The sequence below is a fragment of the Arachis ipaensis genome, chromosome B4, assembly GCF_059453495.1.
Source record: "Arachis ipaensis isolate K30076 ecotype BB chromosome B4, ASM5945349v1, whole genome shotgun sequence".
Classification (NCBI taxonomy): Eukaryota; Viridiplantae; Streptophyta; class Magnoliopsida; order Fabales; family Fabaceae; genus Arachis; species Arachis ipaensis.
The window spans coordinates 86,096,760-86,168,848 of NC_142439.1; the positions used below are offsets into that span (position 1 = coordinate 86,096,760).

The window sequence follows — 72,089 nt, forward strand, 5'->3', positions numbered from 1 at the left end:
GTCCGATATGCTCATAGCGCATCAACAAGTCTGGTGCTCGAGTCCTTCCTATGAGGCTTAACTATCTTTTCCAGAATGCGCTTTATTTCTCTATTAGACACCTTCGCTTGTCCATTGGTCTGGGATGGTAGGCTGTTGCTACCTTGTGAACAATTCCATGCTTCTTCAGTAGTCCTGCTAATCTCCTGTTACAAAAGTGGGTGCCTTGATCACTCACGATTGCTCGTGGTGATCTAAAGTGACAGATAATATGGTTTCTAACAAAGGAGACAACAGTGTTAGCATCATCAGTACGAGTAGGAATTGCTTCCACCCATTTAGAAACATAATCTACAGCTAATAGTATATATAAGAAACCACTAGAATTTGGGAATGGACCCATGAAGTCAATGCCCCAAACATCAAAATTTTCACAAAACAACATAAGCTATTAGGGCATCTCATACTTATTGGATATATTACCAAATATTTGGCATGGGGAACAAGATTTACAGAAGGTAGTGGCATCTTTAAAAAGAGTAGGCCACCAGAATCTACAGTCTAATATTTTTCTAGCTGTCTTTTGAGGACCAAAATGTCCACCACTCTCAGATGAGTGGTAGGCCTCTAAAATGGACTGGAATTCTGATTAAGGCACATACCTCCTAATTACCTGGTCAGCACCATGCCTCCATAAATATGGGTCATCCCATATATAATATTTTGACTCGCTTTTCAGCTTGTCCTTCTGATGCTTAGTAAAATTAGGAGGGAAGGTATGACTAACTAGATAATTAGCTACAGGTGCATACCAAGGAACTACTTCAGATACTGCATGCAAGCTATTGAATGGAAAAGCATCATTGATAGGAGTGGAGTCACTCTTAATGTGCTCTAGGCGACTCAAGTGGTCCGCCACTAAATTCGGAGAACTACTCCTATCCTTAATTTCTAAATCAAATTCTTGCAGCAGCAGTATCCAATGTATTAGCCTTGGTTTGGACTCTTTTTTAGCTAATAAATATTTTAGAGCTGCATGGTCTGAGTACACTACCACCTTAGTACCAAGTAAGTAGGCTCGGAATTTATCCAGAGCAAAAACAATAGCCAGAAGCTCTTTTTCAGTGGTAGTGTAATTAGACTGAGTAGTGATGAACCCCCTTTGTAGGGTTTATCTTGTGTTGAATTTAGAGCATTTTGATAACCTTTCCTCACATTTATTCAATGAAATAGCATGGTTTTGTGATTGTATCTATACTTGTGCTTAGATGTGAAAATATGCTTTTTAGACCTTTAATTTGATAATTTTGATTCACCTTTGATATCCACTAGATGCCTTGATGTGTTTGCTAGTGATTTCAGGTTGAAAAAGGGCCAAGAAGGGATCAAATGAGTGAAAGGAAAGCATACAAAGTGGAGAAATCATGAAAATCCAAAGATTTGAAAAAGCCCATGGGCGCGCGCGCGTACTGTACGCATCCGCGCGGATTGCGAAATACCCCAGGGGTGCGTACGCGTGTTGTGCGCGCATGCGCCGAAGGCCGCACATGAGCTTTTAAGAGGAACACATGCCTAGCGATTTTGGAGGGTTTCTAGCCCCATTTGGAGCTGAGTTTTTGGAGGGAAAAGACTAAAAAGACCAAGGAATGAAGGGGGGAAGATATATCATAGATTCACACACACATTAGGCTAGTTTTAGTTTAGTTTTAGAGAGAGAAGCTCCCACTTCTCTCTAGGATTAGGATTATGATTAGGTTTAGTTCTTAGATCTAGGTTTTAATTCATGCTCTCTTCTACTTCTTCTTCTTAATTCTTTATTGTTATATGCATCATTCTTCTATTGTTTGTTATAATTTCTTCTACCTTGTTTGTAGATCTACTTTTGTTCATTTTATTTTCTTTCAATTCAATTTAAGGTAATTCATGATAATTGTGTTTCTTTTGATTTTTGTTATCAATTCCTTGCAATAATTGTTGTTAGATCTCGTTGTTGATACCAATTTACTATGCTTTTCTTTTGTGCCTTCCAAGTGTTTAATGAAATGCTTGGTTAGATTCTAGTATAGATTTTGTTCCTCTTGGCCTAGGTGGAGTAATTAGTGACGCTTGAGTTATCTAAGTCCTTTGTTGATTGATAATTAGAAGTTGCTAATTGATTTGGATACCACTAAAGCTAGTCTTTCTGTTGGGAGTTGGCTAGGACTTGTGGAATCAAGTTGATTCATCCACTTGACTTTCCTCCATGATTAGAGGTTAACTAAGTGGTAGCAATGAATAATTATGGTCACAATTGAGGAGGATAACTAGGATGGGACTTCTAATTCTCATAACCTTGCCAAGAGCTTTTCATAGTTGTTAGTTTATTTTCATTGTATCTTACATTTCTTGACTCCTATCTCAAAAACCCCAAAACACACCTCATAACCAATAACAAGACACTTCATTGCAATTCCTAGGGAGAACGACCCGAGGTTTCAATACTTCGATTTATAGATTTTAGGGGTTTGTTACTTGTGACAAACAAATTTTTGTATGAAAGGATTATTGTTGGTTTAGGAACTATATTTTACAACGAGATTTTATTATGAATTCTAAACCACACAAAAGTCCTCTCATCAAGCAGTGTCTAATGTCTTTGAAGCATATACAATTACAAAAGGATCCTTACCTGCGCGCTGAGCCAGCACCGCTCCTACTGCATGGTTAGAGGCATCACACATAATTTCGAAAGGCTGGCTCCAGTCTGGTCCTCTCACAATTGGAGCTTGAGTCAAGGCAATTTTTAGCTTATCAAACACTTCTATGTAATCCGCATTTAGCTCGAACTCAATATCCTTCTGCAGCAGTCTGGATAAAGGTAGTGCTACCTTACTGAAGTCCATGATGAATCTCCGGTAGAAACCTGCATGACCAAGGAACGAACAGACTTCCCTCACGGTGGAGGGGTAAGGTAAACTAGAAATGACATCTACCTTTGCTGGATCCAGTGAAATACCAGTATTAGAGACAACATGTCCTAGAATAATACCTTGTTTAACCATAAAATAACATTTTTCAAAATTTAAAACAAGGTTTGAACTAACATACCTGTCTAATACTCTAGCTAAACTATCCAAGCTAAGGTTGAAAGAATCACCATATACGCTAAAATCATCCATAAAAACTTTCATACAGCTCTCAGTAAGATCAGAGAAAAGATTCATCATGCACTTTTGGAAGGTAGCTGGTGCATTACATAAACCAAAAGGCATCCTCTTGTAAGCATATGTTCCAAAGAGACATGTAAAAGTAGTCTTTTCCTGATCTTCAGGAGTTATATGGACCTAGAAATAACCTGTGTAACCATCTAAGAAGCAATAATGTGATTTACCTGACAGGCGATCCAACATTTGATCAATGAATGGTAGGGGGTAGTGATCCTTACGAGTGGCTTGGTTGAGGCACCTACAATCAATGCAAACCCTCCAGGAATTCTGCACTCTAGTTGCTATGAGCTCTCTATGTTCATTCTTCACTGTTGTGACTCCAGACTTCTTGGGCACCACTTGCACTGGGCTAACCCAGTCACTATCTGAGATGGGATAGATAATATCTGCTTCAAGCAGTCTAGTCACTTCCTTCTTGACAACCTCCAAGATGGTGGGATTCAGTCTTCTTTGGAGTTGACGGACAGGCCTTGCTCCTTCTTCTAAAAATATCTGGTGTTCGCAAACTTGAGGGCAGATGCCTACTATATCCACCAAGCTCCACCTAATAGCCTTCTTGTGTCTTCTCAGCACACTATGCAGCTGCTCCTCTTGTTGGGAAGTGAGTTCCCTTGCGATGATAACTGGGAGCTTCTGATTATCCTCAAGGTACGCATACTTGAGGTGGGGTGGAAGGGGCTTTAACTCCAATTTCTGCTCATGGCTAGGCACTTGGTCCTCTGGAGCTAGTGATGATGGCAAAGTGTCCTCATTGTGTTCAGAGGGATTCCCCACACTTGTATCTTGCTCCATGTACAGCTCTTCTACTTCTTCTTGGTGAACTGCAGCTGCAGTCTCATCAATGATGTCGCACTGGAAGATGGAATGATCTTCAGAGGGATGCTTCATAGCTTCATCCAGATTGAAGCTCATTGCCCTGCCATCTATCTCAAAGGAGTAAGTTCCTGAGAATGCATCTAATTTGAACTTTGAAGTCTTCAGGAATGGCCTTCCAAGCAGGATGGATGATGGTCTTCCTGAGTCAGTAAGGGGCATCTCCAAAATATAGAAATCAATGGGAAATGTGAGCCCCTTAATGCTCACTAGCACGTCCTCAGTAATTCCAACCACTGTGATGATGCTTTTATCTGCTAAAACAAAGTGAGCTGCCGAGCTTTTTAAGGGAGGGAGCCTCAAAGCATCATATATAGACAAAGACATAATACTCACGCACGCTCCTAAATCACATATGCAGTCAGAAAATATTACACCCCAATGGTACAGTTAACCATGCATGGACTTGGGTCACTACATTTTTCATGTATACCCCCCATTAAAGCAGATATAAAACTACCTAAAGGAATAGTTTCTAACTCATTAATTTTATCCTTATGCATGCACAAATCTTTTAGAAATTTTGCATATTTAGGTACTTGCTGAATAACATCAAAAAGGGAAACAGTTACCTCAACCTTTTTGAAGATTTCTACCATTTTGGGATCGAGTTTCATCTGCTTTCTGGACTTCCTTGAAAGGTGTGGAAATGGAATAGGAAGGACGTCTCCTGCAGCTTCTACGTCCCTTGGTGCTCCATTCCTGGGGTGAGATGCTTCTTCTTCAACCAAGTCTTGTACTACATCTTCTTCTTCAGCATCCTCTACCTCTATAGTACTTTCAACTGGAGTGTCTTCTTGTATGCTTGGCTCTGCATGACTCCTTTCTGGTAGTGTAGTCTCGGACCTCAAAGTAATGGTGTTGATTCCTCCTTTGGGGTTGGGTACAGGCTGAAATGGAAGTGTACTGGAGCTTACAGGTTGAGTGTTGGAAGTACTCGACGATCCCATCTGAGAGACGAGAGCTTATATAGCAGAGGTCAGACCAGTAAGTGTATTTTCCATGGTCATTTGTCTTTGTGCAAGAGAGTGAAGCAACTCGTCATTGGGAGAGGAAGATGGGTAAGTGATTTGGGGGACCTACTGTTGGTTGTTCTGAGGCCCTTGGGATTGTCTTAGGTGAGGCGCTCTGTAAGGCTGGTTCTGGTTCTGCTTTCTGTTGTTGTTGTTCCACCTCTGATTTCCATTGTTGTCTCTGCCTCCTCTGTTGTAGTTGTCCTTCCATCCTTAGTTGGAATTATCTCTCCATCCTTGGTTGGAGTTATCTTTCCAACCTTGATTGTAGTTTCCAACTTGGTTGTAATTGCCACCTTGTTGATTGTATCCTTGAGTCGGGCTATCATAGAAATTATGAGTAGCTACCAAGGTGTTGTCTTCTTGTTGGAGCTACGAACACTTATCAGTGTAATGAGTGTAATTAGCACATATTCCGCATACTCTTTGAGGAACCAACTATTGACTTTGTTGTGATGGGGGAGGCTGAGATTGTTGTTGATTCAGCTGTATCTGCTTCAGTAGGTTGGTCATCTCACATATAGCCTGTGTGAAAGCAGTAGTCTCACTGCTAAGGGAAATCTCTGCAATAGCTCTGGGATGGTTGTTCATGTGTCTAGCATTCCGAGTGGACTCAGCTAGCTCACTGATCAGTTGCCACACTTCATCTGTGGTCTTGTACTTTTTCAGAGAACCATTACTCGCACCATCCAATGTAGTCTTATCCTAGGGCTTCATGCCTTGAGTGAAGTAGCTGATCAACACCAAGTTGTCAATCATGTGGTGGGGGCATGCATCCAGAAGATTCTTGAAACGTTCCCAATACTCATAAAGAGTTTCTGATTCTTCTTGAATGATGCAGGAAATCTCCTTCCTCAGTCTGTCTGTAACTTCAGCCGGAAAGTATTTTTCCAAGAATTCTCTCTTGAGCGTGTCCCAGTTAGTAACAACTGCCTCAGGTTGAGTGTAGTACCACTCCCTCGCCTTTCCATCAAGAGAAAATGGGAAGGCGATTAGCAGAATAGAAGTTTCATCTGCACCATGACGCCTAACAGTAGAACAGGCTGTCTGAAAGTCCCTGAGGTGCTTTATAGGCTCTTGAGCAGGTAAGCCATGAAACTTAGGTATCAAGTTGATTAGCGCTGTCTTCAGTTCAAAATTTGCAGCCAGATTTAGGTGACGCGCTTGATACGGTTGCAGTGTAAAGTCTGGGGCTCCAACTTCCTGGAGAGTAATCCTCCTGGGCTCCGCCATATTACCTGCACGTAAATCAACCGAATCAGTAGTAGAGGAGCTTGTTTCTTCCTCAAATGCGGCTAAGCTCGGATCAGGCAGTGAACGCGTCATTCAACGAAAGAAACATACAGCTCATGGTAATAAAAGAAAATAAAATATGCAATTAAATAAAATTAAAAATATTTACACCAATTAATAATTTAGCACGCCATTGCAACTCCTCGGCAATGGCGCCAAAAATTGACGTGACAAAAATTGGCCGATTAAGAAATTAATATAAGAAATACGTTGCAAGTACAGTTCTTAACCAGCAAAAATCTGCTTATCAATTTAGAAAGGTTGTCACAAATATAAAATGAAAATACTGGGAGTATAAATCCCAGGTCATCTCCCAACGAGTTGACAAAAGAGTGCTATCCTATTAATCAGGAGTTTTCCAAAAGGTTTTAAGAGTTGGAGAACAGAAAAGTAAATAATTGTAAATTAAAACAATAAAAATCAGTGAGAGAATTTATATAATCAAATAAAAGCCTTGACCGGGAGTAGATTAATTGGAAGTTCTATCCTTGTTGGATTTTCTCAAGTGCAGTATCAAGAGGCTGTTGTTTTTACTTAGTTAACCCTTACTAAATAAAGGAAAGTCAAGTGATTGAGCTAACTCTTATTCGCAAGTCCTAATCCTCTCCCTTGGGAAGGATTAGCATTACTAAATAGAGAATTAGCCAATAGCTTCCAATTTAACTAATCACTTGAGCATTCCAACTCTAGGGTCTGCTTTTAATCAACCCCCTAGTCAAGTTAGGAGTCTACTCCATTGACATGAAAATTACTTGCTTAGAATTAAAAAGGGAATAAAAGGAAAAAATGATAAAGAATAACTGAAAATTAATTAAAAGTAAAAATAGTTCTTTGCATTAATAAATCCCAAAATCATAAACATACTTATCCAAACAGGATTAATGGGCAATAAAAGAGTAAAGGAATAGGAAAACAAACTAAAATAATGAAACTTCAACGGAGGTAGTGATTCTTCTCAATATCCAAAGCAAAAGCATAAAATTCGAAATCTATGAATGTGAAGAAAACCTAGAGGAAGTAGTGATTTTATTTCTATGATTCCAAACTAAAACTTAAACTATGCTAATGAGAATGTGTGTTGAGCCTCTGCCTTCCCCTGGCTCTAGTCTGTGTTTCTGGGCCGAAAATTGGGTCCAAACTCAGCCCAAAATCACCCCCAGTGTTTTCTGCGTTATCTGCAGGTCGTGCATGTCACGCGTACGTGTCAGTCACGCGTACGCGTCAATGGTCATCTTCGCGTGTTACGCATATGCGTCAGGTACACGCATGCATCGACGTGCAAACTCCAATCCACGCGTACGCGTCAGGTATGCGCACGCGTCGCTGTAAATTTCTCCAAATCACGCGCACACGTGAGCCATGCGTGCGCATCGATGCTCGCTGGTTATCTCCTTAGTTTCTTGTGTTCCTTCCATTTTTGCAAGCTTCCTCTCCATCCTCTAAACCATTCTTGCCCTATAAAGCCTGAAACACTTAACACACGGATCACGTCATCAAATGGTACAAAGGGGAATTAAAATACACAAATTAAAGGCTTAGGAAGCAAGTTTTCAATCATAGAACAAAACTAGGAAGAAATTGTAAAATCATGCAAATAGTATGAATAAGTGTGCAAAGACTTGATAAAAACCACTCAAATCAGCACAAGATAAACCATAAAATAGTGGTTTATCAAACTCCCCCGATTCTTGTTGGTTTAGAAACTATACTTTCAACGAGACTTTATTTTTGAAATTCTTTACTAGCAAAAATCCGTTCATCAAAATGGCGCCGTTGCCAAGGAATTGCAAACGTGTGCCTTATTATTGGTTATTGTGAATATTGTGAATAATTTTACATTTTCGTTTCTTTGTTAGTGTTTCTAGTTTTAGGAGTTTATTTTCATTAATTTTTTTATTAGTTTTTTTTTTACTTGCTACTATGAATTCTCACCCCTTTCGCTATGAGTTTGGTTCAAATAATGTTGTAGGGAATGGAAGCTATAATGAGAACATGCATCGAGGTCGGAACAATCAAAGATGGGAGGCACCACAAGGATTTGATCGACCCTTTCAGCAACAACCTCCTCCAAAGTGCCATGGGCAACGACCATTCTACGATGCATCCCAAGACAATAGTTATGGTGGACCCTTTCGTGACAACCAACCTCCACCAACATACTATAATCAAGAGCCATTCCAAGAAGCATACCAAGATAACGACTATGGTGAGCATTCTTTTGATTATCAACAACCACCACCATACGCCTATGAACCCTCTCCTCAACATAATTTTGAGCCATCATACTCACAAGCACCTTACCACCAAACACCTCCATGTGACCCTAATCCTTACCCACCATACCAAGAGCCTTATGAGCCATACACAGAACCACCTCAACTCCAAAACAATTACCCCCTTCCTCTTCCAATGACGAGTTGCTTCACTCTATTGAACAAAGACAAACAACCATGGAAAGCACACTTACCGGTCTAACCTCTGCATTACAAGCTCTCGTCTTCCATATCGGATCATTGACGACCTCCAATATTCAACCCTCAAGCTCTAGTGCACTTCCTTTTCAACCACATAATGATCTCTCCATCCCATCACCGCCCTCCATGGAAGAACACTCACATCCATCAATCCAAGAGCAACACGATCCCAATTATGCTATTGACATGGAACAAGAGAGAAGGGATCGTCTTCACGAATTCATACTTCATAAGAAGCTAGAGGAGGCCCTAAAGGGGGAGGTAGCAGAGACCCTTGAAGATGATAGAGTAGTTGAAGAATTAGTGAAGGACGACATCAAGGAGGAGTTTGATTTTGCATTAGAACAAGTGGAGGGAGCCGTAATGGTTGAAGAGGAGGAAGTGGTTGAAGACTTAGGAGATGCGGAACCTCCATGGGAAAGTCCAGTCATAGAGCCTCCTTCTAAGGTGTTTGATGTTGATGTTGAGGAGGGTGTACAACCTCCAAAGTATACCATGGTTGAAGACTTTGAAGAGGTTGATCAAGAGAGGGAGATTAAAGAAGAAGAGGCACAACATCCCATGCCGTTGGTAAGTAATGAAGAAGAAATTGAATTGAAAGAAAGCTACCAAGAGGAAGAGGTTGAAATTGAAGAAGCTTGCAAAGAGGTGAAAGTTGTCAAGGAAGACCTCAAGGGAATGGAGCTAGAAATCACCTTACCAAAGTTGTTGGAGACCTCTTCCCCAAAGCCATCATCATCCATTCCTTCATTCAAGTGGGTAAATCTTTCATCTCTAAGCTTAATTAGCCCACTTGAGTATGCTTTGCTTGAGACGGATGGGCAATTTAGAGCTCTTTGTGGCTATAAGAGTAAGAGGGAGATGGTTAGTGGTAAGAGTTATCCTGCAAGGTTCAATATGGTTGCACGCTCCAAGTTGAAGTGCCAGGATTGGTGTAGAGCTCGATTGAATGGGTCTAGGAAGTCGTTTGGGTACTTCATTGAGAATTTAAATTGCTTGCCACTCGGTTGGAACAATGATGATCAACACAAAGATGGGTGCAAAAGCAAGGTTTTGGACCCCAGAATTCAGTCTAGAAATCAACACTGTTGGGGCCTTGTCACTTGCTTTAACTTGCTTGAAGGCTTTGTGCGCCTAGTTTGGGACCCCGGAGGCTTTTGGGAGTACAAACATTGGTGGGGATTCCTGGATGAGTTTAAGCACAAGCCACCATGACAAGGAGCTCACCAAATGTCCAATTTAAAGACTTTAACTAAAAGTGCTAGGTGGGAGACGACCCACCATGGTATGATCTTTCATTTTTATTTTAGTTTTAATTTATTTTATTTTATTTTTATTAGTGTTCATTCATACTTTCTACATCATGACCTGTATTTTGCATAAAAAAAAGGGGAGGGATTGACGCGCAAGCATCCACGACGCCCACGCGTCGTATGTGTATGTGCAAATAGGCAGAGAGTTCTGCAGGAATGACGCGGAAGGCATGCCTAGCGCACAAGCTAACCCACGCGTACACGTGCTGCACATGTACGCGTCCCCTGCGTTTTTTCCAATCCACGCGGAAGCGTCCCTGACGCGTACGCGTGGGATTGCAAATCGGTGTAAAAATGTGCTTGAACAGAGAGTTATGATGCCATGGTGCTGGAGTCGCGCGGGTACTCACGCGTACGCGTCCCTGACGCGTGCGCGTCCTTTCGCTTTCAGACCACCCACGCATACGCATGGGCGACGCGTACGCGTCGCATGGCTAGTACAGTTTTAACGCGCCCTGCGCGCGCATCACGTACCGCTTTTCATTCCTTTCTCCTTTCTTCTCTCCTTTCTCCTTTTTCCTTCCTTCTTTCTTACTTTCTTCTTTTCCACTTCTTTAACTTCTCATCCTCATTCTTTTTCATTCTATTTTCTCTATTACATTTGCATACTCTCATTCATTGCATTTTAATTTTGTGCATGTTTTATTTTCTTTCCTAAGTTTATTATTTTACCATTGGTGTTAAATGTTCCTATTCACCTGTTGCGTCTTTTCCTAAAATATTTTGGTGCTTCGTGACTTGTTCTTAACTGTTGGGTGTTATTACTTATAAGTCAATGTTAATTTTTCTGATACTGGTATTCCTTTTGCATTGACATGAACTTATACTATCTTGCCTTACCCACACCCTCTTTCCCATTATTGCAATTTCTGTACTTTTGATATGTCATTTGATGCTATTGTCTTCTCACTTGCATGTTGTAGCTACCATGTACTTGAGACCCTCATTATTTGGCATTAACCCAACCATATTCTGGGTTACTTTTCTTCTTTTTTTTCTTTTTTCAGGATGGCCACCAGGAAGAGAACCGGAAGACGTTTATATGGGGCAACAGACAAGTCCATCTGCACAATATTTGGAGAAAAGCGTCAGTTGGAACCACCCGTCCACTTGCACATCTTAGCATGCACCGAGGACGGTGAAATCTTTAAGTGTGGGGAGGTTGACACCGACTTCCGTGGGTTAGTTATTCTCTTCTCAACACCAATGGTTTATTTTTTTCCTTGTTAGTGTTGCATTTGCATGTTTGATTTCATGTTGTTTGATTTTTGTGCATATTTTACCACTGCTTGGTTAAAGTAATGAGTTTCTTTTCAAGACCCTTTTTATAGAATTTCACTAATTTAAATTAAAACATTTGTGTTAAACTTGTTTGAGGATTGTAATTTGGAACATGAATTATAGCTAAGAACACACAACCTGTGAGATTTGAGCTTAATTACATGGTTACACTATTTAACCATAATAGTTTTTCTTGTGTGTTTCTGACGTTAGAATTTTTGCCAGTAAAGAATTTCATAAAAACATTTGCGTTGTAGATATAGTCTCTAAACCGACAAAAATCCCTTCGTACAAATTTTTTGGTTGTCACAAGTAACATACCCCTTAAAAATTGTTAACCGAGTATTCAAACCTCGGGTCGTCTTCTCAAGGAACTGCAAGGAAGTATGTTCTTATTATTGGCTATAAAGGTTGTAATCGGGGTTTAGAAGGTGAGAAGCAAGTGATTTGAATGACAAGTAAAGTAAATGGAAATTAAAATAAATAAAACTGTAAAGCAAACTTTTGGCAAGGTAAGAGAAATTGGAAGTCCAACTTAGTTATCCCTCTCAACAATAATGAAAGTTGAATCTAAATTCCACTTAGTTAACCTTTACTAGAGCAAAGGAAAGTCAAGGGACTAATTAGTTTGACCTTCGAATCCTATTTATTTCCTAAGAAAAAGTTGGGATTATTGAAGTTCAGTTCAATTAGCAAGATAACGATATCAATTATGCTGAGTTTAATAATTGATGCGTGGAAAACTTGTCTCTCAACAAATCTCCCTTCGGCAAGTGTACCGAAGTTGTCGTCAAGTAAAAACTCACAATAGATTGAGGTCGAATCCCACAGGGATTGATTGATCAAGCAACTTTAATTAGAAGAATGTTCTAGTTGAGCGAATCCAGAATTTGGGTTGAGAGTTGCAGAAAATAAAATGGTGAGAATGTAAATAACAGAAAAGTAAATGCTAGAATTAAAGAACTAGAAGTAAATGACTGAAAATAAATTGCAGAATTGTAAATGGGAATGGGGGATTTGCTCATAAAAGTAAATCGCAGAAATTAAAGAGAATGGGTAAGATTAGAGATGGGGAATTCATTGGGCTTAGGAGATGTTGCAATTCTCCGGATCAAGTTCATTTTCATCTCTTCCTCAATCAATGCACTCATTGATCTCCTTGGCAATCTTAAGTGATTGAATTGCAATTCCTTGCAATTCAATCTCTCAAATCTTGATCAATAGCCAATTCCTTGGTCAATTGCTCATGAGAAGAGATGAAGTATGGTCACTGATTATACCACATGCATTTCCCAAACCAAGTATTGAGAGGGTTATAGACACATACCCATCCAAACCCAATTTGGTCCAGCATGAGAAAGCATTTCTAGCTTGATCTCTTCATTCCTCTTCCAAGGTTCAAAAGAGATCCAAGTTTGAATAGCTTCTCTTCCAAGATAACTACTCAATTGGATGAAGATCGAAAGCTTTCAAGTAAAATCAAGAGGAAAGATAGAAGAAGAACATGAAAATTAGTATTGATCCATCAAATTACAACAGAGCTCCCTAACCCAATGAAAGGGGTTTAGTTATTCATAGCTCTTGAAAATGAAAACAAAGATGGAGAATACATCATAAAACTAAATATTGCAAAGAAAGTAAATACAGAGAGTAATTCTTCAGCCTCCAGAACTCCTTTACAATTCAAAGTTACTCCTATGTATACTACTCTTCTCAGCTTCTAGTTTACTCTTCAAGTCTTGGGCCTTTGGATCTTGAGTTTGAAGCAGTTCTTTTCTTCATTTGGGCTTGGCTTTACTTGCAGAGAGAAAGTGCTAAGTGGGTAGAGACTTCAGCTCAGGACGTTAGGGGTGTTAATATTTAGTGAGAATATAAGTTCGAGAACGTTAGTGACACTTAACATTGTCACTAACGTTCCAATGCACCCCTTTGCCTTACGTTAAAACCCACGTTAACTAGGTTAACGTGGCTTTTAACGTTGCCTTGTTAGTCCTTCGAGAACGTTAGTGACACTCAACATTGTCACTAACGTTCCAGTGTGCCCCTTCTTGTTTCACGTTAAAGCCCACGTTAACTAGGTTAACGTGGCTTCTAACGTGGTCCTTGCCAACCTTCGAGAACGTTAGTGACACTCAACATTGTCACTAACGTTCCAATGTGCCCCTGGGTCTCACGTTAGAGTCCACGTTAACTAGGTTAACGTGGCTTCTAACGTGGCCATCTTTTAACCATCCCAACGTTAGTGACAATGTTGAGTGTCACTAACGTTGTCTCATCTTTCATTTCTCATCGTTAGCTTCCATGTTAACCAAGTTAACGTGGAGGTTAACGTGACTCTTGGGGGTTGTGTGGTTGCTTCAACGTTAGTGACAATGTTGAGTGTCACTAACGTTGTCGACAACTCTTCATCCTCTACGTTAATTCCCACGTTAACCAAGTTAACGTGGGAGTTAACGTGGTACTTAGCACCATAGGCCAACATTAGTGACAATGTTGAGTGTCACTAACGTTGGCTTCTCTCCCTCCCCCTTAACGTTAGAGGCCACGTTAACTAGGTTAACGTGGCTTCTAACGTGGCCACTTATGAGTGATTGCCAACGTTAGTGACGATGTTGAGTGTCACTAACATTGGCTCAACTTCTCTTCTCCACGTTAAAGTTCACGTTAACTTGGTTAACGTGACTCTCTAACGTGGGTATTGATGGCTTTCTTTGAGAGTGTTATTGGCAATCACTTTTTTCATTAATCCTTGCAAGTTACCTCCCCTTTCTTGCTCCTTTTTGGTCCTGAAATCAAGCAACAAAGTGCATCAAAGCTCCAGTCTAAGTCATGAGTAATGCAACATAATATTTGTCACTAAACTTATGCAAAATCCTCATGAAATCATGTAAAATGCACAATGTGTGCTTGAGTCAAGGCATAAGTGAATATTTACCCAAAACTAGCTTATTTCCTAAAGAAATGCATGAAACTAACCTAAAAAGAGTAAAGAAAAGGTCAGTAAAACTGGCCAAGATGCCCTGGCATCACAACACCAAACTTAAAGCTTGCTTGTCCCTAAGCAAGTACTGGAACAAGAGAATGATGAATGGAATATCCAGAGGAATGAGTCATTCTTGTGGAAGTCATATTACTGATTTTATGGTAGTTTCTTGCATAGCAACTTAGGTTCATTCCATTACTGGTTTTCAGACCTTTATCATGTCCCTAAACACTTACTTTGTTTATATCTCATGAGACTTTTATTCATTGATCCTTTTATTGTTGTTTCAAGGGTTATTTGTGTTATTTAGGCTAAGTGCTCTGTAAGGGGGCAACTCTTTAAGATAAGCTTTCAGCCAACACTCCCGAACCAGTTGGTTCAAGGTGCTAGGTGTTGAACCACCCCTAAGGACTTACTCCCTCAAGTCTCTCCCCCATACATATACACCACAGGCATATAGTTTATTTGTTTTCTTTTCTTGATACCTTGGTGTCCAGCACCTCTTTGGGTTACTAAATGCTCTGTAGTGAGGGTTACTCTTGATAGTGGATTTTCAGCTGATAATCCCGGGTTAGTTAACCCAAGTTACCAAGTGATAAAGCACCCCTAAGAGCTTATTCATCCAAGTAGATCCCTCACACAGGGGCACCACAGACACTTGCCTCAAGCTTAAAACCATTGATGCCTAGCCTTATTGCTTACTCTTTTTCTTTTGTTTTTCACTTCCATTGTTCTTTCCCTTTTCTCTTCTTAGGATCTTGTTATTAACTTAGTCTCATGAGTGTATCTAAAGCAAAGTATTCAGGATAGATAGTTGTCCTCCTAACCTTGTGGTTGAACCAACTTAGCTAACTTATAACTACCCCAAGGATTCATGAATGCACTTCCACAATATAAACTCCACTCTGGTCTTTTAAAAACATAAACATTCTCTTCTTCATTTGATAAAAAGGGATAAACTTACAAGTAGATAAGGGAATGATGCAGTGACATAAAGACCAGTGCACATAGACTCTCTTCCATACCAAAAACTAAAAATAACATGATTTGAAAAAGGTTTAAACATAACATGGAAGCAAGTTCTATTTCATACAAGATCTTCCTTATTTAAAACACAGAGAAAGATGGAACAAAGAAGGAATTCCACCACCTTTTACTGTTGTGGGTGTCCACGCTCTTTTCCTTGCTTGTCCTCCTTATTTTTGTTGCCTCGCTTCTTTGGGTGAAAGTGCACCATTTCCTTATAAGATTCCTACAAGGTCACTGGAAGTTGCTTGTTCCCAAAGCACTTGAGACATAGTTAGCTTATATGTATGCTTGTGCCTCTTGAACTCAGTTTGGTGTGTGAACACCAAACTTAGTTCTTTGCCCAGTACACAATATTGCATATATGCAGAAACCCTCATATCTTATTATCAACAAAGCAATGATCACCTATAGTCTAACTACACCTAAGTGGTTTCTCTTGGTTGAATGGAGCTAGCAATGTTCTTTTGGGAGTGGGATGTAATTCTAACCAATGTCCTTTAGTGGAACACCAAACTTAGAATTACACCATCACTCTTGGATTGTTCTGGTGTGGAACACCAAACTTAGTTCCTTTCAATACAGGGGAAACCACTTGTGACTTTTATTGAAATAAGGATGAAATTGAAACTACATGAGGTTGGGTTGCCTCCCAACAGAGCGCTCTTTTATCGTCGCTAGCTCGACGAGTTTCCTTCATCATGGTGGTTGGTAATGCTTAAAGTCCTCCCCTCTTGCTGTGGACTTGTATCCATTGGTTGGATCAATGATCTCCATATGTTCCAGAGAAAGAACTCTGTTGATAGTGAAGACCTTGGGTAATTGAGATGGTACAGTAGGGAGATTAGGGGGAATATCTGGGAAGTAAGCTGAGACAACTCTATCCCCTGGAGAGAAATCTTCCGTAGGGATCTTCTTATTCCTCCATCTCCTTGGTACCTTCTTTTTTATTTCTTTTGAGGTTGCCTTCCCCTTGGTGACCTCTTTTCTCCAAGGAGTTGTGATGCTGTCTTCACCTGCCTCTAGAGGTTTTGGTTCCTCCAACTTCTCCTTGAGCTGTGGCAATTGCTGTTTTCCTTGTTTGTCAGTTAATGGGGTCTCAGAGTGAACTGGCTGTGCTTCAGTGCTTGTTTCGTCCTTCAGTGTCTCATTGTCATTCGTGCTTAGTTCCTTGTCCTCTTGATCTGTTTCTTGTGAGAGTTTGAAAACATTGAAGCTGAGTCGTTCATCATGGATTCTCAATATTAGCTCCCCTTTCTCTACATCGATAAGTGCTCTGGCCGTAGCTAGAAATGGTCTTCCCAATATGATTGGGTGAGTGTGACTTTCTTCCATGTCCAGAATGACAAAGTCTGTTGGGAGAAAGTACTTCCCAACCTTTAGCAACACATTTTCCACCACTCCTATTGCCTGCTTTTGAGTTTTCTCAGCCAGTCTGATAATGACATCTGTAGGCATTATCTCATTGATCTGCAGCCTCTTCACCAGGGATAAGGGCAGTAAGTTGATGCTGGCCCCTAGATCACATAGTGCTCTGTCGAACATAGTTTCACCTATGGCACAAGGGATATGAAAACTTCCTGGGTCTCTTCTTTTTGTAGGTAACTCAGGTTGAATAAGGGCACTACATTCCTTGTTCATCACTATAGTCTGCCCTCCCTTGAGTGAGCTTTTCCTGGGAAGAAGTTCCTTCATATATTTGATGAATGCAGGCATTTGTTGAATTGCCTTGATGAATGGTATGTTCACATGCAGAGATGCAAACAAGTCTAGGAACCTTGAGTATATTCTTTTTCCCACAGTACCATTGAGCAGTTGAGGGAATGGTGCATAGAGCTTCAGCAGCTCTTGTTGTGAGATTTCTGGTTCTTTGTGATCTCTATCCGCCTCCTTTGTTGAGTTGTCTTCAGGTTGTTTGCACATTTTGCCTTGCTTGTCTTCAATCTCTTGATCGCTTGTAGTGACCATTTTGCAATCTTCCCATCTTACTTTCTTTGCTTCTCCCTTGGGGTTTTTCTCAGTGTCACTTGGGAAGCTATCAGTAGGTTTGGGAATTTTCTCAGCTAAATATCCCACCTGGAATTCTATCTTCCTAATGGTTTCTCCCTGGTTCTTAATATTGGCTCACACCTCCTCTTTGAACACCTTATTTTCTTGAATCTCTTGGCTTATTCCTTCAAGTAAGGTTTCAATCTTAGAGAGCCTGTCATCAATTGATGAGTGGTTCGGAGCTGATGTGCTGTTTTGGTTTTGATAAGTGTGTGGAGAGTTGTTGTTGTGGGGGTGTTGAGATGTCTTCTGGGTGAATTGTTGGTGAGCTGCATTGTTGTTGGGATTGTAACGTCTCTGGTCTTGGTTTTGATCTTGCTCACTTCCCCACCCAAAGTTCGGGTGATTTCTCCATCCAGGGTTGTAAGTCTTGGAGTATGGATCATAGTTTTTCCTTGGTGAATTCCCAATGTAGTTGGCTTGCTCCTGACTCCCTTCTGCTTCTTGGTTTACTCCTTCTTGTGTTGTTGATGAAGTGGAGATTGCTGCTACTTGGTTCATCTCCATCTTCTTGGTGAGGTCAGCCAGCTGCTGAGTAATGAGCTTGTTTTGGGCCAACAGAGCATCTACATTGTTTAGCTCCATCACTCCTCTTGTGTTCCCTCTTTCGGAAGCATAGAAGTAGTCATTTTCTGCTACTGTTTCAATAACATATATAGCTTCCTCAATGGTCTTCTTCTTGTTCAAAGACCCTCCAGATGAATGATCTACTGCCTTCCTTGACTCATAAGAGTGCCCTTCATAGAAAATGTGCAGCTGGACCCATTCGTTGAACATGTTAGGTGGACACCTCCTTGTTAAGTCTTTGAACCTCTCCCATGCTTCATACAGAGTCTCACCATCCTGTTGCCTGAAGGTTTGAACCTCAGCTCTCAGCCTATTGATTCATTGAGGAGGGTAGAATCTTGCTAAGAATTTGTTCACCACATCCTCCCAAGTTGTCAAGCTCTCCCTTGGGAAGGATTCCAGCCACTTGGTTGCCTTGTCTCTGAGTGAGAAGGGAAATAAGAGCAATCTATAGGCGTCAGGATGAACACCATTAGATTTCACTGTGTCACATATTCTCAGGAAGGTGGTCAAATGTTGGTTGGGATCTTCTTGAACACCTCCTCCAAACGAACAGTTGTTCTGAACAAGGGTGATGAGCTGTGGTTTAAGTTCAAAGTTGTTGGCATGGATTGTTGGCTTTTGGATGCTACTTCCACAATTGCCTGGGTTTGGATTAATGTAAGAGCCCAAAACTCTTCTATCCTCCCCAGCATGATTTGCTCCACCTCCTCTGCCATGGTTGTGAGTCTCTTCTTCATGATGATTTTCCATGTTTTCTTCCATGTTTGGTTCAAAGTATTCCTCAAATTGTTCCTCCTCTTCTTCAGCACCAACTACTCGTTTTCCTCTTGCCTCCCTCCTTAGTCTAAGGAAGGTTCTCTCTGGTTCAGAATCAAAGGAAGTTGAAGTCCCGCTTCTTCTCCCTGTCATACAACCAACAAGTACAAGCAGAGAAGATAGGTGCAGACAGTATTTATGTCAGAATTGATGTTAGTTGTGGGTGATGCAATATATCAAACAGTTAGTGGGTTAGCAAACAGAATTGAAAATAACAAAGAAAAACAAGAGAGTAGATGGAGAAGGGAAGAAGTTTTACTAAAGCAAAAAGCAAATCAATCAAACAGAAAATGAAATACACAAAATAAAATGCTCAATCTAGTGATCTTCCAATCTAATCATTGTTGATGCACAATCAATCCCCGGCAACGGCACCATAAACTTGATGCGTGGAAAACTTGTCTCTCAACAAATCTCCCTTCGGCAAGTGTACCGAAGTTGTCGTCAAGTAAAAACTCACAATAGAGTGAGGTCGAATCCCACAGGGATTGATTGATCAAGCAACTTTAATTAGAAGAATGTTCTAGTTGAGCGAATCCAGAATTTGGGTTGAGAGTTGCAGAAAATAAAATGGCGAGAATGTAAATAACAGAAAAGTAAATGCTAGAATTAAAGAACTGGAAGTAAATGACTGAAAATAAATTGCAGAATTGTAAATGGGAATGAGGGATTTGCTCATAAAAGTAAATCGCAGAAATTAAAGAGAATGGGTAAGATTAGAGATGGGGAATTCATTGGGCTTAGGAGATGTTGCAATTCTCCGGATTAAGTTCATTTTCATCTCTTCCTCAATCAATGCACTCATTGATCTCCTTGGCAATCTTAAGTAATTGAATTGCAATTTCTTGCAATTCAATCTCTCAAATCTTGATCAATAGCCAATTCCTTGGTCAATTGCTCATGAGAAGAGATGAAGTATGGTCACTGATTATACCACATGCATTTCCCAAACCAAGTATTGAGAGGGTTATAGTCACATACCCATCCAAACCCAATATGGTCCAGCATGAGAAAGCATTTCTAGCTTGATCTCTTCATTCCTCTTCCAAGGTTCAAAAGAGATTCAAGTTTGAATAGCTTCTCTTCCAAGATAACTACTCAATTGGATGAAGATCGAAAGCTTTCAAGTAAAATCAAGAGGAAAGATAGAAGAAGAACATGAAAATTAGTATTGATCCATCAAATTACAACAGAGCTCCCTAACCCAATGAAAGGGGTTTAGCTGTTCATAGCTCTTGAAAATGAAAACAAAGATGGAGAATACATCATAAAACTAGAAATTACAAAGAAAGTAAATACAGAGAGTAATTCTTCAGCCTCCAGAACTCCTTTACAATTCAAAGTTACTCCTATATATACTACTCTTCTCAGCTTCTAGTTTACTTTTCAAGTATTGGGCCTTTGGATCTTGAGTTTGAAGCAGTTCTTTTCTTCATTTGGGCTTGGCTTTACTTGCAGAGAGAAAGTGCTAAGTGAGCAGAGACTTCAGCTCAGGACGTTAGGGGTGTTAATATTTAGTGAGAATATAAGTTCGAGAACGTTAGTGACACTTAACATTGTCACTAACGTTCCAATGCACCCCTTTGCCTTACGTCAAAACCCACGTTAACTAGGTTAACGTGGCTTTTAACGTTGCCTTGTTAGTCCTTCGAGAATGTTAGTGACACTCAACATTGTCATTAACGTTCCAGTGTGCCCCTTCTTGTTTCACGTTAAAGCCCACGTTAACTAGGTTAACGTGGCTTCTAACGTGGTCTTTGCCAACCTTCGAGAACGTTAGTGACACTCAACATTGTCACTAACGTTCCAATGTGCCCCTAGGTCTCACGTTAGAGTCCACGTTAACTAGGTTAACGTGGCTTCTAACGTGGCCATCTTTTAGCCATCCCAACCTTAGTGACAATGTTGAGTGTCGCTAACGTTGGCTCATCTTTCATTTCTCATCGTTAGCTTCCACGTTAACCAAGTTAACGTGGAGGTTAACGTGACTCTTGGGGGTTGTGTGGTTGCTTCAACGTTAGTGACAATGTTGAGTGTCACTAACGTTGTCGACAACTCTTCATCCTCTACGTTAATTCCCACGTTAACCAAGTTAATGTGGGAGTTAACGTGGTACTTAGCACCATAGGCCAACGTTAGTGACAATGTTGAGTGTCACTAACGTTGGCTTCTCTCCCTCCCCCTTAACGTTAGAGGCAACGTTAACTATGTTAACGTGGCTTCTAACGTGGCCACTTATGAGTTATTGCCAACGTTAGTGACAATGTTGAGTGTCACTAACGTTGGCTCAACTTCTCTTCTCCACGTTAGAGTTCACGTTAACTTGGTTAACGTGACTCTCTAACGTGGGCATTGATGGCTTTCTTTGAGAGTGTTATTGGCAATCACTTTTCTCATTAATCCTTGCAAGTTACCTCCCCTTTCTTGCTCCTTTTTGGTCCTGAAATCAAGCAACAAAGTGCATCAAAGCTCCAGTCCAAGTCATGAGTAATGCAACATAATATTTTTCACTAAACTTATGCAAAATCCTCATGAAATCATGTAAAATGCACAATGTGTGCTTGAGTCAAGGCATAAGTGAATATTTACCCAAAACTAGCTTATTTCCTAAAGAAATGCATGAAACTAACCTAAAAACAGTAAAGAAAAGGTCAATGAAACTGGCCAAGATGCCCTGGCATCAATAATGTTGAGTTACTGATTTCTTAACAAAGACCAAAGAGGGAAAAAGTAAATTGCTAGAATAAAATATCTTCAGATTGGAAACAATGATAACATAAATCAAAAGGAGCAATGATAAACTAAAAATACCTCAATTATCATTAATTCAAATAATACTCTGTAACATGGAATAATTCATAAATTAAATTATAAAAGTAAATAATCAACTCAAGTGCTAGAATAAATAAATAAAAGTGAAAAGGGAAGCTTAAAACAAAGGAACATAAAACCTGAATCGAGAGTCACTCTTAAAAACTAAGAGAAGTCCTAAATCCTAATCCTAAGAGAGAGAGGAGAGAACATCTCTCAAACTAAATCTAAATCATGGGAAGTAAAAATTGGCGAGCTCTCCCTAAATGGATGCGTTCCCCCACTTTATAACCTTTGGTCTATGCCTTCTGGACTTGGATTTTGGCCAAAAAGGGCTTCAGAATTCGCTATGAGCGTTTTCTGCAATTTCTGGTGCGTGGCCTCTGTCACGCGGTCGCGTCATTCGGAGCTTTTCTTGCCACGCGGTCACGTCAGTCATGCGACCGCATCATGTGTGTTCTGCTTAAGGCGCGCGGTCGCGTCAGTCATGCGGCCGCGTCGCTGCTGATTCGCGCTTGGCACGCGATCGCTTCGTCCATGCGATCGTGTGGATGCTAGTTTCTTCAGAAGCTCCGTTTTGTGCTTTCCTTCCATTTTTGTATGTTTCCTTTCCATCCTTTAAGTCATTCCTACCTTAGAAGATCTAAAACTACTCAACACACTAATCACAGCATCGAATGGAAATAAAGGTAATTAAAATAATTAATATTAAAGCATAGGAAACATGTTTTTCACATACATCACATAATAAAGAAGGGAAAGTAAAACCATGCAATTAATATGAATAAGTGGGTGAAGGATTGAATAAATCACTCAAATTAAGCACAAAATATATCATAAAATATGGGTTTATCAGTTTCCTTCTCTATAATTGTAATCTATATTTTGTTCCATTCTATATGTCCATTGTTTAGTGTATTTACATGCATACATATGATTGAGGCCATCAATTGTTATTAGCTCACTTATCCCAAATAGCCTACCACTCTATTTACCTTTGTTAGCCATCTTGAGCCTTTTAATCCCCATTTGTTCTATATTTTACCACATCACTAGCCTTAAGTGAAAAAAAAATTAATTACCTGATTTGAATCTTTGGTTAGCTTAAGTTAGAGATTGTGTATTAATTAAGTGTGGGGAACTATGGGAACTTGGATTGATGAAAGTGTGTTGTGTTTTATTAGCAAAAGTATTGGGAATTTGGGTGCATACTCATATGAGACCAGAAAAATTAAAAACTCATGTGCATTGATATGTTATGTTTACTTTTATATTTTCAAAAAAAAACCCAAAAATATTATTACAATATAAATAAATAAATAGGGGACAAAAATTATCCCAATGCTAAGTCTAATAAAAGATCAATGCATATGTGGAGAAATTAAAGAAAGTTGATACATGAGTATGTGAAAAATACAAAAGGGAAATTTTGGGGTAGCTAGGCATGATTTTAGAAGTATATAGCGTGTATATGTGTGTGTGTAGGTGAGAACTTAGGTTAGTCAAAAATTCATATTATAGCTCACTTGGCCATACATATATCCTCACACTTACCTTAGCCCCATTACAACCCTGAAAAGACCTCATGATGTTTGCATTGGTATACTAAATATTTGTTGATTAGATAGATGAAGAACAAAGTTTAGAAAGCAAGATTAGAGAAGAGTAGAGTGATTCACCCTAGACACCTGAGAGATTAGAGTATACACTTCCTGTGAGGGTTCAATGCTTGATTCTATGTTCCCAACTTTCATGAGCTACCTTCTTACAAGTTTACTTATCTTTTATTGTATGATTTGAGTTAGTGAAATCTGATTTGTTTTTGTCTTGAAGAACTTGTTTACTTTTAACCAAGTAGGTATAAATATTTTTGCATGTAGTTGGATTCATATAGATAGGTTGCATTGCATAAATTCCACCATTTTGCCTTCACTCTTATAGTTTCTCTTGAGCTTAGCATGAGGACATGCTAATGTTTAAGTCTGGAGAGATTTGATGCACCACTATTTCGTGGTACATCTTGTGCTTAATTGAGTGGATTTTATCCACTATTCTTACATTTATTCATAGAATTCGCATGTTTTGCATTTTCCTTCCTAATTTTGTGCTATGATTGAAAACATGCTTCTTTGGCCTTAAATTTGCTAATTTTAAACCTCTCTTATTACCATTCGATGCCTTGATATGTGTATTAAGTGATTTCAAGGTTTATAGGACAGGAATGGCTTAGAGGATGGAAATGAAGCATGCAAAAGTGGAAGGAATACAAGAAACTGAAGGAATTGCTAAGTTGTCCAGCCTGACCTCTTCGTACTTAACTGACCATAACTTGAGCTACAGAGATCCAAATGAAGCATTTTCAGTTGCGTTGGAAAGCTAACATCAGGGGCTTCGAAATGATATATAATTTGTCATAGTTTCCCTGAAGATAAGTGACGCGCTCACGTGCATCACGCACACGCCTGCATCTGCAAAAATTCAGCATATCAGAATTCGCACCCACCGATTTCTGGGCTATTTTTGACCCAGTTCTCGACCCAGAAAACACAAATTAGAAGCTACAGAGTGGAGGAAAGGAATCAAGAGATACTTCTTATTATTCTCAACTTAGATTTTAGATGTAGTTTCTAGAGAGAGAGGCTTTCTCCTCTCTCTTAGGTTTTAGGATTTTAGGATTAGCTTTTATATTTCAGATTTATATTTTAGTTTAATTAGTTTTTCTTCTACTTTTATTTATTCTAGCACTTCAGTTATCTATTTCTCTTGTTGATTTGTTTATTTTTCCCAATTTAGTTTATGAACTCCTTGTTAGATTTGATTTTCTATTTAATGCAATTTGAGGTATTTCAGATTTATGATTGCTTTCTTCAATTTATGTTATTGATACATCCAATTTTATTTAGATTTCTCTCATTTTGGCTTTTATTGAGTAATTGGAGACTCTTGAGTTATCAAACTCCTTTGTTGATTGATAATTAGAATTTGCTGGTTGATTTGGATCCCTCTAAAGCTAGTCTTTCCTTAGGAGTTGACTAGGACTTGAGGAGTTAAATTGATTGGTCCACTTGACTTTCCTTCATAGTTAGAGGTTAACTAAGTGGGATTAATAAGCAATTCTCATCACAATTGATAAGGATAACTAGGATAGGACGTCCAGTTCTCATACCTTGCCAAGAGCTTTTCTAGTTATTAATTTACCTTCTTGTTATTTTACTTTCTTGTTCCTTATTTCAAAACCCAAAAAGATAAAATCCCATAACCAATAATAACTACACTTCCCTGTGATTCCTTGAGAGACGACCCGAGGTTTAAATACTTCGGTTATTAATTTTTATTGGGTTTGCTTTAGTGGCAAACAAAAATTTTGTATGAAAGGATTCTTGTTGGTTTAGAAGCTATACTTTCAATGAAACTTTATTTGTGAAATTCTTTACTAGCAAAAATCCGTTCATCAACTTCCAATAGACAAGAAGCACGTCTTTAAAGTCAGAAGTATAGAAAGGATAGGAAAATAGAAAAGAAATAAAAGAAGTAAAAGAAAAATACCTTAGATATAGTAGATAAGAGTAGATAAAGAAAGGAAATCACAAGAAAGCTTTTTGTGCCAATTGGCAAGAAGCTCCAAGTGAGATGTGAAGAACAAAGGAAAGAAGATAAAGAATTGTAGGTAAAAAATAGAAAGAAGTAGAGTTGAATGAATTGAGATGAGAAGAGAAGAGGTCTAAATAGAAAAAGTAAATAAGAAAAATATTTTTAATTTATTTATTTATTTAATTAATTTTTGAAAATAAGTTAATTAATTTAAAAAGAATTTAAAATTTAATTGTTAAATTTTTGAAAAATAGAAGGGAGAGAAGAGAGAGAAATTTTCGAAAATTAAGAGAGATGAGAGTTAGTTACGTGGTTTTGAAAAAAAAAAGAGAGAGAAGAAGATATTATTTTCAAAATTTAAGGAAGAGTTAGTTAGGTGGTTTTGAAAAATAAGAGAGAGAAGATGAGAAGTGGTTTTCAAAAATTAAGAAGAGAGAGTTAGTTAGGTGGTTTTGAAAAAGATAAGAGAGAAGATAAGATATTAGTTAAGAAAAGATAAAATAAGATAAGAAAAGATTTAAATTTTAAAAATAAGATAGAAGATAAGATAAGAAAAATTTTACAATTAAAATTTGAAAATAGAAAAAGATAAGATTTTTGAAATTTGATTTTGAAAAAGATATGATTTTAAAAATTGAAATTTGAAAAAGATAAGATAAGATTTTTAAATTTTGAAAAAGATATGATAATATTTTGAAAAAAGATGAGATTTTTGAAAAAGATATGATTTTTAATTTTGAAAATTTTGATTTTTGAAAAGTTGACAACTAAGATATGATAAGATAAAATTTTAAAATTGAAATATGAATTTTTATTTTAAATTTTAAAAAAATTAGTTAAAATTAACTTAGAAAATATATTATTTGATTTTTTGAATTTCATGATGAAAGAGAAAAACACAAAAAAGACACAAGACTTAAAATTTTTAGATCTAGCACCTTTGTTTTTCGAAAATTTTTGGAGGGAAACACCAAGGGACACCAAACTTAGAAATTTTAAGATCAAGACACATACAAGACTCAAGAACACTTTGAAGACTTACAAGAACACAAAGAACAAAATTTAAAGACTCAACGAACACAAGATCATAACCAGAACAGCAAACTTAAAATTTTAGAAAATTAAAATAAAATTTTCGAAAAACACAAGAAAAATAATAAGAAAATACCAAACTTTAAAATTGAAACAAGATTTGAATAAAGAAAAATTATTTTTTGAAAAGTTTTTAGAAAGAAGGAGTCAAAGAGAATGCTTAAGGATGCCAAAAATAAACTATATGAAAAAGGTTTTCGAAAAAATTTTAAAATTTTTGTAATGGAAAAGCATGAACATGCACGACTCAAACCAAGAATAAGAATTAAGCAAAGAAAAGAAAAATATTTTTGAAAAGGGTTTTGAAATTTTCAAAAATTTGAAGAAGAAGAAAATATAAATAAAAAACTCAAATTAAAGTTATACTCTTGTAAAAATCAAAAACTCAACAAAAACATAAATTGAACAAAGAAAAGAAAAATATTTTTGAAAAAGTTTTTTATGATTTTCAAAAATTGAGAAGAAGAAAATAAAAATAAAAGACTCAATTAAAATAATGTAAAATAAATTACCTTATCTAGGGAGCAAGACAATCCGGCAGTTTGTCCAAACTCAACAATCCCTGGTAACGACATGAAAAATTTGGTACATACGAACCCCACACTTTCGTACAGCAATACCAGCAAGTGCACTGGGTCGTCCAACTAATACCTGAGTGAGTCAGGGTCGATTCCACGAGGATTGTGGTTTGAAGCAAGCTATGGTTTTCTTGCAGGTCTTAGTCAAGCGAATCAGAAGGTTATTGAGTTTATGTTGAAAGTGGTAAAATCAATTGGATTAAATGATAGGAATATGGTTAAGGGTTGCAGTTACTTTATCTTTCTGAATTAACTTTGGTATTACTGCTCCCTTTTCTTGTGAGTGATTTCTTCAATGGCAGGCTGTATGTGATTGACATTGGTTTGAGCAGCTGCCAATACACCTCCAGATCTGAAACCCAGGTTTAGTGCGGATCCATCTCTACTTGAGGGTGAAGCACGTATAGTCCATTCTCCTTTATGATCCTACTCAAAACGCCATAGACAAGACCCTAATCTCCTGGGAAATTGGCTGAGCTGATTGCTCGAGAAGTCTCCAACGAAGTTGTGGATTAGCCATCTGAGAGATGTATATTCAAGCTGTTGGTCGTCCTTGTCCGGTGAAAGACACATTCTGACCCAAGTAGACGCGGGTGTTTGTCAAGCACATTCATCTTAATGTGATGAACAGAGCTAATTGGTTAGATCGTCATATTCACCACGATGAAGTACGAATATACATCTTAGAATTAATCAAACACAGATCGAAGAGAAAGAGTAGTACTTTTATTAATTCATAGGACTCAGCAGGTCTCCTCCCCTCGACCTAGGAGGTTTAGAAACTCATACTGAAGTAAGAACACAATGATGAATTCAAAAAATAGCATGAAGAGTTCTGAATTACATAAATTTAATCCCTTAAATACTAAACAGATGACTACTTAGGGTAAAACAGTCTATTTAGTACTAAAATCCACTTTTGGGGCCCACTTGGTGAGCGTTTGGGCTGAGCTTTGATGAGATCCACGTGCTATGAGGTCTCTTAGGCGTGGAACGCCAAATAGGGTTCCTCTTTGGGCGTTTGTACATTGGTCTCTGCTCTTTGGGCGCTGGATGGAAAGGGGCAGGAAGCTGGCGTTGGATGCCAGTTTTTGGCTTTCTAATCCGAAGTAAAGTATAAACTATTACATATTGTTGAAAATATCTAGAAGTCAGCTTTCCATAGCCGTTGAGAGCACTCCATTTGGACTTCTGTAGCTCTAGAAAAGCTCTTCTGAATACAGGTAGGTCAGATTTGGAAAACATCTGCAGTGCTTTCTCTGTCTCTAAATCAGACTTCTGCTCCAGCTCCTTAATTTCAGCCAGAAAATACCTGAAATTGTACAAAAATACAAAAACTCATAGTAGAATTCAAAAATGTGAATTTAACATTAAAACCTATAAAAGCTTAATAAAAACTACTAAAAACTATATGAAAATGATGTTAAAAAGTGTATAAAATATCCGCTCATCAGTGAACACCTTAGACGCCATCTTGGCTCAAAACAAGCTCATGTCCCATCAGATCAACATGATCTCTCAGCACTTGAGTGGGACGCAAAGCTCAGATGCTTACTGTCCAGAGATAGCTTATGAAGTGGATGCTGGTGATAACGCTTGGACCACAATAAAGGAGGTGAACTACATGGAAAAAGCCTGGAACTACCCTAACTTTGGGTGGAGAGATCAGCAGAAGCCTCAACAAGGCTTCAACAACAATCAAGGTGAAATGAACCAGAACCGGTTCAACAACAGACCATTCTTACCCTCTCAGCAACAAACAAAGACTCCCATACATAGCCTCTCTGACCTGGCTACTATACTCTCTAACCTCTCCAAAACCACTCACAGTTTCATGGCAGAAACTAGGTCATCCATCAGGAACTTGGAGATACAGGTTGGACAGCTGAGCAAGAGGATTCTAGAGATCCCTTCCAATAGTCTTCCAAGTAACACAGAAGTAAATCCAAAGGAAGAGTGCAAGGTCCTCACTATGGAAGCTGAGGCCGAACCCAAAGAGGAGCCTGCTACTGAGGAACTAAAGGAGATCAGGGCTCATGAGAAGACTGGGAATGTCACCTTGCATGCCCCTTTACAGAGAGAAGAGCCTGAAGAATACCCCTCTTCAAACGTGCAAGAGGAGCCTAAGGAGGAGCAACTTGCTCGGTTCTTGGCGATCCTCAAGAAGATGAAAGCCAATTCCTCTTATGCAGAGGTGTTGGAGAAGAATCCTCCTACCATGGCCCATTTGTAGAGCATGATATCTGACAAGAAGGCTCTGAGGGGAGATGAAACTGTGGTACTGACCAAGAAGTGCAGTGCCTTAGTCCAAAAGAAGCTCTTTAAAAAGCTGCCTGACCTCGAAAGCTTCCTTATTCCCTGTACTATAGGGACTATCACTTTTGAGAAGGCATTGTGCGACCTTAGCTCAAGCATCAATCTTATTCCTCTCTTTGTGATGAAGAGGCTGGGAATTCAAGACATGCAGCCTGCTAAGATCTCATTGAAGATGGCAGACAAGTCCCTGAAAAGGGCATATGGCATGGTGGAAGATGTCCTTGTGAAGGTTGAAAGCATTTGCCTCCCTGTGGATTTTGTGATCCTAGACACTGGGGAGGACAGAGATGACTCCATCATCCTTGGAAGGCCTTTTCTAGCCACTGCTAAGGCCTTGATAGATGTGGAAAGAGGAGAGCTAGCCTTGAGGTTGTGGGAGGATCAAATCTTGTTCAAGATCCCTAATCCTCAGTCTCCCTCTGACAAAGGAGGTACCATGGTACAACATTTAGTGTTTTAACCTTCCATTTCAGTACAAAGTTATACAGAGTGTATCATGAGCTATTTCAATTAATTAAATGTGGTGGCCTTGCATTTACTTTCTGAATGTAAGAATTAACTGTTCATAATTGATATTGAAGTTGAGCATATTGACTCTTGAAGAACAATGAATTTAGAGAAGTATTATCGATTCTCTGAAAAATAAAAATATTAATTCTTAAAGCAAGAAAAAGCAGCAAAAAGAAAAAGAAAAGAATAAGAAAAATAAAAAAGCTCAAAAGAAAAAGAAAGAGCAAGGATCCAAGGCTTTGAGCATCAATGGTTAGGAGGGTCAAAATTGGCCTAAAAAGCTCAAATGAGTTGATATCCCTAACTAAATGCTTGTGGTGTGAAGGTGTCAAGTAAAAAGCTTGAGTCTGAGCAGTTAAAGTCATGATTCAAAGCTGACGAGTACACTTAAGAACTCTGGGCACCACTGTCTGGGAATTTAAGCAAAGCTAAATTTGAATCCAAAGGGTTCCCCACAGTTAAGTGCATGTAGCGTTTATGTATCCGGTGGTAATATGGGAAAACAAAATTCTTAGAGTCACAGCTAGGCTCAAAGGTGCAAAGCACCAAAAAGAAGCTGTGTTCAAGAATCAAGAAAAGCTAAAAGAAGAGAATCAATAATATCATCCGGATTCCAATTCTAAGGGATGTCAATATTTCTAAGCTTCAAAGGAAAGTGAGATGCCAAAACTGTTTAGAAGTAAAGAGCTAATAGTCCCATTCAATATTTGGAACTGAGCTTCATTGGCAACTCTAAGACCTATTGTATTTTTCTCTTCCAATTGTGCTATCTTGTTTTTGGTTACTTGAGGACAAGCAACAGTTTAAGTTTGGTATTATGATGAGTGGATATTTTATACCCTTTTTATACAAAGGGGGTTTATCAACCTCCCCAAACTTAAACCAAGCATGTCCTCATGCTAAACCAAGGATGAAGCAAAGGGTATGACATTTATTCAATGCAACTAAATCATCTAAATGCAACTATCTAAATGAATGCAAATGCTTAGTCAAAACAAATCAAATTCCAAGAGAATACATGTAAGCACAAAGGCTCAAACTATGGGAATCAAACCGAACCCACAATTTCATGGAGTTATCATAAGGGTTTACAAACTTGCATGAACATAGATGATAGTGGTGAATACATGTGATTGAGCAATCGAACCCTCACCAGATGTGTATCCGCTCCATTCACTCAAGTGTTTAGGGGTTGATTCACTCAATTCTCTCCTAATCATGTTTTCCAAAGTTTGTTCTCCATCTAACAATCAACAATCATTCAATGCATGCATACAAATATCATGAGGTCTTTCCCGAAGGTTGTAATGGGACTAGGGTCAAGGTAGGATCATGTATGGTTAAGTGGACTAGAATTTGAATCTTTGATTAGTCTAGACCTTTGATGAGACGCAGAAGCTGGTGAATTAAAAATTATTAAAATGGTTACGTTGCAAGTATAATTCTTAACTCACCGAAAATCTGCCTATCAATTTAGAAGTATGTCACAGAGAGTTTGAATTAAAAATTACTGGGAGTTTTGAGTCCCAGGTCATCTCCCAACGAGTTACAGAAAAGTGTGCTATCTTAGTAATCAGATGTTCCAAGAAGTTGAGCTAAGTAAATTGGAATTTAAATTGAGAAAATTTAAATAATATGAATAAAAGCCTTGACTGGGAGTTGATTAGTTGGAATCTCTATTATAGATGGAATGATTTTAAGATTGATTTATAGTTAATGGTTGCTCTGTTTGGTTATCCTTTACTATGTAAGGGAAAGTCAAACAAGTTGGAATGCTAGATCTGTTCACAAGTTGCAACCCACTTAGTTCAAAGGGATTGGCGTTAGTGACAGGGTAACAATCCAACAATTAACCCAATTACAAATTTTATTTTGATCCTTCCAACTCAAGAGTTCCTTTTTAATCAATTCCTCATCAAGTAAAGAAACTACTCACGCATTGTAAATAATAAATCCATAACACATGAAAGGGGATTAAAAGAAGACATGATTATTGGAATTGAAATTGAATTAAAAAGAAATAATCCTTGCATTAAATAATCATAAAAGTATCTGAATGACAAAATTGAACAAAGCAAAGGACATGGAAGAATGAAACCAAGTTAAGAAAACAAACTAGAATGACGAAGTCTTGATGAGGAAACAACTCTTCTCAATGTTCCAATGCTAAGATCAATTGAAAATTTAAAATTCTAAAACCCAGAGAGAAAAAAACCTAAGAGAGTAAAACTAGATCTAAAACTGTCTCTGAATGAATGTGTTATTTGTTTCTGCATATTCTCTTACTCTAGTCTGCTGTTCCGGGCCAAGAACTGGGTCGAAATAGGGTCCAAAATCGCCCCCAGCGAATTCTGCAGATTATGCAGATCGCACATGTCACGCGATCGCGTCATCCATGCAGACGCGTCATTCGCGCTTTTCCTTGCCACGCGTTCGCGTTGTCCACGCTACCGCATCGCCAGAGCTTTTCCAATCTGCGCGGCCGCGTCACTGCGATTTGCTCTCCTTCGCGCGGTCGCGTGAGCCATGCGACCGCGTCACTTCTCGCTGGTTATCTCCTCAAATTCTTGTGTTCCGTCTATTTTTGCTTGCTTCCTTTCCAATCTCCAACTCATTTATGCCCTGTAAGGTCTGAAACACTCAACACACAGATCACGGCATCGAATGGAATAAAAGAGAATTAAAAATAAATAATTAAAGTCTCTAGGAAGCAGTTTTCAAACATGTAATAAATTCAGGAAGGAAATCTAAATGCATGCTAATTTAATGAATAAGTGGGTAAGGATCATGATAAACCCACACAATTAAACACAATATAAATCATAAAATAGTGGTTTATCATCCTCTCCACACTTAAACATTAGCATGTCCTCATGCTTAATTGAAGGAGATAAGGAAATGAGCATGAACATGTAGAAACTCATGAAATGCAATGCAAGCCTATATGTATATAAATAAATGTAACTATATGATTCTTGTCCACTTGATCAAAAGTAAATAAGCTCTTTAAAACAATTACAAATCAAATTCCACTAATTTTATCATTACACAATAAAACAGATAAAAGTGCAAGAAGATAGCTCGTGAAAGTAGGGAACATGAAAATTCAAGCATTGAACCCTCACTGATAATGTATGTACGCTCTAATCTCTAGTGTATAGGGTGATCACTCTATCCTTCTCTAATCATGCTTTCTAACTTTTGTTCTTCTCCTAAGCAATCAACAACAGTTAATATACCAATGCAAACATCATGAGGTCTTTTCAAGGTCGTAATGGGGCTAAGGTAAAGGTAAGGATGTATATATATATATAAGGCTAAGTTAGCTAACAAAGTGAATCTTTGATTAGTCTAAGATCTCACCTAACATATACATACTCTATACAAGTTTAAAATCATACCTAGCTACCCATAATTCCCACTTTTGTATGATTCCCATACTCATGTACCAAATTTTTTTCTTTTTGATTTATCACATGTGCATTGATTAACATTAACATTGGGATAATTTTTGTCCCCTTATTTATTTTATATAATTTTTATTATTTATTTTATTTTATTTTATTTTATTTTATTTTATTTTTTTTATAAAAGCAAACATAACGTATCAATGCACATAGATTCTTCATTATTTTCTAATTTGGTTTTTCTTTTCATGAGTAGGTTCCCAAATTCCCAATATTCAAATAAATTAAATACATTCCCTTATTACCCAATGTTCCCACACTTTAGCTGATACACAATTTCTATCTTAAGCTAACCAAAGATTCACTTGGGATTTTTGATTTATTTTTCTACTTAAGGCTAGTAATGTGGTTATAGAACAAGAGGGGATTAAAAGCTCAAGGGGCTAACAAAGGTGATGTAAAAGGTAGGCTTATTTGGGATAAGTGAGTTAATAACAAATAATGGCCTCAATCATGTGCAAGCATGTGAATATAATAAATATTGGACATATAAGATAAAACAAAATATAGATTACAATCATAGAGAAGTAAACACACAAGAATGAATAATTATGGTTAAATAATGTAACCATACATAAAGGCTCAAATCTTTCACAGGTTGTGTGTTCTTTAACTCAAATATCATGTTCCAAATACAACTCAAGCAAATTTATCATAAGAATTTTGAAAAATTAGTGAAATTTATTTCCAAAGATAGATTTTAAAAGAAACTTATTGTCTTTTCAGTCAAGTAGAACATGCATGCAACTATCCTAACCTATGCAATTTATTCTATTCTATAAAGGAAAGAAAATCTAACTAAAATATCCTGATAATTGGTGCTAGCAAAGAGAAATTACCTCCAGAAGTCAGGTACTGACCGACCTCCCCACACTTAAGGCTTTGCACCGTCCTCGGTGCCATCTATCAGGAACAGGGGTGGGCTGGTAGCAGTATCTCCATCATCGGGACCGTCATGGCTCCCTGTGATAGTAAAGGAAGTGGAATCCGGGGTATCTGAGTCTCTGAAGTGTCCCTTGAGTAGCTCCTTGAGGTGTTTGAATCGGCGCTCGATACGGCGCTCTCTCATCTTTGCTTTCTGTTCTTGCCGATCCAACCGTTTGATTATCTGCTGGAGCAATTTCTCAATTGTAGATGCTTGTGGTGTTGAAGAAGGATTATCTTCAACTGGAGCAGTAGGAAGGCTTGCAGTGGCTGCTGAGAGTCTGAGGTATTTCCCATTAGGGACATCCTGATCATCTCGTGGAAGCACGACTTTGGTGTCCCCAGCTCTGTAGGAGACTCCGGCTGCTGAGACAATATCTGAGACCAAGGCGGGGAAAGGTAAGTTGCCCGCAATTTGTACGTATTCCATAGCATTCCGGATATTTCTTGAGAGATTCAGAGGTTGGTCTGTAAGGATGCACCATAGTAGAACAGCCATGTCCGCAGTGAAGGAGGACTCATGAGTGCTCAGAAAGACGTTATGGGACATGATCTGTGCCCATACGCGAGCCTCCAAGGTAAGTGCTGAAGCCAAGATTCCCTTAAGGCGAGTACGGTGGTATCCGTAGATCCAACGGCTACCAGGTGCTACGATGATTCCGAGAATGGAGTCCCAGTCAAATTGGTATCTCTGGCGCTGAGGGTGGCTTCTTGAAAAGCTTCTATTCCGGCTGGAATAGGGGGAAGACTCAGAGCTTGCTGAATGGCCTCTTCTGTGATGGGGACTTGCTTCTGCTGGACATAAACAGACTGCAGGGTCGGCATGTAGAAGTTGGAGTAGAACTCAACTACCCAAGAAAGATTGACCTGCCTTGGCTGTCTCCGTAGAAAACCCCATTGTCTTCGCTCAATTTGCGGCTCAACAATGGTGGCAATATTGGACGGGAGGATAAGAAGGTATTCATTGTTATAGTTTCTTTCTGCCAGGATAGGGAACATCTGCTCACAGTAGCGATTGGAAAATCGCACAGCATCCTTTGCTGGAAAGGCTTTCTCCTTTTCGTCAACCTTTATTATCCTCTTGACTCGTTTTGTTAAGGGCTTGACTGCGGTGGAAGAAGGCTCTGCCACTAATGCTCTTTTGGTTCCTCTACTTGCTGGTGGTTTGGAAGTTGCTTTCTCCTTTCCTTTCTTGGTGGCCATCCTGAAAGAAGGGAAGCGAAAGAAAATTAAATTTAAAGAGATATACAACAAGGAAGGAAATGGAAAAGAGGGTGATGGATGCACATTAAGATATGCTGACATTATCACATGCTCGCGAGTACGTGTGAGAAGCCAACAATGGAAAATAGCTAGTGCATATAAAGACAATTGAATGCAAGGTGTTTATTGGCATGCTGGCAAAGGGCATGAGTGGCATAGACCAAGCAATACTTTGTAACAAACCATCACGTTTGTATTGACAATTAAATTCAATTAATATAATAATAAGGAGAATTTGTGAAAAGCAAGCATTGAATAGTAGAGTAAAGTAATGTAGAAAAGTGAATAGGGCTATATAGGCTTTTTCACAAACACATGTCATGCATGGTAAATAAGATATAAAAAGTATGAAATTGAACATGCAAGCAATCCCTTAAAAATAATAATAATTGTCAAATAAATTGTAACAAGTCACAAGCATATAATGAGGGATAATGACTCAAAAAAAAAGTTTCTAGCACCATGTAAAAAGAGAAAGAAGAATATGAAAAATAAAATAAAAAAAATGAAAAGAAAGAGAAAAGAAAAAGAAAATAAAAATATATATAATATAATAAGAATGATGGAAAAGAGAAGAAGGAAGAAGAAAGTAAAACCTTGTTAATGGTGGTGAGATAGAAGGGGGAAGGGGGAAGGAAGAAATAAGGAGGGAAAAGAAAAATTAGGATTTGGGGGAGAGGAAGATAAGATATATGGCAATTTTTGGTTGAGCTGTGCGGCGCATGCGACGCGGCCGCGTGGAGCACGCGTTCGCATGGGTGCGCGTCAGGTAAGGGGACGCGATCGCGTCGGTCACGCGGTCACGTGACCCATGTTACGCTGCTGGCGCGAGTGCAGCCTCGCTCCAGCACGACTCTCTGTTCATTTTAATTTAATTGCCAAATTGGGGGTGGCGCGATCGCGTGGGTCACGCGACCGCGTGAGGGTGCGTCAGAAAATAGATGACGCGGCCGCGTCGGCAACGCAGTCGCGTGACAAGGATTGTGCCTCCAGTACCAATCCAGCATCACGCTCGCACAAAATGTTGATGTGCACCCTTTTACGTCGAAAACTCAGGGCACGCGGCCGCGTGGGGCACGCGGTCGCGTGGGAGGCCATGATTCCCATGCGACGTGAACGCATCAGGGACGTGATGCGCATAAACTAGTTATGCTACGATTTAGGAAATTGCACGATCGGCAAAATTCCTTCCGGCAAGTGCACTGGTTATCGTCAAGTAAAAACTCACAATAGAGTGAGGTCGAATCCCACAAGGATTGGTTGAGTGAGCAATTCGGATTAGAAGTATGTTCTAGTTGAGCGGAATCAAGATTTAGATGAGAATTGCGGAATGTAAAATTGGCGGGAAACGTAAATGACAAGAAATTTAAATGGCGGAATCTTAAATTGCATGAATTAAAGAGCAGAAGCTAAATTGCTGAAATTAAAAGGGAATGGGGGTGATTGCATGAATTGAGTTGCAGAATGTAAAGAGAAAGTGGAAATCAGAAATGGGGAATTCATTGGGTTATAGGAGATATTGAGATCTCCGAATCAAAACATGTTTATCTCTTCCTCAACCAATTCGTTCATTGAATTTTGCTTGGCAATCTTATATGATTGGATCCCAATCCCTTGGCTCACCAATTCTCTCTAAAAACAAACAAATTCCCAATCCCTTGGTTTAAATGTTCATAAGAAGAGATGATGCTCGATCACTGATTATACCACACAGTTTCATGAACCACAATTTGGTAGGATTACATGTCACAATATCCATCCAAACCCCAATCCAATTCACTGTGAGAAAGCTTCTCTAGCATGAATCCTCCATTCCTTTCCCAAGGTTCCGAAGGATTCCAATTATGGGTAGTTTCTTTCCCAAGACAACTACCCAATGGAATTAGATCGAGAAGCTTTCTAACAAAATTCAAGAGAAAAGATTGAAGAAGAAGATAAACTATTATTGATTCATTGAATTACAATAGAGCTCCCTAACCCAATGAAAGGGGGTTTAGTGAGTCATAGCTCTGAATTCAATTACAAAGATATGAAAACTAGCAAAATGAAAAGGTCCAAAGTCCTTCCTAACTTAAATTCTATCCTATTTATACACTTTCTATATTGAGCTTCTGTTGTGTTTCTTGGGCTTTGAGGCCTCTCCCTGCTTTCCTTTTGCTTTGGGTTTATGATCCATAATCTTGATGAGGCTGCTGATCCAAATTCTGTAACATTCATTGAGCCAACTTAGTGATAATCAAGTAATGACACATGACTCAACAAATTGAAATTCCAGACTCATCAATCCTTCAGGCCCAATCCATAAACCATGATATTCAATTGGGTTTCATACCAGAATAAGTTTAAGTTAATGTTTGTGCTCAAATGCTAACTTAAACTGCAATATTTTTGGCCCAGAAACCTTTTCTAATAGTGGCGTTTAAGTTGCAGTTTAAGCTTAAACTGCAGCTTAAACGCCAGACACTTCCAGTGATGCCTTTTGTGGAAGCACGTTTAAGCTTCAGTTTAAGGTTAAACTGAAGCTTAAACGTGGAAATGGAAGAAGGCAGCCCTGGAGGGTTACTTAGTCGAACACGTTTAAGCTTCAGTTTAAGGTTAAACTGAAGCTTAAACGTGGAGATAGGAAAGGCAGCCCTGGAGGTCGAACACGTTTAAGCTCCAGTTTAAGGTTAAACTGGAGCTTAAACGTGGAAGTGGAGAAAGGTAGCCCTGGAGGTGTCGAACACGTTTAAGCTCCAGTTTAAGGTTAAACTGGAGCTTAAACGTGGAAATGGAGAAAGCAACCCTGGAGGAGAAACTTGGTCAAACACGTTTAAGCTCCAGTTTAAGGTTAAACTGGAGCTTAAACGTGGAAATGGCTCCCTGGTGCCTTTCTTACTTCTGGCGTTTAACCTCCAGTTTAAGGTTAAACTGGAGGTTAAACGTGGAAATGCCCCTTGGTGCCTTTCTCACTTCTGGCGTTTAACCTCCAGTTTAAGGTTAAACTGGAGGTTAAACGTGGAAATGCTTCCTGATTGGAATTCTCATTCTGGCGTTTAACCTCCAGTTTAAGGTTAAACTGGAGGTTAAACTTCAATTCCAGCATTTCTTAGCCTTCATGATTCTGGCGTTTAAGCTCCAGTTTAGGCTTAAACTGGAACTTAAACTCCACATGTGATATTCAAGCTTCCTTTATTGATTTTGTTGCTTCCTTGCTTAGCCTCTTCTTCCCTGAAATCATCCAAACAATTGCATCAAAGTCTTGCAAAATTTCATGAGAAATCTTCCATTCATAGCATTCAAGTAATATAACTAAAAACTCATGGAATTTGCATCAAAATCTTCATGTTTGAAGGATTTAAGACAAGTATGACTATTTGGCCCAAATGATTACTTAAGGCTCAAGAAAATGCATAAAACAACTAAAACTAACAAAAAAATGCTAGTGAAACTAGCCTAAGATGCCTTGGCATCACAACACCAAACTTAATACTTGCTTGTCCCTAAGCAAGTCCTGAGTTATTTGAGAAGAAAGCATGAAACAGAAAGTAATGACATTGGCTATATTAGTACACACTTGAAGTTCATCAGAAGGGTTTTATGCAGAAAGTTGCAGCATCACTTTTTCATTCTTATCAGGTAAGATTATCACTTTTTCATTGCATTCATCAAACACTGCTATGGCCTCTTGTTATTCTTATGTCCTTGGCACTTTTCTCTTCTTTGTTTTTCTTTTCTTTTTCTTTGAGCTCCTTTGCTCCTTGTTTGCTTAGTGTCACGTGTTGCACACGCCTTTGGCATTTTCTTTTTCTTATCAGTGTACTACACATATCCACTGCAGGCATTTTAGTTCACATTTCTTCTTCAGACATTGGTGCCCAGCACCTCTTTGTGTGACTAAATGTTTTGTATTTAGGTTGCTCTTGATAATGGACTTTTGGTTGATAATCCCGGGTTAGTTAACCCAAGTTACCAAGTGTTGAAACACTCCTCAGAACCTATTCATCCAAGCATATCCTTAATACATAAACACCACAGGCATTTGTCTCAGAAGTTCAAACCATTGGTGCCTAGCTTATTTTCTCAATTTTTTTTGCTTTTTGGTTGCCCTTTTTCAGTGGCTTTTTCTTCTTCTTTTTCTTTCTTTTTCGTGGCCAAAGACATTTATTCATCAAGATCCATAGACAGTTTTCAATTTCTACACAAAAAATGATAATTCTACACTCTATTTCCAGTGATCTGACTAAACAATCAAGCATGCATACCACCACTTAATTCTACTTGATTTGTCACTAATTGAGCCAAGTTACTTTTGTTCAAACTTTTCTTTTATTTTAGGAAACAGAACAAGCATGGCAAGCATTTGTTTAAGAAGGTGAAGTTATATCCAAACATCTAGGCATTCACTTTATTCAAAGCAATAAACAGACAAACATACTAGAGACTTCACATTAAAACTTAAATGACTTATAATGAAAGAAAGCTCATAAAGACAATTCACCAATTATCATTTGATTATTAAGGAGAGAGACCACCTCTCATTTATTGCTTGGTTCTTCTTGATTCTTGGGATCCTGCTTCTTCTTGCTTCCTACCCCTTTTTGACCACTTGAACCCCCTTTGTCTTTTTCCTCCATTCTTATCTTTCCTTTTGTACCTGCACAAACAAACAAATTTGCTATCATTTTTCGGTCATGTGAATAATGAATAGTACTTGTACATGTTTTTCCTTCTTTTTGAATTGTAAATCAATGATTGACTTCCTAAGCTTATAGCCGTGACCTTTGTATGTATGCACACTCATTACTGGACACCAAACTTAGTGTTTGGTAATGTCTCCTGATGACATGAAATCCATGTTGGTTGTCCTTAATGAATGTGCATAATTCTAATAAATCCTAGTCACTTTGGCGCTTTGATCCTAAACAATTTTACCACCTAAAGTAATTGAAATCAAAGTATTAAAACATGCAAATGGTATACTTGTCATGAATTTCTAAATCCAGAGGAACTTCTTGCTTTTTATAAACTGTGTTCAAAAGGAACACCAAACTTAATGTTTGGTCGTGCACCTTGAATGAAAGATGGAATACAATTTGAGTAAGATTTGGGAGTGCCTTCAGGCACACCAAACTTAGAGACCAATTGTAATTTACATGCAATGTTTAGTGCACTTTATCAATAGTTGTCCTGAGGATTCAAGTTCATGCATAAGAAACCATGCTTTATTAGATGTAAAGCAAAGCAATAAAGAGTAAGGATACTAAAACATGGGTTGCCTCCCATGAAGCGCTTCTTTAACGTCACTAGCTTGACGGTTGTCCCTTGTTAGGGTGGATTGTAGTGCTTGATGTCTTCTCCTCTCACTATGAAAACGTCCCCATTTGATTCCTTCATGACTTCTAAATGTTCCATAGAAAGAACTTTCCTGATTGTGAACACTTGAGGGAGCTGGGAAGGAATGGTTTTGAGGCCAGGTGGAATTGGCAGATAATGACTTGATATCACTTCATCTCCCGGAGAGAAACCTTCAGTGGGAATTTTCTTGTTTCTCCACCCTCTTGGCAATTTCTTTACAATTCTTCCCTTTCTCTTGAAGCTTTCTTCATTGACCCTTATGTCAGGAGGATCCTTCTGATCTGTTTCTATTGATTCTTGTGGCTTTAACTCTTGCAATTCTTGTTTGCTTTCCAAGGACTGTTTCAGAATTTCAGCTGCTGGATTGCTTTCCTCCAAACACGGATGGCTACTCTCATCCTTAGGTTTTTCATGTTCTGGTTCAGGCTCAGATGCAGGTTTGAAAACATTGAAAATGAGCTGTTCATCATGTATTCTCAAAATTAGCTCTCCTTGTTCTACATCTATGAGTGCTCTAGCAGTGGCTAGAAATGGCCTTCCCAGAATGATGGGGTGTAGGTAATTTTCTTCCATGTCCAAAATGACAAAGTCTGTGGGGAAGAAATAATTTCCCACTTTCACCAGCACATTCTCAACTACCCCCTCAGCTTGCTTCTGAGTTTTGTCAGCCAGTTGTATGATTACATCAGTGGATCTCACCTCATTCAGTTGTAGCCTCTTCATAAGAGTCAGAGGCATCACATTTATGCTAGCTCCTAGATCACAGAATCCTCTGTCAATTTTTGTTTCCCCTATGATGCAGGGGATATGAAAACTTCCTGGGTCTGTTTTCTTAGAGATTATATCCTTTTTGATGAGGGCACTGCATTCTTTGTTCATTATTACAGTTTGTCCTCCCTTCAAAACTCTTTTCTTGCTCAGCAATTCCTTTAAATACTTGATATGTGTAGGCATCTGCTGGAGAATCTCAAGAAAGGGAATATTGATATGGAGAGACTTAAATGTCTCTAAAAACCTTGAATAGGTTTTCCCTTTTTCACCTCCTCCTAACCTCTGAGGAAATGGTGCTTTTGGTTGGTATATTTCCAGCATGCTTTTTTGCAGTTCCTTGGCTTGCTCAGTTTCACTTTCCTGCTTAGCTTCTTCCACACCTTCCTTCAAGATTTCTGGCTCCTGCTCTGAGGGTCTGATTCCTTCTTCTTCTGAGACTTCCTTCAATATGGTGATGGCCTTGCATTCTTCCCATCTCACTCTCTTTTGTTCCCCTTTAGGATTCTTTTCTGTGTCACTAGGGAACACTGCAGTTGATTTGGGGGCCTGTTGAGATAGCTCTCCTACTTGAGACTCCATCCTCTTGAGTTTTTCACCATGGTTTCTTAAGGTAGCTCTCACATCATCCCTGAAGCTTTTCAACTCAATTATGTCCTGACCCATGTGTGCCAGCATTCCTTCTATCCGGTTTAATTGATCTTGAAATTGTTGGTTCGGATTAGGTTGGGTAGGTTGATTATTTTGGCCTTGATATGATGGTTGTGAGTAAGTGTTTTGTGTGGCTTGGTATGATCTTTGGTTGGAATTTTGGTATGTGGAATTGTTATGTTGGTTGTGGTTGTAAGGTTTGTGGTTTTGTGGTTGGGTTTGTTGGTTCCCCCACCCAAAGTTTGGGTGGTTTTTCCATCCTGGGTTGTAAGTGTTGGAATGTGGATCATATGATTGCCTTTGTTGGTTTCCCACATAGTTGGCCTCTTCCCAATCACCTTCTTCAATGCTTACTTCCTCTTGATCTTGTGTGTGTATTGCAGCCACTTACTTTGTTTCTAATTGCCTGGTAAGCTCTGCTAGTTGCTTGGCAAACACCTTGTTTTGGGCTAAAATTGTATCAACATGGTTCAGCTCCATGACTCCCTTAGTGTTGTGTCTCTCTGAAGCATAGTAGTACTCATTCTCAGCCACTGTCTCGATCACTTCAATGGCTTCTTCCACAGTCTTTTTCCTGTTCAATGAACCTCCTGATGAATGGTCTACAGCCTTCCTTGATTCATAAGAAAGTCCATCATAGAAAATATGCAATTGCACCCAGTCATGGAACATTTCTGGTGGGCATTTCCTTGTCAAATCCTTGAACCTCTCCCATGCCTCGTAGAGAGTTTCACCATCTTGTTGTCTAAAAGTCTGAACCTCAGATCGAAGCCTATTGACCTTTTGTGGGGGGTAGAAACGTGCCAGAAACTTGCTTTCCACCTCATCCCAGGTTGTTAGGCTCCCCCTTGGGAATGATTCCAGCCACTTAGCTGCCTTGTCCCTAAGTGAAAATGGGAACAAAAGCAGTTTATAGGCATCTTCCTGGACTCCATTGGACTTCACAGTGTCGCAAATTCTCAGGAATTTTGTGAGATGTTGGTTTGGATCTTCATTAGCACTCCCACCAAATGAACAATGATTCTCCACAAGTGATATTAGCTGTGGTTTGAGTTCAAAATTGTTGGCCTGAATGGGTGGTTTCTGAATGCTGCTACCATAATTCCCAGAGGTTGGGTTTATGTATGAACTAAGAACCCTCCTCTCAGGAATGGCATTGTTTCCATCAGCTCTCTCATGGTTGTGTACTTCTCTATCCATGTTGAGATCTAAAGCTTCCTCAAAATTGTCCTCAGATTCTCCTTCAGATTCTTCTTCTCCCAGTACTCTCTTCCCTCTTGCTTCCCTTCTAAGTCTATGAAGGGTCCTCTCTGGTTCGGTATATGGAGGAGTTGATGTCTCTCCTCTCCTACCTGTCATACAAGAACACAGCACAGGCAATAAACAAGTGAAATACTCTTGGTTAATGGAAGAGTATGGTTAGAGCAGTTGAGGAATTAATTCAAACAGTTAGTGAGTCAGTGAGTTAGTTGCTTGAATTTAAAGGCATAAAGAAAGAAAGCATGTAACAGAGTGCAGAAATTAAAATTCAACAAGTAACTTGAACTGAATTAACAAAGCAAGAAAAATGCTCAATCTAGTTAACTTCCAATTTGAGAATTGTCAATCGAAAACCAATCCCCGGCAACGACGCCATAAACTTGATGCGCATAAACTAGTTATGCTACGATTTAGGAAATTGCACGATCGGCAAAATTCCTTCCGGCAAGTGCACCGGTTATCGTCAAGTAAAAACTCACAATAGAGTGAGGTCGAATCCCACAAGGATTGGTTGAGTGAGCAATTCGGATTAGAAGTATGTTCTAGTTGAGCGGAATCAAGATTTAGATGAGAATTGCGGAATGTAAAATTGGCGGGAAACGTAAATGACAAGAAATTTAAATGGCGGAATCTTAAATTGCATGAATTAAAGAGCAGAAGCTAAATTGCTGAAATTAAAAGGGAATGGGGGTGATTGCATGAATTGAGTTGCAGAATGTAAAGAGAAAGTGGAAATCAGAAATGGGGAATTCATTGGGTTATAGGAGATATTGAGATCTCCGAATCAAAACATGTTTATCTCTTCCTCAACCAATGCCTTCATTGAATTTTGCTTGGCAATCTTATATGATTGGATCCCAATCCCTTGGCTCACCAATTCTCTCTAAAAACAAACAAATTCCCAATCCCTTGGTTTAAATGTTCATAAGAAGAGATGATGCTCGATCACTGATTATACCACACAGTTTCATGAACCACAATTTGGTAGGATTACATGTCACAATATCCATCCAAACCCCAATCCAATTCACTGTGAGAAAGCTTCTCTAGCATGAATCCTCCATTCCTTTCCCAAGGTTCCGAAGGATTCCAATTATGGGTAGTTTCTTTCCCAAGACAACTACCCAATGGAATTAGATCGAGAAGCTTTCTAACAAAATTCAAGAGAAAAGATTGAAGAAGAAGATAAACTATTATTGATTCATTGAATTACAATAGAGCTCCCTAACCCAATGAAAGGGGGTTTAGTGAGTCATAGCTCTGAATTCAATTACAAAGATATGAAAACTAGCAAAATGAAAAGGTCCAAAGTCCTTCCTAACTTAAATTCTATCCTATTTATACACTTTCTATATTGAGCTTCTGTTGTGTTTCTTGGGCTTTGAGGCCTCTCCCTGCTTTCCTTTTGCTTTGGGTTTATGATCCATAATCTTGATGAGGCTGCTGATCCAAATTCTGTAACATTCATTGAGCCAACTTAGTGATAATCAAGTAATGACACATGACTCAACAAATTGAAATTCCAGACTCATCAATCCTTCAGGCCCAATCCATAAACCATGATATTCAATTGGGTTTCATACCAGAATAAGTTTAAGTTAATGTTTGTGCTCAAATGCTAACTTAAACTGCAATATTTTTGGCCCAGAAACCTTTTCTAATAGTGGCGTTTAAGTTGCAGTTTAAGCTTAAACTGCAGCTTAAACGCCAGACACTTCCAGTGATGCCTTTTGTGGAAGCACGTTTAAGCTTCAGTTTAAGGTTAAACTGAAGCTTAAACGTGGAAATGGAAGAAGGCAGCCCTGGAGGGTTACTTAGTCGAACACGTTTAAGCTTCAGTTTAAGGTTAAACTGAAGCTTAAACGTGGAGATAGGAAAGGCAGCCCTGGAGGTCGAACACGTTTAAGCTCCAGTTTAAGGTTAAACTGGAGCTTAAACGTGGAAGTGGAGAAAGGTAGCCCTGGAGGTGTCGAACACGTTTAAGCTCCAGTTTAAGGTTAAACTGGAGCTTAAACGTGGAAATGGAGAAAGCAACCCTGGAGGAGAAACTTGGTCAAACACGTTTAAGCTCCAGTTTAAGGTTAAACTGGAGCTTAAACGTGGAAATGGCTCCCTGGTGCCTTTCTTACTTCTGGCGTTTAACCTCCAGTTTAAGGTTAAACTGGAGGTTAAACGTGGAAATGCCCCTTGGTGCCTTTCTCACTTCTGGCGTTTAACCTCCAGTTTAAGGTTAAACTGGAGGTTAAACGTGGAAATGCTTCCTGATTGGAATTCTCATTCTGGCGTTTAACCTCCAGTTTAAGGTTAAACTGGAGGTTAAACTTCAATTCCAGCATTTCTTAGCCTTCATGATTCTGGCGTTTAAGCTCCAGTTTAGGCTTAAACTGGAACTTAAACTCCACATGTGATATTCAAGCTTCCTTTATTGATTTTGTTGCTTCCTTGCTTAGCCTCTTCTTCCCTGAAATCATCCAAACAATTGCATCAAAGTCTTGCAAAATTTCATGAGAAATCTTCCATTCATAGCATTCAAGTAATATAACTAAAAACTCATGGAATTTGCATCAAAATCTTCATGTTTGAAGGATTTAAGACAAGTATGACTATTTGGCCCAAATGATTACTTAAGGCTCAAGAAAATGCATAAAACAACTAAAACTAACAAAAAAATGCTAGTGAAACTAGCCTAAGATGCCTTGGCATCAGGACGCGGTCGCGTGGGTCAATTTGTGCCATTGGCACGCCTCCAGCCACACTCCAGCCGGACTCTCTGTTCATTTATTTGTTTTCTCCACCCCCTTTGCGACGCGGACGCGCCTCTCATGCGATTGCGTCGCGTGGCAAAAAAAATTTTTTTTTGATGAAATATAAAGACATGTAAATGAAAGAGCACGAAAGCACTAATAAAGAGAAGAGTTATGGAAGAAGAAAAACTAAAAGTGAAGAAAAGAACAATCATACCGCGGTGGGTTGTCTCCCACCAAGCACTTTGCTTTAACGTCCGTAAGTTGGACGCTCCACTAGCTCAATCTGCTGCGATGTGGGGATCTTCCAAGCGGAAGATCTCCAGCTCTTTATTTTTCTGCACCTTCTCACCATGGTACAGCTTCAAGTGTTGGCCATTAACCTTAATAAGTTCAGAGCTTGAAGGATGGCTTAGGTGATAAACTCCGTACGGTTCAGCATTCTCTATTCTGTGTGGACCTTCCCATTTTGATCTCAACTTACCGGGCATGAGCCTTAGTCGAGATTTATAAAGGAGGACAAAATCTCCAGGTTGGAACTCTTTCTTTTTGATGTTTTGATCATTCATAGCCTTCATCTTTTCCTTGTATATTCTGGAGTTCTCATAAGATTCTAGGCGAAGGTTCTCCAGTTCCTGCAGTTGCAACTTCCTTTCAGCTCCGGCATTCTCAATTCCCATGTTGCACTCCTTAACTGCCCAGAAGGCTATGTGTTCTATTTCAACTGGGAGATGACAAGCTTTTCCATAAACCAAGCGGAAGGGACTCATCCCAATGGGTGTCTTGTATGCTGTTCTATATGCCCACAGTGCATCTTGTAGCCTGGTGCTCCAGTCTTTTCTATGAGGCTTTACTATCTTTTGCAAGATACGCTTAATTTCTCTGTTCGACACCTCGGCTTGCCCATTAGTTTGGGGATGGTAAGCGGTTGCAACTTTATGGATTATCCCATGCTTCTTCATCAATCCTGTTAGTCTCCTATTACAAAAATGGGTGCCTTGATCGCTCACGATCGCTCGTGGTGATCCAAAGCGACATATAATATGGTTTCTCACAAAGGAAACAACAGTGTTAGCATCATCAGTGCGGGTAGGAATTGCTTCCACCCATTTGGAAACATAATCCACAGCTAACAATATATAAAAATATCTATTAGAATTTGGAAATGGACCCATGAAGTCAATGCCCCAAACATCAAAAATTTCACAGAAGAGCATATATTATTGAGGCATCTCATCCCTTCTGGATATATTACCAAATTTCTGGCATGGGGGGCAAGATTTACAAAACTCAGCAGCGTCTCTAAAAAGAGTAGGCCACCAGAATTCGCAGTCTAAGATCTTTCTAGCTGTTCTTTGAGGGCCAAAATGTCCTCCACTCTCAGATGAGTGACAGGCCTCTAAAATGGACTGGAATTCTGATTGAGGCACACAACGTCTAATTATCTGGTCAGCGCCACATCTCCATAAATATGGGTCATCCCATATATAATATTTAGACTCGCTTTTCAGCTTGTCTCTTTGATGTTTAGAAAAATGTGGAGGAAATGTGCGGCTAACTAAATAATTAGCAACAGGTGCATACCAAGGGATTACCTCAGATACTGCTTGCAGGTTGTCAAAAGGAAAATTATCATCTATAGGAGTAGAATCATTCTTAATATGTTCAAGGCGACTCAAGTGGTCTGCTACTAAATTCTTATTACCACTCATATCCTTTATTTCTAAATCAAATTCTTGTAACAGCAGTATCCAACGTATAAGTCTTGGTTTGGATTCCTTTTTAGCTAATAGATACTTTAGAGCTGCATGGTCCGAATACACTACTACTCTAGTACCAAGTAAATAAGCTCGGAATTTATCCAGAGCAAAAACAATAGCAAGAAGCTCTTTCTCAGTAGTAGTATAATTAGACTGGGCAGTGTCTAAAGTCTTAGACGCATAGGCAATAACAAAAGGATCCTTACCTTCACGCTGAGCCAGCACTGCTCCTACTGCTGGTTGGAAGCATCGCACATGATTTCAAACGGCTGACTCCAGTCTGGTCCTCTCACAATTGGGGCTTGAGTTAGAGCAATCTTCAGCTTATCAAAGGCTTGTTTGCAATCCTCACTGAACTCGAACTCAATATCCTTCTGTAGTAATCTGGATAAGAGAAGTGCCACCTTACTAAAGTCCTTAATAAATCTCCTGTAGAAACCTGCATGGCCAAGGAACGAACGGACTTCCCTCACAGAAGAGGGGTAAGGTAAACTAGAAATAACATTCACCTTTGCTGGGTCTACAGAAATGCCATTATTAGATACCACATGTCCTAATACAATCCCTTGTTTTACCATAAAGTGGCATTTTTCGAAATTCAATACAAGGTTTGTATTAACACATCTATCTAATACTCGAGATAATCCATCTAAGCAAAGGCTAAAAGAATCACCATAAACGCTAAAATCGTCCATAAAAACTTCCATACAGTCCTCAATAAGATCAGAGAAAAGACTCATCATGCACCTTTGGAAGGTAGCTGGTACATTGCACAAGCCAAAGGGCATTCTCTTATAAGCATAGGTCCCAAAAGGACATGTAAAAGTAGTCTTTTCCTGATCCTCCAGAGCTATATGAATCTGGAAATAACCTGTGTAACCATCTAAAAAGCAATAATGTGATTTTCCTGACAGGCGATCCAACATTTGATCAATGAATGGAAGTGGGTAGTGATCCTTACGGGTAGCTTGGTTGAGACACCTGTAATCAACGCAGACTCTCCAAGCATTCTAAACTCTAGTTGCTATGAGCTCTCCATGCTCACTCTTCACTATAGTGACTCCAGATTTCTTGGGCACCACTTGTACTGGGCTTACCCATTCACTGTCTGAAATGGGATATATGATACCTGCTTCCAATAGTCTGGTCACTTCCTTTTTGACAACTTCCAAGATGGTGGGATTCAATCTTCTTTGGGGTTGACAGACAGGTCTTGCTCCCTCTTCTAAAAATATTCTGTGCTCACATACTTGAGGGTTGATTCCCACTATGTCTGCCAAACTCCACCCAATTGCCTTCTTATGCTTCCTCAGTACATCAAGTTACTGCTCTTCTTGTTGAGAAGTCAGTTCCCTTGCAATAATAACTGGAAGCTTCTGCTCATCCTCAAGATAAGCATATTTGAGATGTGGAGGGAGAGGTTTCAATTCTAACTTTTGATCATGGGCGGGCTCTGGATTATCTGGGGCTTGTGAAAATGGCGAAGTGCTCCCATTGTCTGTTCAGAGGGTCCCCACACTTGGACCTTGTCCAGTGTGCCTCTCTTCAAACTCTTCCTTTTGAACTTCAGCCACACTTTCGTCTATGACATCACACTGGAAGATAGAACAATCTTTTGGGGGGTTGTCAATGACTCCATTCAGATTGAAGATTACTATGCGGCCATCTATTTCAAAGGAGTATGTTCCTGAAAAAGCATCCAATTTGAATTTTGATGTCTTCAGGAATGGTCTTCCAAGTAGGATTGATGATGGCTTATCTGAATCATTGTGGGGCATCTCCAAGATATAAAAATCAGTGGGAAATGTGAGCCCTTTAATGTTCACCAAAACATCTTCAGCAACTCCAGCCACTGTAATAATGCTTTTATCTGCTAACACAAAACGAGCTGCTGACCTTTTTAAGGGAGGGAGCCTCAAAACATCATATATAGACAAAGGCATTATACTGACACATGCTCCTAAATCACACATGCAATCATAAATTATTATACCACCAATAGTACAACTAACTATGCAAGGACCTGGATCACTACATTTTTCAGGTAATCCTCCCATTAAAGCAGTTATAGAACTACCTAAGGGAATAGTTTCTAATTCGTTAATTTTGTCTTTATGGATACATAAGTCTTTTAGAAACTTTGCATATTTAGGTACCTGCTGAATAACATCAAAAAGGAGAACAGTTACCTCAACCTTTTTGAATATCTCTACCATTTTAGGATCGGGTTCCAGCTGCTTCCTGGGCTTCCTTGCAAGTTGTGGAAATGGAATGGGAGTGGTGTTTTCTGTGGTGCATGCGCTTTTTGGTGCTTCCTCCTGTGGTTGAGCTATCTCTTCTTCAGCTATGTCCTGTATATCCTCTTCCTCTTCAACATCTTCGATTTCTACCACCTCTTCAGCTGAGGCGTATTCTGGTGAGCTTGGTTCCTCCTGATTCCTCTCCTGCAGTGTGGTTCCGGACCTCAGAGTGATGGCATTAATGCCTCCCTTTGGGTTGGGTAATGGTTGAGAGGGGATTCCAGTGGTGCTTGAAGGTTGGTTATTGGAATTTTGTGCTGATCCAAACTGTGTCATAAAAGCTTGCATAGTAGAGGTAAGACCATTCAGACTGGCATTAATACTATTCATGATGTTGTTTCCCATGGTCTGTTGTCTTTTCTCAAAAGATTGTAGTAGATCTTTATTAGAAGATAACGAAGAATGAGTAAATTGAGAGGTCTGCTGCTGATTGTTCTGTGGTCCTTGGTTCTGCCTCAGGTGAGGTGCTCTGTAAGGTTGATTTTGCTGCCTGTTATTGTTATTGTTCCACTTCTGATTTCCCTGATTATCTCTGCCTCCTCTGTTATTGTTGTCCCTCCAATTCTGGTTTGAATTGTCCTGCCATCCATGGTTATTATTTCCACTTTGATTGTACCCTGGGTTGGGATGGTCATAGAAGTTGTGAGTGGATGCCACCATGTTGTCTTCTTGTTGGAGCTGCGGGCATTCATCAGTGTAATGGCTATAATCAGCACAGATTCCGCAAATTCTTTGTGGGACTAGTTGTTGGTTTTGCTGTGGTGGAGGAGGTTGAGCTTGCTGAGCTTGTTGATTCAACTGCATTTGTTTCAGCAAGTTGGTCATTTCATAGATGCTTTGAGTTAGAGCAGCAGTCTCTCTGCTAGAAGATACTTCTGCAACAGCTTTTGAACGGCCTTGCTTTTGTTTGTGGTTCCTAGTGGATTCAGCTAAATCACTGATCAATTGCCAAGCTTCATCAGTGGTCTTGTACTTCTTCATAGACCCATTGCTGGCACTTTCCAGTATGGTCTTATCTTGGGGCCTCATACCCTGTGTAATATAGCTGAGTAGCACGATCTTGTCAATCATGTGGTGGGGGTATGCTTCCAGAAGATTATTGAAGCGCTCCCAATATTCAAAGAGAGTCTCATTGTCATCCTAAACAATTGTGGAGATATCCTTCCTTAGCTTATCAGTAACTTCAGATGGAAAGAATTTCTCCAGAAACTCCTTTCTGAGTGTATCCCAGTTGGATACATTTGCTAGAGGTTGAGTGTAGTACCACTCTCTTGCTTTTCCCTCAAGAGAAAACGGAAAAGCTTTCAGCAGAATTGAAGTTTCATCAGTGCCATCACGCCTGACAGTAGAACAGGCTGCCTGGAAATCTCTCAAGTGCTTGATAGGCTCTTGAGCAGGTAGGCCATGAAACTTGGGCATCAAATTTAGCAGTGCGGGCTTTATTTCAAAATCTGTAGCTACCGCCGGATGATGCGCTTGAAATGGTTGCATTGTAAAATCAGGGGCTCCTTCCTCCTGGATGGTAACTCTCCTAGCTGCCATGTTTTCTGCACGTAAAACAACCGAATCAGTAGAATGGGGGCTGGTTTCTTCCTTAGATTCACTTTCAGATCCGCCCTCAGAGCGGGCTAACTGGCGCTGTTCTCAAGCGCGGATCAGGAAGTGAACGCGTCATTTGACGGAAGAAACATGCAGCTCATAGTAGCAAAATAAAATAAAATGCAAATAAATAAATTCTAATTAATAAAATTAACACTCTATTGCAACTCTCCGGCAACGGCGCCAAAAATTGATGAGACGCAGAAGCTGGTGAATTAAAAATTATTAAAATGGTTACGTTGCAAGTATAGTTCTTAACTCACCGAAAATCTGCCTATCAATTTAGAAGTATGTCACAGAGAGTTTGAATTAAAAATTACCGGGAGTTTTAAGTCCCCGGTCGTCTCCCAACGAGTTGCAGAAAAGTGTGCTATCTTATTAATCAGATGTTCCAAGAAGTTGAGCTAAGTAAATTGGAATTTAAATTGAGGAAATTTAAATAATATGAATAAAAGCCTTGATTGGGAGTTGATTAGTTGGAATCTTTATTATGGATGGAATGATTTTAAGATTGATTTATAATTAATGGTTGCTCTGTTTGGTTATCCTTTACTATGTAAGGGAAAGTCAAACAAGTTGGAATGCTAGATCTGTTTACAAGTTGTAACCCACTTAGTTCAAAGGGATTGGCGTTGGTGACAGGGTAACAATCCAACAATTAACCCAATTACAAATTTTCTTTCGATCCTTCCAACTCAAGAGTTCCTTTTTAATCAACTCCCCATCAAGTAAAGAAACTACTCACGCATTGTAAATAATAAATCCATAACACATGAAAGGGGATTAAAAGAAGACATGATTATTGGAATTGAAATTGAATTAAAAAGAAATAATCCTTGCATTAAATAATCATAAAAGTATCTGAATGACAAAATTGAACAAAGCAAAGGACATAGAAGAATGAAACCAAGTTAAGAAAGCAAACTAGAATGACGAAGTCTTGATGAGGAAACAACTCTTCTCAATGTTCCAATGCTAAGATCAATTGAAAATTTAAAATTCTAAAACCCAGAGAGAAAAAAACCCAAGAAAGTAAAACTAGATCTAAAACTGTCTCTGAATGAATGTGTTATTTGTTTCTGCATATTCTCTGACTCTAGTCTGCTGTTCCGGGCCGAGAACTGGGTCGAAATAGGGTCCAAAATCGCCCCCAGCGAATTCTGCAGATTATGCAGATCGCACATGTCATGCGATCGCGTAATCCATGCGGACGCGTCATTCGCGCTTTTCCTTTGCCACGCGTTCGCGTCGTCCACGCTACCGCGTCGCCAGAGCTTTTCCAATCCGCACGGCCGCGTGAGCCAGGCGGCCGCGTCACTGTGATTTGCTCTCCTTTGCGCGGTCGCGTGAGCCATGCGACCGCGTCACTTCTCGCTGGTTATCTCCTCAAATTCTTGTGTTCCTTCCATTTTTGCTAGCTTCCTTTCCAATCTCTAACTCATTTATGCCCTGTAAAGTCTGAAACACTCAACACATAGATCACAGCATCGAATGGAATAAAGGAGAATTTAAAATAAATAATTAAAGTCTCTAGGAAGCAGTTTTCAAACATGTAATAAATTCAGGAAGGAAATCTAAATGCATGCTAATTTAATGAATAAGTGGGTAAGTATCATGATAAAACCACACAATTAAACACAATATAAATCATAAAATAGTGGTTTATCAACCTTCCCACCTAACCTATGTAATGACCTATACAATTAAGCACTAATCTAACTACCCATCCTCTTCACTTTTTACATACTCATGCATTTTTCTTTTGATTATGACACATATGCATTGATCTTTATTGAGCTCCACTTTGGGATATTTTGTCCCCTTTTTATTTTTTTTCTTTTTCTATATATTTATTATTTTTTATTATTTTTATTTTTTTTATTTTTATTATTTTTATTTTTTTTAACTACATACAAGAGCATCAATGCATAAGGTTTATATATTTAATCAATTATATGAGTATGCACCCAATTCCCAAATATAGAAATACAAAACACTCTTTTATCCCAACCAATGTTCCCAATCTCCCAAACTTGAATATAAAACACTCTCACTAGCCTAAGCTAATCAAAGATCCAAACAAGAGACTTTATTGTTTTCCGCTTTAGGCTTGTAATGTGCTAAAATAAAGAACAATTGGGTTAAGCATAGGCTCAAAATTGGTTAACAATAGAAAGTAAAAAGTAGGCTATTTAGGTAAATGAGCTAATGAAATAATGGCCTCAATCATATGAACGCATATATACAAGGAATAATTGGACATATAGAATTAAACAAATCAAGGATCACAATCATTGGAGAAGAACAATTTCACACAAGAAGGAAAAATAAGTAGCTATAAGATGTAACCACACCAATAGGCTCAAAACTCACAAGCTTGTTCTTAGCTCAAAAACATGATTCACAAAAGTATGAATTCAATCAAGTTCCACAAAAAATTTTCCAATCAGTTGGGGTGGTGGCCTCTAAATAAATTCTTTATTGGAAATTCTATCATTTTGACTAAGCCTATCCTAAATGCAATGTTGTGATTAAGAATTTCTCAAATTCCTTAGTTTACCCTCTTTTCCAATCAAAATAACTTCTTTTATGCACAAAAGGGGTTAGCTAAGTTTTCAATAATTCAAAACATTTCCAAATCACAACCACAATGCTAAAATGCAATATATACAATAAAAGTGTGCAACAACCAAAATAAAAGTATCCATGCTAGCAAGTATATACAATAATCCCAAAATAGTGCAAAATAAAGTAAAATAAGAGGAACTAAGTGATAATGTCCAAAAAAAATGTTCACCAAATCCACTGACGGCGATGTCGGTGACGTTCCCATACTTAAGATGAAGCATCGTCCTCGATGCTACTGATCAAGCTCATGGTGAGTGTCAACGATCGTATCTGTCTCCTGCTGTATCTCAGACTGAGACACCGGCTCCTCGGCATGCTGCGGAGTATCCTGGGTAATCTGTGTCTCTGGAGGTGTCTGCTACCGCACTGGCTCCTCAACATGCTCCTCCGTGTGCTCAACCTCATGCTCTGCCCCGTGCTCCTCCTCATGATCTAGCTCATCGGAAGCAGGAGAGTCGGGGAGAGGGGGTAGCTCAATGCCCTGGGAGACAAACACCTGGTCGATGCGATCGAGACGTTGCAGGATACGACGCTCGCTGCGCTCCATAAAGCGAAATAGGTGCTGTACTATCATGTAAGTCGGCTCGGGTGCTGGTGGTGGTAGAGGTACTGCTGCTGGTGCTGTAGAAGAAGATGGTTCTGCTGCTACTGTGGAAGATGAAGGTCTGGTTGCCTCCACTACTGATCTAGCCCGAGAGCGGCGCCTGGATGGGGGCTTCTTGTGCACCTATGTACCCCAAGGAATAGTAACCTCCTTGTCATCCTCGTCTAGGGGTGGCAGAATTGCATCATCATCCCTTCATGGGACGCCAGCCAACTCAACCATCCTAGTGACCATGGTGGAAAATGGTAGAAGGCCACGAATGTGAGCTCGCCACATGCTTCTCCTGATCAGCCGGGGGAAATATACCTCCTTCCCCTCCATGACACAGCCAATCAGAAGAAGCATATCCATCGAAATCTCAAAAAAGTGTGTGGTGGGCAGGACATAGTGGGAGAATATCTGCTGTCAGGTCCTATCCTCTCTAGAGAGATAAGTAAACAACATCCCCTTGGGCCTTGTGTTGGTAGACTCCATCACCCAAGGGGTGTCCGGGGTGGCAATAATGCTCTTCAGTGCCTCATAATCAAAAGTCATAGTATTTATTGCTATATCTGCCGGCTGGTATGCACATGTATCACCAGTCTGAGGTAAACACTGCAATACTCCCTCAATAGCTACCTCAGTAATCAGGATCTGCCCACCCCGTAGGTGCACTGAATCCAGAGTCTCCCAAAAGAAGTTGCAATAAAACTCCTTGACCCATGAAATATTGATCCGTCCCAAATCCCTATCAATAAAGTCAAGGCCCAATCCCTGAATACGGGCCTCAATGGGTTCCTTCAGGTCGTCAGGTAGGGCCAATTTCTTCTCAATATTCAGGTTTGTCTTCCAATAAGTGGGAAAACGGAGCTCACAATAAAGATTTGGGAACATATATGTATCAGTGGGTGGTAGTAGCTGATTTACTTTGTCCACTTTATTTAGTAGATATTTGGCATAGTGGGCATAAGGAGAGAGGGTAAGGGCTTGAGACTTCTTCCTCTTTTTTGAGGTGGTAGCCTTTTCTTTCCTTTATCGGCCATACTGAAAAACAATTACGATATATAAGCACTTAGCCAAGTAGAGAGATAGCAAGCAAGTAATGGCATAGTCATGAAGTGAGGTAAAAGAATGAAAACATGGAATGCACGTAACCACAGGCCAAAGAAGGAGAAAAAGTCACAAACCAAGAATTCCAACATTAAACACATCATGCTTGTTTATGTAGTACAATGAGCATCATACTCAAAAGAATGGTCAATGTGTTAGCTTAAACCAAAAAGAAAGTTAGTCAGGTAAAACAAGTTAGAAGTCCAAAGGTTAGGGGTATGATTGGCATTGTCTCAATTCAAGAGAAATTCAAAAAAAAAAAAAAGAGAACAAGCATGTTCACAAACATGAGGAGGAAGCAGTCATTGATGATGAAATATGAAATTGCAAAAGAAGCAATTAGTTGAAAGTAAGTCATCAATCAAAGCCACGGTCATTGGTAATGCAATAATTGGTGGTGACAAAATGAAAGTCCATTTTGTGTAACTAGACAAGGTGAAAATCAGTTAGAGTGAGAAGGAGTTACACAAGTTAAAAGAACCAATTGTTGCAAAGCCATGAACCATATTCAACAAAATTGCAAGTTAGATCAAATGATGAGTGAAGCACAAGTTAAAAACATTTGATTATGTTGAAAAGTGTAAGCATGGAATGGTTCAAGGCAAGTTTCGGGAAACATAAGAAACACGGAAAAGCCAACCCAAAGGCACCTAAGAATTGAACTTGATGTAACTAAGTGAATGTTCAGTTCCAAAGGCCCAAGGTCAATTGTGGGTGACATGTCTAAAAGCAAAGCAATTTCTAGAAAATTGGGCAGCATTTCGACAGCAATTTGGAAGTTCTCGGATAGCAAATAGCAGCAGAAATAAGTCATATGAGTATACATATCAATATTTAAGCAATCAAAGAATGCGCATGGCTCGGGCAAAATCAATCTAGCAAGGCAGCAGTGAAACTGAATACAAAACAAAGCACACCATGCATCACTCAGCATGTAACATCCAAACAAATAAACACAAACGAAGCAATTATCAGGCCTAGAATCCTCTAACCACAACTTAACTACCTAACCGCAGTTATATCTAGTTATCCTAACATGCAAAATATTCAACTAACTAACTAAAACTAATTAACAAAAATTAATAAAAGCAGTAAATAAAACAGAGCAGTGGCTCAGGCTATGAAACCTGGGAACAGAGGTGCAGAAATGGCAAAGGAAGACAAGGGAGGACTATACGTAGCACTGCCCGGAATGGTAGCAACGCCACTCAGCAGTGGTGGCGGCACAGAGGGCTTTGAGTGGCGGGGCGGGAAACAGAGCAAAGGTGTGAGCGGTGAAGAGAGAGAGAGAGAGATAGAAGGATAGTGGCGACGGGAGAGGAAACGGTGGAGGGGGTAGGGTGGGCGATGGCTGAGGGTTCGCTGGCGACAATGGTCGTTACGGTGGTTGATGGCGGTCACGGGCTAAAGTAGAGCAGGGAGATGAGAGTGGGAGCAGAGGAGAGGGAACGGTGAAAGAAAAGAGGAAAAGGGTAAACGGAGAGGGTGGTGGCGACGGCAGGGCGGTCAGCGCGGTGGTGCGAGGGTGAGGGAGAAGAGAGAACGTTGGGGGGGAAGAAGGGGGTTCTGTGAGTGAGAGTGTTCTCGCGTCCTTTGGAGTTAAAAATTTTGAATCTGCGCACATGCGGCTGGATGAAAAGAGTGAATAATGCGGCAGCGCAAAGTGTGCGTTTGCGTGGGTGGAAAAATAGGTGAAGTGCTCGGAAGCGGCAAGTGCGCCATCGCACATATGAAAGATATGGGTATGGGCGCAGGCGCTGCAGTACGTGTCCGCGCGAATGGGAGCTGGGCTGTGGTGTGACTGGGAAAAAGAGTGAAGGCGCGAAAGCGTACCGTGTGCCTGCGCGCGGATAGGAGGAAAGGGCGTGGGCGCGGACGCGTATCGTGAGCATCCGCACGAGGTGAGTTGGGCTAAAGGCTCATAGCCAGCCCAGAGCTAGCACAAGTCTCGGGTCCTTGGCCTGGAAATAGTTTTGGCAAATCGGCGCGCACGAGGCATGTGTGCGGGCGCGCGCATATACAAACCAAGGACATGGACGCGTCAGCGCGCAGTGCGCGCACGCGTACATGCAGTTGTTCAATTGGCCCAGCTTTTGCGCGAGATTGGCCTAACTCTCTAGAAAGAGTATGGGCCTGCATATACGTATGAACGCGGACACGCACAGCGTGCGTATGCATCCGTGGCACTTTTTTCTGGTCAATTTTCAAATATAACAAGGGTTACTTGCCCCACAAGCAACCTACAACCAATTTATTGAAACAAATATATGGAAAGATAACTATCTACAATAGTAACTCAATTCACTTTTTAATCAGAAAATGTAAGAGGGTGAAAAGAGTTTACCATGGTGGGGTCTCTCCCACCTAGCACTTTTAGTTTAAGTCCTTAAGTCGGACATTTTGGGAAGCTCTTGTCATGGTGGCTTATGTTTGTACTGATGCAAGGAGAAATTGGCGAATTAAAAATTGTTAAAATATATACGTTGCAAGTATAGTTCTTAACCCGCCAGAAATCCACTTATCAATTTAGAAAGGTGTCACAGAAATTTAAAATTAAAATACTGGGAGTATGAATCCCAGGTCGTCTCCCAACGAGTTGCAGAAAAGTGTGCTATTTTATTAGTCAGAGGTTTTCAAAAAGGTTTGAGTTGAGTAAGTAGGAAATTAAATTGGAAAATTTGAATAATGTAAATAAAAGCCTTGACTGGAAGTTGATTAGTTGGAATCCGTATTATTGCTGGAATACTCTCAAGATTAATTGACAATTAAAGGTTGTCCTGTTTAGTTATCCTTTACTAGGTAAGGGAAAGTCAAACAAGTTGGAAGGCTACGTCTGTTCACAAGTTGCAATCCACTTATTTAAAAGAGTTTGATGTTAGTGACTAGAAGGCAATCCAACCATAAACCCAATTACAATCTTTCTTTTAAGCTTTCCAACTCAAGGGTTCCTTTCAATCAACTCCCCATCAAGTTAGGGAACTACTCGCTCATTGTGAATGTAAAATTCATAGCATATGAAAAGGAATTAAAGAAAGACATTGTAAATAAAAATCAAAATAGTCAATTAAAAATAAAAGTGATCCTTGTATTAAATAATCCTAAAAATATTCCAATGGTAAAATTAAACAAAGCAAAGGACATGGAAGAGTAAAGCCAAGTAAAGAAAACGAACTAGAATGACGAAGTCTTGATGAGGTAATAGCTCTTCTCAATATCCCAATGCAAAAAGAAAGAGAAAATTCAAATCCTAAGAACTATGAATGTGTAGAGAGAAAAAACCTAGAGGAGAAGTAAAAACTTGATCTAAAAACTAAAAAGTGTGTAGAATGAATGTTGTTTTTGGTTTCTGCATGTTCTCTGGCTCTAGTCTGCTGTTCTGGGCCGAAAACTGGGTCAAAATAGGGTCCAAAAATCGCCCCCAGCGTATTCTGTAGATTATGCAGATCGCGCATGTCACGCGATCGCGTCATCCATGCGGACGCGTCATTCGCGTTTTTCCCTGTCACGCGTTCGCGTCGTCCACGCCTCTGCGTCGCTTGTGCTTTTCCAATCCGCATGTTCACGTGAGCCATGCGGCCGCGCCACTGCGAATTCTCCTCTTTCGCGCGGTCGCATGAGCCATGCGGCCGCGTCACTTCTTGCTGGTTATCTCCTCAATTTCTTGTGTTCCTTCCATTTTTGCTAGCTTCCTTTCCAATCTCCAACTCATTCATGCCCTATAAAGCCTGAAACGCTTAACACACAGATCACGGCATCGAATGGAATAAAGGAGAATTAAAATACATAATTTAAAAGTCTCTAGGAAGCAGTTTTCAATCATGCAATAATTTCAGGAAGGAAATATAAATGCATGCTAAATTAATGAATAAGTGGGTAAGGATCATGATAAAACCACACAATTAAACACAATATAAACCATAAAATAGTGGTTTATCAACCTCCCTACACTTAAACATTAGCATGTCCTCATGCTTAATTGAAGGAGATAAAATAAATAAGTATGAACATGTAGAAACTCCTGCAATGCAATGCAATCCTATATATATGAATGCAACTATATGATTCTTGCCCACTTGATCAAAAGTAAATAAGCTCTTCAAAACAATTACAAATTAAATTCCACTAATTCTATCATTATACAGTAAGACAGATAAAAGTGCAAGAAGATAGCTCATGAAAGCAGGGAACATGGAAATTCAAGCATTGAACCCTCACTGATAATGTATGTACGCTCTAATCTCTCTAGTGTATAGGGTAATCACTCTATCCTTCTCTAATCATGCTCTCTAACTTTTGTTCTTCTCCTAACCAATCAACAATAGTTAATATACTAATGCAAACATCATGAGGTCTTTTCAAGGTTGTAATGGGGCCAAGGTAGGGGTAAGGATACATATATGGTTAAGTGAGCTTATAAATTGAATCTTTAATTAACCCAAGCTTTAACCCAACCTATATATATTCAGTGTAACCTTAGAATTCATACCTAGCTACCCAGAATTCCCTTTTACACTACATACTCATGTATCAACTTTTTATTTTAATTTTATCATATGTGCATTGATCTTTGAATTCTTAATTCATCATTGGGGTAATTTTTGTCCCCTTATTTATTTATTGATTGAAATTTTTTTTTAGAAATAAAAATAAACATAGCTTATCAATGCACATAGATTTTTTTTTTAATTCTTATAGTTTCACATGAGTAGGTATCCAAATTCCCATTGTATTATCATGACACATTCCCTTAATAACTTTTGTTCCCACAATTTCCCATACTTAACTAGCACACACAATTCTATCTTAAGCTAACCAAAGATTCAATTTGGGATATACAATTGTTTTTCCGCTTAAGGCTAGTAATGTAGTGAAATATAGAACAAATGGGATTTAAAGGCTCAAAGTGGTTAACAAAGGTAATTGAAAAGGGTAGGCTTAATTTGGATAAGTGAGTTTAAACAAATAATATCCTCAATCATATGCAAGCATACAAACATAATAAATATTGGACATATAGGATGAAACAAAATATAGATTACAATCATAGAGAAGTAAACACACAAGAATAAAATAATTATGGTTAAATAATGTAACCATAAATAAAGGCTCAAATCTTCACAGGTTGTGTGTTCTTTAGCTCAAAAATCATGTTCCAAATACAACTTCAAGCAGATTTATCATAAAAATTTTTAAAACTTAGTGAAATTTTGTTCCAAAGATAGAGTCTTAGAAGAAACTTATTGTCTTTTCAATCAAGTAGAATATACATGCAACTAACCTATTATTATGCAATTTATCCTATTCTATAAAAAAAAGAAAATCTAACTAAAATATCCTAATTTATTGGTGCTAGGGAAGAGAAATTACCTCTGGAAGTCAGGTACTAACTGACCTCCCCACACTTAAGGCTTTGCACCGTCATCGGTGCCATCTGTCAAGAACAGAGGTGGGCTGGTAGCAGTATCTCCATAGTCAGGATCATCAGGGCTCCCTGTGCTGGTAAAAGAAGTGGAGTCCGGGGTGTCTGAGTCCGTGAATTTTCCCATGATCAGCTCCTTGAGGTATGTGAATCGGCGCTTGTTACGGCGCTTTCTCAGCTTAGCTTTCTATTCATGCCGATCCAACTTTTCAAGTATCTACTGGAGTAGTTGGGCTGTTGTAGGTGCTTGTGGTGTTGAAGAAGGAATATCTTCAACTGGTTCAGTAGGCTGGCTAATAGTGGCTGCTGGAAGTCTAAGGTACTTCCCGTTGGGAACATACTGATCATCCCGTGGAAGCATGACTTTGGTGTCCCCAGCTCTGTAGGAGACTCTGGCTGCTGAGACGAGATCTGAGACCAGGGCTGGAAAAGGTACATTGCCACCAATTTGTACGTGTCCCATGGCATTCCGGATATGTCTTGGTAGATTCAGAGGTTGGTCTGTAAGGATGCACCATAGTAGAACGGCCATGTCCGCAGTGAAGGAGGACTCGTGAGTGCTCGGAAAGACGTAATGGGACATGATCTGTGCCCATACGCGAGCCTCCAAGGTAAGTGCTGAAGCCGATAATCCCTTAGGGCGGGTACGATGAGAACAGCGTCCCAGTCAAATTGGTACATTTGGCGCTTTAGTGCGGCTTCTTGAAAGGCGTCCAATCCTTCTGGAATAGTGGGAAGACTTAGAGCTTTCTGAATAGCTTCTTCTATAATGGGAACTTGCTTCTGACGAACATAGACAGACTGCAGGGTTGGCAAATGGAAGTTGGAGTAGAACGCGACTACCCAAGAAAGATTGACCTGCCTTGGATGTCTCTGTAGGAAACCCCATTGTCTTCGGGCAATTTGCGGCTCAACGAAGGTTGCAATATTGGGCGGGAGGAGAAGAAGGTATTCGTTGTTGTAATTCCTTTCTGCCAGGATGGGGAACATCTGCTCACAGTAGCGATTGGGAAATCGCGCAGTGTCCTTTGCTGGGAAAGCTTTCTCTTTTTCATCAACCTTTATAATCCTCTTAAATCTCTTTGTTGAGGGCTTTACTGCAGTTGAAGAGGGTTCTGCCACTAATGCTCTTTTTGTACCTCTTCTTGCTGGTTGTTTGGGAGTAGCTTTCTCCTTTCCTTTCTTGGTGGCCATCCTGAAAAAGGGAAGAGAAAGTAAAATAAATTGAAAGGAATAGAGCAAGGAAGAGGGTGGTGTAAGTGATAAGCAATGCACAATAAAGAAGAATGACGTTAACACATGGTCCGGACGACATGGAAAAAGTCATCAATGGAAACATAGCAAGGGCATATAGGGACAAGTAAATGCAAGGGGTTTATTGGCATGCAGGCAAAGGCATGAGTAGCGTAGACCAAGCATTCAATGTCCAATTTAAATATGTTATCACTCGTAACTAACTATCACGTTTGTATTGACAATTAAATTCAATTAATAAAGTAGTAAAGGGATTTTGTGAAAAGCAAGCATTGAATATTAGAGTAGAAAAATGTAGAGAAGTTCATAATGCCATATGGGCTTTTTTACAAACACATAGCATGCATGTAGAATAAGCTCTTGAAAATAATAATTTGAACATGTAAGTAATGCCGTAAAAAGTAATAATTGTCAAACAAATTTACAACAGTCCACAAGCATATAATTATAAATAATGACTCAATTAAATTTATAAGACCAAGTAAAAAGGGAAAGAAGAAGAAAGAAAATATGTATAATGAAAAGAAAAAGGAAAGAAAAGAAAATGACATATAAAATAAGAAGAATGATAGAAAAGGAAGGATGGAAGAAGAAAATAAAACCTTGTTAATGGAGGTGAGAGAGAGAGAGAGTGAAGGGGAGATAGAAGGAAGAAGGGAGAAGGAAGAAATAAGGAGGGAAAAGAAAAATTAGGATTGGAGAGGAGAAGGATAAGATATTTTGGCAATTTAGGTTGAGCTGTGCGGTGCAAGCGACGCGGCCGCGTGGGGCACGCGTTTGCATGATTGCGCTTTAGTTCAGTTGACCCGGTCGCGTCGGGCACGCGGTCGCGTGACCCATGTTATGCTTCTGGCGCGAGTGCAGCCTCGCGCCTGCGCAACTCTCTGTTCAAATGTATTTATTTGCGAAATTTGGGGTGACGCGATCGCGTGGGGCATGCGATCGCGTGAGTGGGCTTCAGAAAGGAATGACGCGGACGCGTGAGCCATGCGTCCACGTGGATAGAATTGTGCATTTAGCACCAATCCAGCACCACTATCGCACAATAATTCGTTGTGCACCCTTTTTACGTCGAAAATCAGAGGACGCGGCCGCGTGGGTCACGCGGTCGCGTGGGAGGCCATTATTCCTATGTGACACGAATGCGTCGGAGACGCGGTCGCGTGGGTCGATTTGTGCCACTAGCACGCCTCCAGCCACGCTCCAGCGTGAGTCTCTATTCGTTTTTATTTTCTCCCCTCTCCTTGCAACGCGGATGCATCGCTGATGCGGTCGCGTCGCGTGGCATTTTTTTTATATAAAGGTATGCAAATGCAGATGCACGAAATGTACTGATAAAGGGAAGAGTTATTGAATAGAAAAACTAAAAAGAAAGAGAAGAACGATCATACCATGGTGGGTTGTCTCCCACCTAGCACTTTGCTTTAACGTCTGTAAGTTGGACGCTCCACTAGCTCAATCTTCTGCTATGTGGGGATCTTCCAAGAGGAAGATCTCAAGCTCCTTGTTTTTCTGCATCTTCTCGCCATGGTATAGCTGATAAACCCATATTTCATGAGTTCTTTTGTGCTTAATTAGAGTGATATATTCAACTCTTCACATACTTATTCACATTAATTACATGGTTTTACTTTCCCTTCCTTATTATGTCATATTGTGAAAAACATGTTTCCTAAGCTTTAAAAAAATTAATTATTTTAATTACCTTTATTTCCATTCGATGCCGTGATTAGTGTGTTGAGTAGCTTTAGGTTTCCTAAGGCTGAATGACTTAAAGGATGAAAAAAGGAAACATACAAAAATGGAAGGAGAATGCAAAACGGAGCTTTAAGGAAATTAGTATCCACGCGATCGCATGGACGACGCGATCGCGTGCCAGAAACAAAAAAGCAGCGATGCGGCCGCATGACTGACGTGACCGCGCGCCTTGAGTAGAACACCCACGACACGGACGCGTGACTGACGCGACCGCATGGAAAGGAAAAGCTCCAGATGACGCGACCGCGTGACCCAAGCGGACGCCTGACAGAGGCTACATATCAGAATTTACAGAATACGCCCCCAGCAATTTTTGAAGCCCTTTTTGGCCCAGATCCAAGTACAGAAAGCATAGATTAGAGGTTATAAAGTGGAGGAATGCATCCATTCAAAGAGAGCTCGCCAATTTCTAGTTTTCATGATTTAGATTTAGTTTAGAGAGAGATTCTCTCTCTCTCTTAGGAATTAGGACTTCTTCTTGTTTTAGGAGTAACTCTGGATCCAGGTTTTAATGTTCTTTTATTTCAATTTTACTTTTATTTATTTGATTCCAATATTTGAATTGATTATTATAATTTAAATTATGAATTATTCCATGTTACAGATTTCTATTTGAATTAATGATATTTAAGGTATTTTTCAGTTTATGATTGTTCTCTTTGATTTATGTTGCCATTGCTTCCCATCTAAGGACACTTTTATTATTCCAGCAATTTACTTTTTCCCCTTTTGGTCTTGGTTAAGAAATTAGTGACTCAACATTATCGAACTCAGCATAATTGATAATCGTTATCTTGCTAATTGATCTGAACTTCAATAATCCCAACTTTTTCCTAGGAAATAAATAGGATTCGAAGGTCAAACTAATTAGTCCCTTGACTTACCTTTGCTTCATAGGTTAACTAAGTGGAATTAAGATACAACTTTCATTATTGTTGAGAGGGATAACTAAGTTGGACTTCTAATTTCCCTTATCTTGCCAAAAGTTGTTTTACAGTTATTATTTATTTTTAATTGCCATTTAATTCACTCGTCATTTAAATTACTTGCTTCTCACCTTCTAAACCCCGATTACAACCTTTATAACCGATAATAAGAACATACTTCCTCGCAGTTCCTTGAGAAGACGACCCGAGGTTTGAATACTCGGTTAACAATTTTTAAGGGGTTTGTTACTTGTGACACCCAAAATGTTTGTACGAAAGGGATTTTTGTCAGTTTAGAGACTATATCTATAACGCGACTGTTTTTATGACATTCTTTACTGGCAGAAATCATGTTCATCAAAATGGCGCCGTTGCCGGGGAGCTGCTAACGTGTGCCTTATTATTGTTATTGTAAATATTTTTCTTTTGCTTGTTTATTTATTTTTGTTTTTCCTTTTTATCTTTATTTGCTACTATGAACTCTCACCCCTCTCGCTTTGAGTTTGGTTCTAATATTGTTAAAGGAAATAGAAGTTACAGCAGGAATGTGCATCAAGGTCAGACCAATCAAGGATGGATGGAACCAAGAGGATCTAATCAACCCTTTTGGCAGCAACACCCTCCGAGATATCCTGGACAAAGACCATTCTACCGTGCATACCCAGCTGAAAGACATGTTGGACAACCTTGTAACTACCAACAAGCCCCAACCCGTGCATATGAACCATCCTTTCAACATAACCTCGAACCACCACACTCACAAGCTTCTCTTCACCATTCGCCATCATATGATCCTTCCTTACCCCAATACCAATCCAGTCGTTCCCAATCATCACCACTTTCCTTTGTATCATGTCCAAGTCCGGCAAACCCCGAAGCAGAGGATCGCCTAAAAGAAACAGTAATTAAATTTCAAACAACCATTCAACAACTGGAGCAAGCACTAATTCAATGGGCCACTAGGCGCTCAAATATACAAGGATCAACCACAGCTCCATGTGGACAGCCCGATGAAGAGCGTAGCATGAAAGAAATACTAGAGACTCCAGTGGACAAGACAGAGAATGAATTCGTACTAGAACAAGTGGAAGAAGCTATCATTGTTCAAGAAGAAGAGTTGGTTGAAGATCTAGGAGATGCTGAACTTCCTTGGGAATCCAGAATTGAGGAAAACTCCGTCCAAGATGCTACAGTTGATGCTAAGGAGCATACCGTACAATCTCCAAGGCAAGTCATTTACGAAGAATCAGAGGGAATAATCCAAGAAGCAAATTTCCCTGATGATGATAGTCACAAGTCTAGTTCTCCTAGTGATGAACTTGCGTCCGCAAGTGAATTCTCTGAGATCGAAGAATTTTCTCCAAGTGAATATGAAGATGATGCGGAGGTAGATTTCTCTCAACCTCCAATCTATGACTCGAGTGATGAGGAAGACATAGAAGACTTTGACTAGGATACAGATACAATTGAAGATCTTTGCAAGGAAGTGGAAGAATTCACAGAAGAGCACAAGGAAACGGAACTTGCAGAACCACCAAAAACACCTATCCCAAGGCCATTACCACTTAATACAAGCTTCAAGTGGGTACAATCCTTAACTTATAATTTTACTTATTCACTTGAATATGGTTTGCTTGAAACAGATGGCCAACTTAGAGCTCTCTGCGGCTTTAAGAGTAAGAGGGAATTGGCTCGTACTCAGAACTGGTGCACCAGGTTCAATAAGGTTCCAAGCATCACCTCGAAGTACACGGATTGGTATCATGCTCAATTGCATGGATCACGGAGAACGTTTGGTCACCACGGTGAGATTCTACTTTTTAACCCGCCCGAATGGAAACTTACAAAACAAAACGGAGGCGGATCTAAAAACACAGCTTGGGATCATGGATTATATTCTGACATTCGTCATCTTGGGAGGCTGAATATCTGTTTGAAGCTGCTCAGAAGCTTTACATGCCTAGTTTGGGACCCCGGAGGCTATTGGCATTCCAAGCACTGGTGGAAATTTTTGGACGAATTTAAACATAAGCCACCATAACAGGATACTCTTCCAATGTCCAACTTAAGGACTTTAACTAAAAGTGCTAGGTGGGAGACAACCCACCATGGTATGGTCGCTTCTTTCTCAATCTATTTCTTATTTATTGTTTTCAATTTACCCTTTTTTTTAGTTTAACATTAACCTGGAATCATGCATAGCATTCATGTTAATCACTGCATCCTGCATTTTTCAGATAAAAAAAAAAAGGGTTGCACGATGCGACCGCATGCCCCATGCGATCGCGTCATATCGCGAAAAACACCACCCATGCGACCGCGTGACCCACGAAGCCGCGTGATATATATATCGGCGTAAGGATCCAACGAACAGAAAGTTGGGCTGGAATCGTGCGGCTCTTGTGCGTTTTGCACAAATTGGCCCACGCGATCGCATGCCCCATGCGATCGCGTCACTTACCCAATACCAATCCCACGCGACCGCGTGAGCGACGCGATCGCGTCGCATGGATTGCATATCACCCCAAAAGGAGACAGAGAGTTGTGCCGAAACATCGCTGGAGTCGTGCGTTTAGCACGAATTCCAGCGACGCGATCGCGCGACCCACGCGATCGCGTCACCCCTCTTTCCCCCCCCCCCCCTCATGCGATCGCGCGCCCTACGCGATCGCGTCTCCCCCATTTTCACCCCAACCATGCGACCGCGTGCCCCACGCGGCCACGAGGATTCGAAAATATAACCCCCCCAGCCACACGAACCATATCAGTCGCACAGCCCTCCTTCACCCCCAACCCTCTTCTCCTTCTCTGTTCTTCTTCCCCCAGCCACCGCCGGCCAGCCACCACGCCACCACCCCGACGCCGCCACCGCCCAGATGCCGCCGCCGTACCATCCCCTCTCTTTCTCTCTTCTTCCTTCTTCCTCTCTCACTAACCCTAATACCTCCCTCCGCCACTGCCGCCTCAGCCGCCACCGCGACGCCGTTCACCACCACCGCGCCGGACGCCGCCGCAGCCACCTTCTTCCCTGTTCCACCCCTTCCGCTTACCAGTTTCCGCAACACGCAACCCTTTTTATCCGTTCATCACTTTTCTGTTTTTTTTTCGTTTATGTTCATGATTAGGATAGCTAGACTTGCATGTTGTAGTGGATTTTTAGGTTGTTAGGTAGCTTAGACTGTGGTTTGTGGATCTAGGTCTGTTTCCTTGCACTGTTCTTACTTCTGTTTTATCCTATGTGCAAATTTGTTGCTGCTATAATCATGATTCATATGCTGCTTTCTTGTATGTTGCTGCTGTTTACATTGAGTTTTTATGTTTATTTTATATCTCTGTACATGTAGCTTGCTTTCTTTTAATTCATATGAACTGATATGATTGCTGTTTATTTTCCGGGACAATCCAATTTTAGCCGGAATGCTGCCCAAATTTTTTGAAAATTGTTTTCATTCTTGTTTTGGTTTGGCAACTCTGTTTTACTCTGCTCCCCCCAAACCATTTCATGAATGCTAGGGCCACTTTCTTATCCTCTTTGATTTCCTGGTTCATAACCTGCATTTGTGATTCACTGATTCCAATTTCTGATTTCTTTATTTCTATTCGAATCAGCATCACCCTATTTTCTTTATTCGATTATGAGTACTTCTATTCTTACCTGTGAATCCTTGTTATATGGAATTTTTTCTATGCCACTTACTTTCCTAACTCACTAATTTTAATTTACTAATTTCTTTTTACCATACTAACCCTCTTGATCTCTTTTCTGATCACTTTCACTTCCTCTAATTTTCTCACTATGGCATATTGATTTTTTTCTTTCCATTTAACATTAATTTAATCACATTTCAATTACTCATTTTCCTTATTCTATTTCTCCCTTACTACTTTGAGTTTCCTTTGTTTAAATTGCCTATTTGCTTTCTTATTTTATCCATTTTCTGGTTTTCTGTTTTTCAGGATGTTTGCCTCACAAAGGAAAGGCAAAGGCAAGGCTACTGGCAAGCGCAAGCGAGGAGATTCCTCCCAATCCATCATTGCCCTAATGCACGATTCCTCATGGCGGGAGAAGAACTTCACACAGCAGGAAAAAGCTGACCAGCTGCTCCCTTCGACTGATCCTATAAAATTTGCAAACCGGTACTGTGAGCTGAAGTACCCGACTTTTGCAAACTCCAGAAATCTATACCTGGAACGTACCTTGAAGATTCCAGAAGCCCTCCAGCAATACACCACTGAGCAAATCAAGCAAAGGGGCTGGTTCTTTCTGGAGAGACCACTGACAGAGGTCAATGCATCTTGGGTCCGGGAATTCTATTGCAACTACTACCTTACTACCCTAGATGCAGTGAACCTGAGGGGAAAGCAAATTCTGGTCACTGAGGAGGCCATAGAGACCGTTCTTCAGCTCCCAGCCAAGTCCGATCAGTCAGATGGTTATGCACAGGCTGAGGAGGACATGGGCCAGATGCAGTTTGATTGGGATGCTGTAAAGGCACGAATAGCTCTCGACCCTGCTGTTCCTTGGGAGATGGGTCAGGACACCACTATGCCTAGAGGGATCAAGAGAGTGTACTTGAATGATGAGGCTCGGCTATGGCATCAGATCTTGAGCAACTATGTGATGCCGAGTACTCATGAGACTGAGATCCCGGCTACCATGATCACCCTCCTCTGGTGTGTGCTGGAGGGTAAGGACATGTACTTGCTTCGTTTTATCCGGCATTATATGGCCAGGGTCCACATCCGAGGCACCCTCCCCTTTCCTTATCTGGTTACACGGCTAGGCCGTCAGACTGATGTGCCTTGGGAGGATGCCGATGAGCGACCACCAGCAGCGGACTACAGGAAGATCATCCCTCACAGCAGGAACTTCCTTGCTTTGGGCTACAGACCACCACCTGTCACTGCTACTGATGAGACAGCCCCTCCGTCTGCTGGACCCTTTTCATCCACAGCTGCCCCAGCTGCCCCTGCTGCCACCACTGCACCTCCACCCGCCTCTGAGCCGGTTTATCGCCTCGTGCACCGTCTATTCCACCAGCTTGATCAGATGGAGCGCCGTAACAGGCGCCGGTATGAGAGATTGGAGCGCCGCAGCAGGCGACGCTATTCCCATCTGAAGCTGATGATCAGACAGGGCGCCGACATCCCCTTCAAGCCCGACACACCATCAGAGCCATCCGAGGAGGAGGAGGATGAGCACGAGGAGGAGCCTCATTCCCAGGCGGAGACTCATCAGCAGGCAGGCACAGAGCACGCTACACTACAGCAGGAGGCCCCACATCAGCTTGAGGCTGCAGATCTGGAGATCCCGATCTAGTCAGTCCCCCCTCTACAGCAGCCAGACTCTCAGCCCACTACCGTCACAGAGACCCCAGCTACCATCCCTACCAGTGATGACACTCCTTCACACCCGGCTTGATTGAGCATTGGGGACGATGCTTCATTTTAAGTGTGGGGAGGTCGCCATCTCTGGCGTTTATTTTGGTGAACTACTACATACTTTTTCTTTTATTTTGGATATTTTTCTGTATTTTTCTCTTTTTCTTTTATTATTATTTTCTGAGTACTTATACATTGCTACTTGTGTATTTTACTCTATTTTCTGCATTTTGCATTTTTTGTTCATATTTTAGTTATTTAGTTCATTTTAGTTATTTAGTTTAGTTTGCAATTCTAACTTATTAGTGGATCAATTAGTATAGTTTACCCTTTTACATAAGACAGCTTAGTTATAGCTTAGTTTAAATTGACAAATATAAAAAAAAAAGAGTAAGCTAGGAACTTGAACATAATAGATTTAGATCCATAAAACCTTGTATATATAGCATTACATGATGTAGTTAAACTGACAACATTTCATCAAGGAGAAACATTAAAACTTCAAAGGCTACCCTAAATTACTTTTTAAGAGAATAATGAGAATTTTTAACTAAACCTGCATGACATACATAAGTGATAAATGATTTTTCAGCTAGAGAACACATAGCCTGTGAGTTTTGAGCTTAACTGTATGGTTACATTCAAACCATAATTTTTATTTCTGTGTGTTCCAACCTTCTTTCTTATTCTGGTGTTCTTTACTTTGTTTTAGTCTATATGTTCGATTATAGAATATAGGTACATCTCAAAATAATGATTGAGGCCATCATTTGATTTTAGCTCACTTATCCCAAATTAGCTTACCTTTTACATCACATTTGTTAGCCCCCTTTGAGCTTTTTTAAAAAAAAAACCCCTTATTCTATTTTAGCCAAATTACTAGCCTTAAGCAGAAAAACAAAAAAAAATCCCAAGTGAATCCTTGGTTAGCTTAAGATAGAAAATTATAAATAGAGTAAAATGTGGGAAACTTATTGGGAACATAGTTGATAAAGACAGAAGGTAGAAAAATTAAAAAGAATAAAGCAACTCAAAATTTTGGGAAGCAGGCTCAGTGATGACAAGTCATCTTAGCCTATTTAACTAGTCTTTTTCTTTTGTTTTCATTAGAATTATGCACTTTCTTGAGCTACAAGCAAGCTAATTGAGTAGATTTTCATGTTTCCCTTGATTGAACCAACC

At 39.7% G+C, this 72,089-nt stretch overlaps 1 protein-coding gene and 3 non-coding genes across 4 annotated transcripts; all 4 read left to right on the top strand.

The window, feature by feature from the left end:
- The first annotated feature begins 5,824 nt into the window (after nt 1-5,824).
- LOC148568226 (small nucleolar RNA R71) lies at nt 5,825-5,932 on the top strand. The gene has a single exon (XR_015882373.1). It is a non-coding gene; the product is annotated as a small nucleolar RNA R71 (small nucleolar RNA).
- A 12,333-nt stretch (nt 5,933-18,265) lies between these two features.
- Nucleotides 18,266-18,369, top strand: LOC148568227 (small nucleolar RNA R71). The gene has a single exon (XR_015882977.1). It is a non-coding gene; the product is annotated as a small nucleolar RNA R71 (small nucleolar RNA).
- A 10,815-nt stretch (nt 18,370-29,184) lies between these two features.
- On the top strand, nt 29,185-29,724 carry LOC107636670 (uncharacterized). Its single transcript, XM_016340164.1, has one exon. The coding sequence runs from the start codon at nt 29,185-29,187 to the stop codon at nt 29,722-29,724; it is 540 nt and encodes a 179-aa protein (XP_016195650.1).
- Nucleotides 29,725-42,851: 13,127 nt separating this feature from the next.
- LOC148568228 (small nucleolar RNA R71) lies at nt 42,852-42,958 on the top strand. Its single transcript, XR_015882806.1, has one exon. It is a non-coding gene; the product is annotated as a small nucleolar RNA R71 (small nucleolar RNA).
- The last annotated feature ends 29,131 nt before the right edge of the window (nt 42,959-72,089 follow it).

Coding starts and splice junctions, on each gene's coding strand:
- LOC107636670 (XM_016340164.1), top strand. CDS start 29,185: ATGATATCTGACAAGAAGGCTCTGAGGGGAGATGAAACTGTGGTACTG.